We start from the raw sequence: 72,089 nt of genomic DNA, 5'->3' as shown, positions 1-72,089 counted from the left end.
CTCATGATCACATTAGTGGTGACTTTCAGAGGAGGATGGTTAGGGAACCCCATGAGATGACTGTCTTCTGTAATGCAGATACCTTTATTTTTCCTTCAGAGTGATTACTGAACCACTACTTCTGAAACTGGAGAAGCAAGGTCAGAGGTAGCAATGCATAACTTAAACTGTTTTATCATGCTTGCTTGCAGCTTCTATACCTATACTTAAGGAAATTTAAGTTTGTGTCATGCTGGAAGATGATGACTTCTCATAATATATCTATTTTCTTTGCCTTCTAGATCCCTGGCAGAGAAACTGCACAACAAAAACGTAAGTTGGTTGACTGTGTTTGACTTTGGGAATATTTGCCACAGGCTAAGGGTGTCTATCTACTTAAACATGTCCATATACACAGATATAGGCAGTTGTCTATTGGCACCTCCAACACTGAGCTGCCCAGTCATGAGTCAGCTGCAGGCCAGGAGCTATCTAACTTGGTTTGGGAGATACTATGTCTCATCTAAAGCATTCCACTTTTACCAGTCTAGAAGATGTACCAGTAATTCCCAGTATTCTTGTATGGTAACAAAACCCTATTAATCCTACTTTATAGATGCTCGTCTGAAGAGCAGATAAATGACTTGTTTGGAGGTCACATGGAAAATCTGTGAGGTACGATACGTACCTCCTAAATTCCAGGCTAACACAATGGCCATTAAACAGCTATTCTTCTTCTTTGCTTGAAGTTGTGGTTATACAATTACAAGCCCTGTATTACTGTCCTGTTAAATTATGGCTTTGTCTGCCATCACTGGAACAGTGCTGAAATGTGTTGGTAAATCTAACTCTGCCTTCAGGAAGGTAAAGATGTTAAATACTTCTAATTTAAGATCTTTTAAGGCAACAGCTGTGAAAATATAGAAAATGAAGGGAGTAACATTCCTCTAGACTTCTACAGACCTGCCTAGATCCCTTTCTTAATCTTGATGGTGAGAGATGTAAATAGAAGGGTCATGACCACTTGTGATCATTAAAGACTATTCAGCAGGTTATACTGATCAAATCCAATTAGGGTAATTATTAACCTCCTGCTCAAATGCTTTTTCACTATGTAAGACAATTTAGGCTTTTTCATCCTATATTACTGTTGTGATACATAAAGCAGTTGCAAAGTTTTACCTCAGATGAGCCTGCCTTTTAAGGAAATATTTCAATATGGATGAGATACAGTTATTTATTGACATCCTTCATGATGAAAGGCAAAAATGAAATAGTGTTACTTATTTCACATATGTTATTGAACTGCTGTCAGTTGTTATTGAAATTTGGTCTTTACTAACCTATGCTGGAAGCTGCAGTCACCCACAATGGAACATTCAAACCCTCCCCATTTTAGTTTCAGTAATGGCTTTCCCATAAGTTAATTACTTTTATATGCTCCTGCTCCATCAAGGTTGTTTCTAAAATAGTGGAACTTCCTTTCAAGAGCGTACTTGTGTAGTGATCTGCAACTTTTTTTTAGAAGTGTGACAAGCAGAACAAATATACAGCTTTCTTATGAAAGCTAGGCACTTAACTTCAAATGATAAAACAAGAAAGGGAGAAGCAGGTGAATTTATTTCACATCATAGTACAAATATTGATAAAAGGAGTAAGTGACAAACCAATCTAAATGCAACTGTATGTAGCTAATATGACTCAATAACTCACAGAAGGATGTCAAGGGCATACTGTACTCATTATTAATAGTTAAGGTCCAAGACTTGTAAGTGGTTTCACTAGTTCATCAAACAAAATGGGAGGGGGGGGAGGGGGGAGTAATTTTTGTAATATCAAAAAGTTCCCTCAGGAAGACCAAAGAAACCTGAAAATAATATTGACGTGTTCCAAACATGTATCAGTTCAAACATCATAGATTATTTTAATGAAAAACACTTAAAAATTAAATATAACTTTAATGAATAAAACTACTTATTTAATTTTTGCACTTCAGTGGTTTTCAAAATGTAACATTCCCTACTTGAGAAAAATTTCCTTTTAAGCATATTCTATTAAACATAGTGCCCACCTGGGAAGCACTTGGAACAAAAATAAACTGATCTCAAAGACCTTGAAAGGTATTTTTTTTAAGTTTAATATAGAACTTTTAACAAAATAAAATAAAAAACCTCAGGTACATAACAACATTCCTTTCATACCTGCATACTAATCATTGCTGTTACATGTACACTTCTGAAGAAAATGCATGGTAGTTTCTGCACATTCTTACTAAATACTCCTAGAAAAAGATGCTTGTGAAGATGATATAAATCTCTTTCTTTTCCTCCTGCTCCTTGCATGTGTGAGATAGTCTCATACACAAAGGAACCCTGGTAGAGCTGAGAGAGAGGGAGTTTCATTTAACTGGGTGCTCTGAATTGCTCAGCAAATGTCTCCATTGGTGACCTTGGCAACAAAGGGTGATTTCAATCACTCGTTGAAAATGCCTATTTCTCTCTCACAATAAGAACTTCTCAGACTTAAAAATCCAATTTTTTTATGTCTAAGATGGGGTAGATATATCCCTCACTCTATTGACTCATACTGCACTGCATGTTGGGTGTGCATTAGTGAAATGGCTGTCGCCTGCCCTCTTCCTTGATTTTGCTCCCCAAGAAACAAGGATGGTTTAACGTGCAGAAGTTTCTGAATGGCCACTGTACCCTAGCTTGGCACATTAGAAGGAGCCGCCGTTGGCTCCTGTTTACTTCGTTGGACTAAATAGTAAACTGCAGCAGTTCAGGAGCTTGGAGAGGATCAACATGGACAGGTCAGGGTGACAAATACTTTAGCAATCCCAGTTTCAACTGCTGCCTTACATTAGTCAACATGGGAAGTTACAGGCTTGTAATAGTTGGCATGAATACTGCCTATCTTTATGATCCTTCAAATCTGTGGATTAGCCCTGCATAAAACACAGACTTGTCTGTTAAACTGTATTTTTCACTCTTCTATTGTGAGCAAAAGCATTCCTGGGCATCCTGCTGAATCCTCACAATGTGTTAATAGTGACTGACAAGTTACCTGCGATCACATCAAGTAATCCTTCAAAGAAGGTACAGCAGTCTTGACTGCAGTTACCCCCCAATATCCTCCCATGAACGCTATCAGCCATTAGGCTATCCTGTGGATCACCTGGAAAGCTGATCTTTTTTCAGCGAAGAAGGGAAAAATAGATCTTGTGTTAAGCACTGAGAGCTAGTCCCTTCAAGCAGTTATGGGTCAAGAGATGAAGCAGAACATTCAGTCCTGCTTCCTGCTCTGTTTGACAATGTACAGAACTGCATGAGCAGACAGACTGTACCCTTTAGCAAATAAAGTTATTTAAAGAAGGGAAGACATATCTGTGATCCAAATGGGAGGCAAGTTGCACCACAGGTGGACTGGCTGTTACCCAATGCTAATGAGAGACGAGCTTTGCCACGTCTTAGGAAAACCCTGCCTCTATATACTTCAGTGGAAAGAAAAGGGGAGCAAGATTTGTCATGGTCTTATGGTTACCTCATGTTAATAAAGGAGTGGTATATAATATAAGTACACTGTTCCTTTTTATGTATTCCCTACATGATGCCATTCTCGTATACACTTTTGTATTGTACAGGTAGATTTATTTTCTTTTACTATTATTTTTATTCTTCATCTTTCATGCCATCCTATTTAGACATATGCGATTCCCCACTTCTGTCTTCACTTGTATAAGTTCAGGTACCACCTGTTAGTGAGTCTTGCATTAGTATTAAGAACAATGACAAAGCTATCATCTGCTGAATAAATCTTAATGTAGCTTGTCTTGGCTTTGCTGAGGGAAGTAATTTCAAAGTAGCAAGTGTGTACTGTTGGAGTGACTTCCCATCCAGTTTTAAGAGCCTAAAGGACACAGAACATAGGGTAAGTCTTTGTATGTCTGAGCTTGGTCCTACCAGCCCTCCTGGCCACCATGGTTATTAGTGGGGACACATGGTTTAAGTTTCCCAGAGAAAAGGAGAGGGGGAAAAAGGAAATTCCTTGTTCCCTCTTTTCTTTACCCTTGTAAAAGCCTGCCATTACAGAAAAGAGTGTGGAGAAGCCAGACACAAAAAGTGAAAAGGAGATATACAACTTCTTTTTTTTTTTTCCCTTTTTTTTTTTTTTTCTTTCTTTTTTTCCCCTAAGCACTGTGGCCTTGTCCAAGGATCGCAATACTCCACAACAGTTCAGCAGAGAAGTAGATAGGTGGCCTGAGAGAACAGTGTGGTGAAGTTGAGGTTTCTCTATTCCTGGTGAGACGAGAAAAGTAATTGGGCAGCTGTCAAAGTTCCTGCCCCAGGATCTGTATTTCTAAGAGACAGAAAACATTCACTGTCAAAGCAATGTTGAATACAAAGAAAGAAGTGAGTAAGACGTGCTGAGATACTATTCATCTTGCCTAACTTGAGCTACCTAAAAGCAAGTATTTAGTCTAACCAAAAGCTTCCACAGCTGACAAAGGGAAACAAGGGTACACTCCAGAGGCTGAGTCATCCCATCCATTAACACAGAGGAATAAACTGTTCTGTGGAATTGCCTGTTTGCACTAACTAAAGACAGAACCTAATGAGAGCATATAAAATGCGTAGCAGTTAAATTTAAGTGAGATGAATATAGCTTTCAGTATTCCTTCAGATTCTCTAATTTGCCTGTCTTCATAGCTAGGTATTAAGATTAAATTACGTAGTCTTTCAAAAACTACTTAATTTGCATTATAAATTTGTATCCATGTTATAATCTTGATACAGGTGACAATCCTGACAAAGTAAATCTAATCCTGACCATAAATGTGATGGGATACCTAATTGGAAATATTCAGTTGAATATTCATTTACATATAACTCTTTGCGGTGATAAAAACACATTTCCTTTTACATGGTTGCAAATGTAATAGCTTGAAAAGTAGGGAGGTCCTGAGATGTAATAGCTGTGGTTATGAAAGACAATGCTAAAATAGAAAGATTTTAAATAAGCATAACCTTCTGCAGAGTAGGGAAGACTATTCTGATGAATTGGCCATCACTTTCAAGATACTCACAGAACTGACCAAGAGATTTATTTAGAAGAGGTTTAAAGGTTAACATCAGAATTGACCATGAAATTATCAAAACTGATCCTAATATACCAAATGTCCTGTAAATAGCTTTTTCCTATCTTTTTTTTTACTAAAGCATACCCTCCCAAGAAGCACTTTTTCATTATTTGATGTCATCAACAGATGACAAATCCACTACTTCAGTTTCTTCCAATTGTTAATCACTCTTAATGTTAAAAAAGTTGACCTAATCTCTGTCTTCTGTGCATACAGCTTCAATAACTAGTTCTTGGGTCATTTTATGGTTTTTTTGGTTTTTTTTTGTTTTTATACCAGTTTAAAGAGCCTTTTAGTATTCACCATTTAATCTCTCCAGAGATACTCTACTTACTATAATCAAGACATTTCTCTTTTCTTTGATCAGCTAAAAAGAATGCGTTCTTTAACTTTTTCATCATACAGAATAGTTCTCCAACTCATGAATCATTTTTAGTGCTCATTTCTTCCTTCTCTCCAGCCTTTGACATTTTTCTTTTTTTCCCAGATGCACTTCTTGCCTAACTTATCAGCTAAGAGCAGAATTTTTGATTCATTCTGTCAAATGAATGAATCTCCCCAAGCATTTTCTGATGATTATTTATAAGTATTGCCATGTGAACTGCAAATCACTGAAGCATGCATGGGTAATTAATGCCCATTTCATATGAAATATGAAGAGTAAACATCATTAATTTGTTATGCATAAAAATCTTTAAAAAGCAGGATATGTATTTAATACTTTTTTCATGCAGATAGCATTTCTCTAAGCTTCTCACTTCTACATTTAGTCCTTCTACTTTCTTAATACCATACATACTGTGCATAATACGGCTATCAAATACTATATCAAATAATAAAAGTGACCACTCTTTTATTTTTTATTTTTTTTTTTGCACTTGTAGCAATGGATTATTCCTCTGTAATCCTAATCTGCCTAGGGGAAGAAACACTGCTGCTTTTCACAGAATCTGTTGATATTAAGCTTATTTCATTTCAGAAACAGTCAACACCACCCTTATAAGATGAAGACAGTAGGTAGAAAATAGTAGCAGAAAAAAGTATTAAAATAAAGGGGGATGAAAAGACAATACCATTATTCCCTTCAATTTTGAGAGTAAGTAGAAAAATTTTTACTGTTTGGAGGTTATTTTGAAAGACATTCCAAAAGTTTGGATGTCTGTAGAAGTGTTCTGTGGATAGTATTCCCAACAGAACTACTCCTTTTATTCATATTGAAAAGCAAATTAAAACATTACAGATAAAATTGACTTCTGCCATCCTTGAGGAGCTGTGGGATAAGAATTATCTTTCCTTTCTCCTGATTAATTCTTCTGATGCTCCATCAGTACAAGCAACATCCTTAAAATGGAGAAGCAAACTGATCAATTAGTCAGAAGTACTTGTACAAAATAAGAAAACTAGTACCTTTACTTGTTTTCTCTTAGATCTAAAATCTAAAGGGATTTTCAGAGGCATGGCCAGTTTTTCTAACTTCAAGGACAGCCAAGACAAATCAGTTCTGCACATTTTGAAAACTGCAGATTCTTCAGGAGTCTTGGTCACATTGTGTCTTTTCTGCCTACCAGGTTGAGTAGGTATACCATATGCTTGAAATGCTTGTACCTCAAGCCTTTTAAACTTGAATTTAACGAACTTCTTTTTTAAGTGTGGTAAAGAAATCGGAGAAGCCTTGGACCTTGGTATAATTTCAGCTATATAAGTAAAAGTTGTGATTAACTGTGGACTTCCATATGTGGACTGTTAAGTTGAAAGATGGTGGAAAAGGAAAATAACAGCAGTTTAAAAATAAGCTTGAAGCCAGAGAGTGTTTCCTAACTAAAATGAATAAAAATTGTTTTCAGTGATAGTAGCTATACTTTGCAGGAGTCTTTGCCTTTGGCTATTTCTCAACTACAGGCTGTAGTTCGCCAGAGATGTCGATCTGGATTCTTATGGCCACAGTATGCAAATGTATTAGCTTGGAGCTTAATTGGAACTCATATAGAATAAAGTCCAAAAGTGAATAACATTCAGGAGTTTTCCAAGCTGTGATAACATCAGTCTAATTTCCATCACAGCTAGACCTGTCTTACCCTGTCTTGGTATCTGCAAAGAGACCAAGTACTGAGAAAATAAATAAACCATCATATATACACATATATATGCTCACTTAGCATGCCAGTATTCCAGCTCATTAATAAAGTTATATACAAGAAGCCATCAGTGTCATTGCTTGCCTATGGTATACTGTTCTGCTTGGTAAAAGTGGGATATGGGGATGTTTACCTTTGGAAAAAAACTTGCAGGATAAGGTAAATATTTTCAATATATTCTTAATAGCAATAAAAGGCCTTCCACTAGATGCCCAGCTATATTTCAGTCTGAGTTCTGCAGCGCTTCAGAAACCATTCAACCTTTTGACTTCTAGTTTATGAAATCTGCAGAGTTCTTTCAGTGAATTACAGCCTTCTATTTATATGGTGGTCATCTCTTATTTAAAATAATGCATTCCTATATTGCAGGACAATAAACAAAATACAACAAAATACTGCAATAATAAGCTTAAATGTAGGCCATTTTAGTCTAAAATATGAGAAAGTTATAAGTATTGTTCTTCAGTCATTTACAAATTTATTTATTGAGTAATATATGTAAATGTATTTCTAATCCTGTAATATGCATAACAATTCTCTATATATTTATTTCATAGTTGTTCTTTTTTTTCTCCCCCCCCCCCCCCCCCCCCCCCCCCAAGCCTGTGTAATTCCATCTTTTTTTCTGTTTTTATTTTTGGCAAATGTCTGAATATACTAACTGAACTGTGGAATTCAGTGCTGTTGACTCTGTGCCTGGAGCACAAAAGAGAGACAGTAATGGAAGAAACTACCTTATATGAAAGAGTGGATGGGTAAGAGAATGTTTAGAATATTTATTTTTTGTTTCCAAAGTCTTTCAAAGCAGATAGATCAGGAAAGGTCTAAGTGGCCATCTGAATAATAGGATTTGTGAATAACCTACTTCAGATGGTCTCATAAAGGTCATCAATCCATCATGGTCAGGATATAACAGAACCCATCTTAGCTCCACGAAGAGCACTCTCTACTTCACCTCTCCAACTCTAATTTCACACATTTTGCTATTGAGTTATTTATTTTTTTAGTCCTCTGAAACATCTGGTGTAAGAAGTTGTTGGAGAAAGTATCTTGGTTTTGATAGACCTTTCATCTGTTCTGCTGTCACTCATTTTATGCTCCACTTGCTCTGTCATACTGAATCACATTTAGAATCTCTTTGAAATGTTGCTTTAAAAACATCCAAATATTAAGCAAAATGTGTACAATGAAGGTGTTTTCCTCACATAAAAGCAAACCTTTAAAAACGTTGTATGCAAGATCTGGAAGCTCTTTTGTTAGAACTGAACATGGTATATTTTTCTCTTTCTGATATATCCAATAGCGACTGTGTGTTCTTCAAAGAAGCTGTAGCCATTCTAGTTGGTGTGTGGGGACACATCAATATGCTAACTTTTTTATTCTGGAATAGGTAGAAATCAGGTGTTAAAGAACAGATAAAAGAATCAGAATCAGGTTTCTGTGCCATTAGCTGGTAGAATGATGCTTCCATTTATTCTGAAGAGTTACTAGCTCCTCAAGTTGTTCTAAGTCAATGGATTTCTTTTCAAAGTAGACTTCTACTAAGTCAGAATAAGCATATCAGAATTCAGGTCTAAATGTTTTGATCATTTTTAAAATGGAAGGGCATTCATTGTTGCAGGGTTATATTGAGTCATACACTGGAATAAAATGTCAGATCTGTACATGTGTATTTATAGACATTTTTATCCCAGTTGACAGTATTTTTCATGCATCCTGTCTTCTTGTAAATTCTTTCTGGTAGTATTAATGTAAGTGCCCGGTATTTATTTTCGCTCTTGCCATATCCAGTGTCATATGTCTACATTGTTCATGTTCTGAACAAAGAAAGGAAGGAATGTAAAGAATCTAAATCAAAACTGAAAAAACAGACACAGAGAAGCAAAGCCAAGAAAGAATCCTTTATTGTTTCTTGTCATCAAGTAACAAATTATCACTTTGTTTTTCTGCCCCCATTAGCTGGACTAAATGGCAGTACTTTTTTGCCAATGGGTAAGTAAGAATTAGTCTCACTTTTCCACAAAGATGAAAAGTAAAACCACTTTGCCATGATGCAGGAGCTGCATCAGACTGAATAAAGGATGAGATAAATAATGGAAGCTACCTAAACTAGGATTTTTTATTAACCGCATTTTAATATTCTTTGATCTTGCTCTTTGACTCCTGCTCTCAGTACAATATGAGAGCCTGGCTGGGAGCAAAGTTAAAGACATCCCCCTGAACAAATAGATTGTCATCTGTGATCATGGAATACATTAGCAAACATTCTACTAATGTGAAATCTTGCACATGCTTTAGTTCCAAACTGCTCCTGGTTATGTGAAGAGCAGAGTGAACTGTAGCAGTTACAGTATAAATGCTGGATAGAAGAAAACAAAGAAGATGCAAATTATTTTGGTAAAGGTTTGGGTTTCCTTAAGCTGGCTAGCTATGAAATTCTCTTTGGTGAGGTCATTTAACATTTTCCTGGTTTTTTTCATTAGTATGTGTTGACAGTAGTTCAGTTTCTCACCTGTTTCCTAGTGGTTGGCACTTTGCTTGTCACTGTTAAAAGATTGTGCCATGGATCTGCTCACAGGTCAGGCATTTTCTTACTTGCATTTGTAGAAACAGTAGCAGCATGTGATCCAACTCTTCCAAGACCTGGATAGCCTCATGTTCTTCTATTCTTCTATGGAGGACGAGTGTTGATTATAATTTATTTCTCTTTTTTCTTGATGACCTGGAGAATCTAGATCTAACACCATCTTACAATAGCTGGAGGATGCTGTGGTAACTTCTTGACTAGAGCAAGATGTACATTGTGGCAACAGTTTCTTATCCATCCTTTTTCCCTCTGAGGCTGTCTTCTTGTATTTTATGCTTCTGCCTAGGATGGGTTGCCCAACCTGATCTTTTGAGCAATCCTCATTACTCAGAGAAGAAGTAGGGGTGAAGGGGAGCAGGGAGGTCATCTCTGGTTCTGTGGAGTTCTCCCGTAACACGTTGCTAAGTATACAGAGATGATTGTCTCAAGGAATACTCTTACAGGGTGAAATTTCATGTTCTTTTCTCATGTTACTTCCTCTTTGGTAGATAGCATTTATATTTATATTGGTAGACTGTTTCAGAGTTTATTGCACTGAACTGTGGTGTAATGATTATGACTCGTATGAAAGTTTGAAAGAAATGAAGCTGTCGTGGTTTAAGATGTTAGATTCTCTCATGGATAAATAACTAGTTAAAAGATAAGAAAGAAGGATAAGGAGAAAAAATAAGCAGCCCCCCCCAATAATTTTTTCTTGGTCCTATTCAATCTATTCATAAATGATCTGGAAAAGGGAGTAAGTAGCAAAGAGGTAAAATTTAATAATGATACCAAATTCTTCAGGACTTATTTAGTTTTCCCTAGCTGTATGTTGTCTCTGAGGCATCTACAGTACTGAATGGCTGGAAGATAAAATGTCAGATGAAAATCAGTGTTGATAACTACAAAATAATGAATATGTGGGTAAAAAAATAATTGACTATATATACACAAAGCTGAGACCTGAATTAGCTGTTACCATTCAGGAAAGAGCTCTTACTGTCATGGTGAATAGTTCTTTGTAAATGTTAGCTCTGTGCTCACTGGTACTCAGAAAGGCATGCTAAGAATTATTATAAAAAGATTAAAGAACACAAAAGAAAACAACATTATATCAGTGCATAATCCCATGATAAGTCCACATCTACAACTGTTTGTGAAGGTCTTTTCAGGCTTCGTCTTCCTCAACTTCAAAATACATGAAACTTGAAAAGGTACTTGGCAAGAACGATAGGGGATATAGAAAGCTTCTTTATGACAAACAATTAAACAGACAGGGAGTGTGTAGCCTGGAAAAGAGAAGGCTGAACAGATTTTCATGATGAAGACTTGTAAAATCATGAATGATATGAAAGTGGTGAATAGCACAAGAATTGGGGGCAATTATTATTTCATCAAATGAAATTAACTGACAGTTTTTGAACACAGTTCAGGAATTACTTTTCCATATAATCAATAATTACACTGTGGAAGTCATTGTCACAAGATGTGGGTGCCAAAACCCTCAATGGGGTTCAAAAGAAATGTCGGACAAATTAACAGAAGAAAGAGTTATTACACACAAAGTGACAAAGACACATCCATTTCAGGAAATCCCCTCTTTACAGAAACTGACACTGTCAACAGAGGTGATATACCAGACAAAAAAATAACAGTCTGTATTTGTCCCATTCTTATGCTTTTTTTCCACAGGTATCTGCTATGTTGCCACTGTGAGACAAAAGAGTAGATTACAAGGATATTTGGTTGAATCAGTACATACGTTCCCACATTTCATAGTCTTGTATGCCCTTTCAATTCTTTCTGACACTGCCTGCATGACAAATTTGTCTCTCAGTGACTCAGTACCTTTGGAGTGGAATCTGTATACAGTCATTCTCTTCAAAAATGAAATCTATAGATCTATGGCAAGTAAAGGCCTTGTGAGGCACACAGTGTTTCCAGAAAGAGGTTAATGCATCTCTTCCCAGTCTAAGAGAGAGCATTTCTTTTATCTCCTCTACTGCCTTACACTTCTCCTTGGTATTCTGACATGACTTTGTAATAGTTTGGGATAAATCTTCTCTAGCCCTCTGTTTATTTTGAGCTTAGAAACAGCACTAATTAAATTTTCCATGATAGTTTCTTGCCTTCTCTAAAGTAAGGACAAACTCATTATTTTAGTATTTCAGAAGGACATTAGATGTCCTTTAAGGATGGCATTAAAAGCCATCTCTTCTCCTACAGGCTGACTATGTTGAAGTTAATATGAATTTATTTCGGAGGGACAGAGGAATGAGAAAGACCTCTTGGGTCTTGGAGTCCAATACACTACAGTCTCAGCAAAGGGAGGTCATTTAGGCCAGAAATAAAACACAAATTAAATGCTGGTGGCATTGCTTAGAGCAAAACCACCCAGAAATCTTCAGATCAGATTCATATCACCTAAGTTAGCACTGCAGTCATCTCGGATTTCTGACAGAGTCAGCAGAGAGTGATAAACAACTCCAGAGTTCGACTGAATCCACCAAAGTTGTGGACTCTTTCTGGAAGTACCTGTCTCTTTCCACTGAATACTGATGACGCCTTGCCAGTGACGTTCCTATAATAATTTTCTTTACTGTCAAGAGATCTTAGTGCTCTGACAGGCCTTAATGGCCCTCACCAGTGTCACATTGAACCCCCCACTCCCTGTTCACAGGCTCGGGATCCCACTTCAGCTCAGGTCTAGGACCCTAGTCCTTGTCTGAGGTTTGTTGTGAGCGTGTCTGTCTTCCGTCCTGTGCCCCGATGCCCTAATTTACTGGTTGACCTTCCTGGATGTCCCTTATGGGGTAACTTTGGATCCAGTCTTATCTCTGCCCCTGTCTCATGGATGGACCTCAGAACTGTATTACAGGTAGCCTTGTCTCTAGTCCCATCGCTGGCCCTGTATCCCGCTCTTCCAGACTAGTCACCCTGGGCGGACCCCGGACACGACTGCTCCCCTTGATTGTCTGTCACTGCGGGTGGCCCCTGTCACCGTCCCCAGTGGTGCCGTGGTGCTCACCTCCTGCAGTTCTGCAGGTGTCAGTGAGGGCACCGCGCCGACGGGGACACCCTGGGCTCTGGGCGCATCCTCCCTTGGAGAGCTGCCCCACTCCCGCTGCTCCCTGCGGCTGAAGTCCAGGGAGATGAGACTGAACCGTGCCAAAAGCCTATACAAAAGGGGTTGGAAAAAAAAGTTTTATTATGAAGAGCAGTTCTTGGTGTCTGAGTGTATTCGAAGTTCACTGCTTCTGACTTCAGTAGCGTCTTAATACTCACAGCTCTAGAGTTCAGGCGAACAGACTTTGGCCTGTTCGGGGTTCTGCTTGGAAGAATCATGCTTGCTCCAGGACACTTATTTATTTAACAGTAACATCTACCCAGAGTCTTTAGATCTAACCATTGTTTTGATAAGCTCACCCTCTGGAAATGCAGAATGTAACACTTTCATTGCTGCCTTTTCTGTTTAGTTCATGGGCATTCAGGTCTGAGAATGTGTATGGAGAAGAACAAAGTATGATCTTGGTACGGCCTTTCAGATTTTACCACAAACTACAGCAGTAAGACAGTATGAAGCCTTTACTGTATAAAAGTTGTTTAGAAAATGGTAATAAACTGAAGAAAAAAAAGGTGTCAGAGAATAGGTTGATAGGGGTTAGAGTTAGCTAACCTGGCTCTGAACGTTAGAAGGAAAGGGGAATTAAGAAGTCTGTAAAGAAAGGAATTGTGCAAACTCAGTTCAAACCAGAATCAAAATAAAATCGGGAGTAAATTCTACCAAGACTTTAAATGTGACAAGAAATATATTTATATAGAAGAGAGGAAAACCAGAAAAGAAATTTGAAGTAGTACAAAATGCACAGGACTAAGGAAGAAACTTACGGTTCTTCTATTTTAAGGAATGTAATAACCCTTATATAGTATGCTATTGTTAACAACACATAAATCTAGAATGTGTCTTTACTGGAGATTTCTGCAACGTTTTTATATCCAAGTTACAAGAAGATTAAAAATCCCTTTCTGATCAAAGGAATTCCCCCCCTCACTCCATCTTCCCCCGTTTTCCCTTTCCTTGCTCTTTTCCTTACCCTCTTCTGTACCTCTTGCCATTATGATAGTTTCTTGCAGTTTTATATTTCTGGTTTATATTTATTGGTTATCAGTGTAGAAAGTATTTTTGTGAATACTTGTTAATTTCAGTATTTTCTTAACAGAAAAAAATAAGCAGTTCAATTAACTTAATTTCCCTTTTATGTAACTAATTATGTTATCAAAGCCTTGAATGTGGTCAGAAAGAAAAAAAAAAAAGAAAAAAGGTACCTTTGAATTAGTTTGCAAGCTGCTTTTAATAGAGCTGTTTAAAAGTGTCAGAAAGAGCATATTAATAATACTACTAAATCAAGACTATAAAGACTGCAAAGTCAGAACATACGTAAGCAAACTCAGAGAAAGGATACCTGAATTATTAAAAAGGAGAAAAGCAAGAGGGAAAGTTAATTTGTAGCATAACCAGGTCACTGTGCTAATCATGATTTCAATCCCATGTAATGCTACCTCTTGCTTTATTGGCCTGGTAATTGTTTCTGTTCATGCCATAGATAGCACAATAATGCCTATCTAGAAATGTGATCAGTCTAGAAGTGATACTAACTACTTGCTGTCCACACAATTAAATAATTCAATGTAATTTCAGATACTCTAGTTTCCAGAATGGTTTGGTGAGAGGTAAGACAATATTAACCGCTCTGCAAAATCAGAGGAATAGAAGGAAATTTTCCACTTTGGAGCAATACTAGCCAAAGATGCTTTAATTTTCCTCTTCATTTGCTGTATCTTTACCAAAAAAACCCACTGTTCAACTGTCAAATACATTATGTTTGTTCTAAAAGTAATGTTGGCATTTCTTAATAAAAGCTTTCTGGATTTTTACACATCCCACAAGTATGCAGAAAATTAGACATGCTACTGTTTGGTCCCGGCATAATTTGCAAGTGCTAACAGAAATGCTGAAGGCTGCTGAGTGCTAGAATTATATGGTAAAATGCAGTAGGGAACTTTTATCAGTCTCAAGGTGTATATTTTATTTTCTCTTAGTGATATAAATGCAAAATTCTTGTCATTGCTATTGTGAATATTTTTGATGGGACAAGTAACAGCAGCACTGTATTTATTTTCATTGCTGTCTATCAATATATAATTACTGGAAGTACACTAATGCAAATGATAATGAACGTTCGATTTGAAAAGCACCTTTCTCACCGTGATCTTCAGCACTATGTAACTAGTTATTCAACGCATTAATTATGACTTTACTGTCTCTTTTTGATAACAGACAAGGTGACACTTTGTGTGTGATGTGATATCTTCTATAATTATATTGCATCCCATCTAAATCTAAGTTCTAGTTTCAAAAAAATGAAATTTTGGAGGTTAGTGGTGCCTGCATTCACATTGTGTTCCTAAAATATCCTTTTAAAGACAGAAGAAATGCCATATTAACACTACTTGATAATTGGTACAATTATTTTAGATTAACACTTTACATTTCTGCAGAGATGTGCAGATGAATATTTTGCTGCTCTGAGACTCATCAGTGAATGGATCATCTCACTACCTTTCTGTGTTTCATATTATCATCTTCTTCTCTCAGATGGGGAAGGTTAGATATCAGTAATTTATCCAGGACACCGCAACAAATTCTGAGCAGAACTAGGATTACAATTACATCTTTCTTCACCCTCTGTTTTAAACATTAGGCTATGGGTTTTTTAGTCTCATTCTTCAGAAGATCTAGTTAGATACCTAATCTTAAAATGAATTTATGAGCGTATCATGCCCAGTGTATAATTCAATATCAAGTTTAATGTTTTAAAAGTGATAAAAAATAACCTGAGCCATGCATTGTAAACCAGAGGCAACTTTTACTTCAGCAACCTCTGCTCATGAGCAAAGTATTGCTAGCACCACTGACTTCCCTATGGATTTTCTTTCACTCTGTTTTTTCTTTTTTTTTTTTTTTTTTTTGGTGTGTGTGTGTGTTTGTGTTAAGCTAATAAGAAATCTTTGCATATAATAATCAAAATAAGTCTCAGAGATGGTGACAAACAGCCACCAGGAATGTTTCAATAAAGTGTTTTTGTCCTCAGAAAATGCCATTTTCTTCAAACTAAACCTTTTGGCTGTGATGAATTGGTTTCAGTTAAATACTTTTGGAAAAGTTTCCCAGGTGTTGGATAGAATATCTAGCAAGGAAAAGAGAACAAGTGAAACCCCAGAATAATAAGTAACCAGGTAGGAAGGGTATTTAACTGAGGTGTAGATGACCTGGCTTAAATTCCTTCTGTGAAGGATTTAATATTTTCACACTTCATATGCCCTATCAATTTAGTTACTCAGAGGCCAAAGTTACAGTGCCATGTATCATTACCACCTAGGAATTTTCCTAAAATTCCAAACACTCTAGTAAATTGGAAAAATTATCTTCTACTCAGTTCTCCCTTTGAGGAATGAAGGTAAATTTTCTTACAGGATTAATAGTGACTGTAGACCATATTCTGATGGGTTTAATACATATTTTAAAACATATATGAACTTCAAAATTAAATCTGATTAAATTGAACTTCTGACAAAGAACTGATCACACAGTGGTTTTTTTGCAAATCACATATTTGTGTCATGGTCTCAAAAAAGAACAAGAAAAAGAAGAAACTCCATTTTATCATGTTGTAAGTACTAGATGAACTCTAGAATGAAAGCCGTGTGTTCCTGAAATCCTATGACTTGGGCGAGATATGTTCTTTTATAAATTGATGTATATTTAATCAAAATAAATTTGTTTTTGTTTCAGGTAGCTGCACTATACTCCATCAATGTAATGAGGTCATGGTTGAACTTAATTGACTTTACATGGATAACCTGTTTCCTCTTTAACTTCTGGTTGTACTAGTGAGTACACATAACATTGATGGATGATAGATGCAAACTTTCCAAATGGGTCAAGCAGTAAAGTTCAGTCGTAAATTGATCCTTTAAAGAGCAATTTCATTTTTAATTCTCAGACTAGTAGCAAGGTTTACCAAAAAAACCCACCCAAAATTAAAAAAACCCTTATCTTGAATAACAACCCCAGGGTAAAGCCTGTAAAGGTGAAGAATTTGCCTGAATTTCTGAGAAGTTTTTGTCCACTGAGTAGAAGATATAGTGCGCCCTATATGAGATCAGTGTATTGGAAATGGAAGGCATAGGTGGATCCTAGTTCAGTACAAGGACGTCAGTTCCATTCTGATTTCATTAAAGTCAATAGGAATTTTGTTGTTAAAGGGTATCTATCTCCTTTGTTTGGGCCTTCTCTGTCATTACACTTGCAAAAGATTTAACAAGAAAAAAAAAATAATTTTTGAAAATATTAATTTTGAGCCTAGCTTTCCAGATTCTCATTTTCACTTGTGAGAGAAATCTGATTTTCTTCTCCACAAATTTCAGCACGCAGTGCTATGGAAGGTAAGAATTTTTGCTTTGACTACAAGGAGACCTATCATCACATCCTGCCTGTGCAGAGTGGGGAGTGACTCAGATTCGCAAATACCCTCAGTGTGGATTAAAGTGAAATAGCACTCGAGGTCTGTACATAAACATCAACTTTAATGGGAAACTCCTATTGCAACAAATATTCCACAAACGTTGGCACGTTCACAACTAGATCTACCTAAGCTATGTGACTTTATGGGAAATCAAGGTCAGCCTTGCATTACTTAGAGATTTTAACTGTTACTTACAGGCTACTTAGAAGAGAGATAGAGATGGGGGGAGGGGGTGGGGGAGGACAGAGAGAGATCACCAGTCCTGGATCCAGCGTTGGACATGCCAACGGGGGTGTTCGGTGCAAAGAACCTGCCGAGAACGTGTCCTTCCTTCTTCTACACCTGAAGCGTCTGCCCCTGTAGATGGGGATTTGTCATCACTGGGCAGGCGCAGTGTGTGTTCAGGAATGTTCCAGAAATGAGTCGGTGGTCTTGATGCGCTCAGTTCTTGTCTCTGGAAATGCATTGGTGGGTTGTCGAGGAGTTGCTTCTCCCTCCCTGTAGGCATGACCGCTATCTGACATTTCTTCTTGGCACACGCGTCATGCCTCTTCTCGTGGTTGCTTAACGTAGGGAAGTGTGATTTTGGAGAATTGCGGTCCCACCCCTGTGGGGACCTCTCTTCCAGACACATATTCCTGTTTACGCAGCTCAGGTGCTTTTACAGAAGCCATCTTCTCCACCGAAGTTTTTCAATGAACGTTTGAGACATTGACTATAATTTGTCAGACCGTCACACCAATATATTGTTTAATACTCAAATTCGTGAAGGGCTGAGAGTTAATTTCCTGAGTCTATTAATCCTGGCTGCAAAGGCCAGCTTGAAACAAAGGAATAGAATTGAATAGGATTCAAATTAAGATTTCTGTGGCAATTGGAGACAGGCGTTCCAGGACTTCGTGACAACTGAGGGAAATCAGTACTGCTTTCTCATTTCTGGGCAACTGCTTTAATTATCACACTTCCCTTCCCCCACTTCTCCCCCTCAAGCTCTCCCAAAACTTGAGAACACTTTTTAATCAGATTTATTTTGCTGTAAAAGGACAATGGCTGCCTTGTGTTGTGTTTATCACACACATGTAACTTTGAATTTGAATTTTAACAGAACTTAGGTGAAGGTGAATAGACTACATTTCACAGTGTTTCTGTTTATATTCAAACATGTGGAGGAAGTTTTGGTTCCAACAATTTTGACTGAGTTTAGGCAATTTAAGGTAGTTTTGAAAAAACAGAATCTGAATCATTCTCTTTGACTTCTACCACTATTTGTCACCGAAGACTTGCTTTAGGTATGAAAATAAGTGGGCTAAATCTTTCCCTTAGGCCCAAGTTGAGCAGCAGGTGCTATTGTAAGATCCTTTAAGAGTACATGGGGGGTGCAAGATGACTCTGAAAGGCAATCTGAAAAAAAAAAAGCCACACAGGTATCTGGGGTATTCATGCTAGAGAAGAACTGAACCTTGGTCTATAGCTTCCAGAGCAAGTATCCTAGCCATTTTATTATTATAATAGGAGGTTGTGCTAACTGCAACTCCACCACCACATCAGAAAGCAATTCCTCCTGAGTTTTATGAGGGCCTTGTTCCTGTTGGTGTATAGAAGTCTAGTCAGAAATGCCTGTAGGTTTAGGACCTCCACTGGGAGATTTGCCTAAGGATTGCCTTCATTTGCAGAGCCCAGTGTGGCTTGCAGAAAAGCCAACATTTATTTTCTGGGACTTCAGAATTTCTAAATATGTAGAAAAAACAAATGGGTTTGGGAGTAGGATTCAGTCTCTCTAACTATAAAGATGGCAATCTGAGTTAGTGGCTCTAAGTTCCCTCTAAAGCAAGTAGAAACACACAGACAATTTGAAGGAGTGGTTTAACTGACCTATTTAAGACATCTTCTTCAGCAGATGAACTGGACCCTAAGTGTGCCTATTCCTCTTCATTTTGACTGTACTAGAATCTAGGCTGCTGGAGACGTTGACATGGTGAAATAAACTGCTTTTAGGGAGCTCTCAGGTCAGAAAGGAACTACCTGGTTGCTTTTGGAAATGCTGTGGAGACAGTCATTGAACAGCAATGTTTTAACTTGCAAGTTTGGATTTAGAGGTGTAAAGGTCAAATTATCATCAGGTCCCAGAGTTTAATGAAGTTCCTGTTAGACTTCTGCCTAAGTCAGAAGTTCTGAGTAGATGATTTACAACTAGAGTATAGCTAACCAGGACTGTATTTTTCTATCACCCTAATTCCTGCCCAACTTTTAGATTCATTCATTTCTAATTAGTTTTAAATAGTGGTTAGAGTGAATGCATTGACTGCAAGCCATCTGACTGTTGATGGCTTACAGAAGGAAAGTACAGTTACAGGTAAATTTTAAAAATAAATTTCCTCTGAAACTAGCTTTTCTAATATTTACCTCCTCATTGTAATGCCTTATCTTGCACGTTCATTTTTCTCTGTTGGATACCTGCTTCTGCTGATTTAGTAATTGAAGAGTGTCATTATGCTAACAATACATTGAGATAAAAGATTATTACCTCAGAAAAAAAATACAAAGAAAACGTGATTTTGAATCATTTTTGCACTCTTTTCAAGGCTGTAAATTGGCATACTTGGGAAAATTTTCTTTTTTTATTGTTCATTTCTTTTTAAAGATAAATATACTCATGAAAAATCTGAAGACTAACAGGACTAGAGATTTTGCCTAAGCTAAGCAAATTGCCTCAGAATTTATATCTGTTCCTTCCCTAAAAATTTTTTTGGTCCTCTGGTGCATTTTTAAATCATTAATAGATAATGACCTTTAACATATATGAAATGGTAAGTACAGAACTATCTGATACTTTAGCAACTAAGAGTTCTGCTGCAAATACTGACTTGAATTATGATTAGGTGAAATATTGTGGTTCATTAAGTAAAATGGTCTATTTTTAATCCACTGAAAAGATGTATGAAAACACTGTGATATAACTTGGATGATGTACACAGCTTCTGGATGAAGAGGACACTAATGTCACAGGGCAGAGCTTAAGTAGGATCAGGTTTATGAGCTATAAATACAAGAAAGGAAGAAAAGATGCTTTAAAGAAGAAACCTCACTGTTCTTTTATTTCTCATGCGAGTAACTGAAAATTGTATTTGTATTTGTAATCTCTTACTTTGATAAACTAGCATGCCATACTGCTTTTGATTCAAGTTCACTGCAGGGAAGGAAGGATGAACTCATAAAAAGAGATTACTCTGACTTTAAGACTAGGTAATTATAGAAGAACAGGAAAACATCTATTTTTCTTGTTTGCTTCACTTGTCCTCTAGTCCACAGAGGTACTTGGGAAGAAACATGGACTGAATCCACAGAAGAACCCATAAATCCACAATTTTCATGTGGGATAACTCATTCCCTAGCCCCTCTGCTCAATGCCTTGGAACTAGAGCATTGATCTAGGTTTCTACAGTGTACTGGAAAACCAGGATCTCATGAGCAGAATCCACCAAAATCGGAAGAAAACATACTGTTCAAATCATTGTTTGCACCTCCTGATCAGAATAATGGCTTTTAAAAAAAAATCTCTTCTTGTCTTCATTTATCCCTGGTGTACAAGAAGGAGTTTCCTTTGAAGTATGGGCTGGATGAATAGACAGTGAGGTGGAATGAAAACTGGCTGAACAGCTGGGCCTAGGGGGGTCATGATCAGTGGCACAAAGTCTAGCTGGAGACCAGTAACTAGCAGTCTATCTTGAGGGTCAATACTGGGTCCAGTCCTTTTTAACATCTTTAATGATCTGGATAATGGGACAGAGTGCACCTTCAGCAAATTTCCTGATGACACCAAACTGGGAGAAGTGGCTGATATGGCAGAGGGTCGTGCTGCCAGCCAGAGGGACCTTGACAGGCTGGAGAAATGGGCTGACAGGAACCTCAGGAAGTTTAACAAGGGGGCATGCAAAGTCCTGCATCTTGGAGAGGAACAACCCCAGGCACCAAGATACGCTGGGGGCCACCCAGCTGGAGAGAAGCCTTGCAGAAAAGGACCTGGGGGTCCTGGGGGACACCAAATTGAACATGAACATGAACCTGCAGTGTGCCTTTGAGGCTAATGGTATCCTGGGCTGTGTTATGAGGAGTGCTGCCAGCAGGTCAAGGGGGGTGATCGTTCCCCTCTGTTCATCACTGGTGAGGCCACACCTGGAGTGCTGGGTCCAGTTCTGGGCTCCTCAGTACAAGAGAGAGATGGAACAACTCGAGAGAGTTCAACAAAGGGCCACAAAGATGATGAAGGGACTGGAGCATCTCTCCTATGAGGAAAGGCTGAGAGAGCTGGGACTGTTCAGCCTGGAGAAAAGAAAGCTTGGGGGGGGAACTGCTCATTGTATATAAATACCTGCAGGGAGAGTGCAAAAAGGATGGAGCCAGTCTCTTTTCAGTGGTGGCCAGTGACAGGACCAGAGGCAATGGACACAAATTGAAACACAGGAGGTTCTCTCTGAACATCGGGAAACACTCTTTTCCTGTGAGGGTGACTGAACACTGACACAGGTTGGCCAGGGAGGTTGTGGATTCTCCATTCTTGGAGATACTCAAAAGCTGTCTGGACATAGTCCTGGGCAACCAGCTCAACGTGGCCTTGTTTGATGTTGGGCCAGATGGCCTCCAGAGGTCCCATTCAACTTCAGTGATTCTGTCGTTCTCGCTCAGATCTGGAACCTCTCATGTGTACTTCACTGGCCGATCTTTTTTTTCCCCAAAGCGGACAAATTGTGGCTACTCCCTTTCATTCTCTTAGTCACTGGTTCTGTAAGTTACCTGACATGTGAAAGACCTGTTACTGGCACAACCTGTTGATATCAAAGTATTTTAGATATCATTCTACAAGGTATTTTGGGATAGAACTCTAGCAAACTCCCATGAAGCTGTTAACTTCATATGCAAATCACTGAGTCAAAGCGAATGTGAGAGAATCTTGTTAGAGTCCATTGGTCAGATCACTCACTTTGAGATCATTGAAGATCTACTTTCTAAACCTATTTTTTTCAAATCTAATGGAAGGATGCAAGTTGTCACAAAATTTTGGCCAGGGAAAGAGTTTATGAGCATTTGGGGCATCCATTTTGGATTTTGGTAGCTAAACAGAGACTAAGAGAGTGAAAACTTTTCATAGGTCTACCTATCAGCTGAAGAATAACTTCTGAGTTCATCTGGTTAACCACTTCAAAGGGAAATAAATGCAGAACCAAGCTACAGCCCACCCAACACTGAAGAGGGTGATGGGGTTCAGAAACTATGGTCAAACCATCAGTGTTGTCTACTTATTTTTCTCTGCACACATATGATTATACACTCTCTCACAAAGAGCTCTTACATACAGAACAATAGATGAAGCGCTTCACAGTATCTGCAGACAGACTTGTGGGATTGCTTCCTCCTGCCTCTTCACTGTATATGGGATTTACTGATTACACAAGATATTTCTACTTGATGTAAAGGCTGTTTATTACTGTGGAATTTAATCAGGCTTTAATTACTCATTTCTTTTATTCCTCTCTCTTAATCTTATCCTTTCACTAATGTTTTCATTATTCCTTCCTTTAGAAAAATCACTTAGTATTCCAGTGTATAATATAGCAACTATAAATGCATTCCTTTATTTATCCATGCACAAAGGAAGAACCTAATTTGATACAAAAATCAGCAGCAAATTAGGAACTTTCACTGTTATCAAACAAAGGAATGGAGACAGACAAGCAAAGAAAGAGCCTCATGGTTACTATTCTTTCCCAGCAGATAAGACATTTGAACTCTATTTAATATTTAATAGTTTATTCGCAGTACAACAGCAGTAAAAGAGCTTAAGAACATTCAGCCACACTAAATAAAGTAATAGGGTATTTTCTTTAGATATGGGTTTAAATATCTTCATGCAAAGAAGGAATGTGAATACAGGTCTCCCACAGAGAGGGAGAAAAATAAGTAAATAGGACAAATAATAAAGAAGAAAGTGGTAACATCTTCAATTCTGTCAGTACTCCCTTGCTGCCTCACTTCTTTCAAAAGAAACCAAACCTGAAATCTTTCATGTGCTCTGAGGTAATTCTTACTGTGTTGGGATATGTGTGTGTGTGTGGAAAGTTGCCTTTTAATTATAGCTCAATGCAAACCATTTTTATTTTTTTATGTATTTTTCCTTAACTTGTCTTTCAAGACTTCAAATCAGGCAGATGCATAGCTGTTATCACCACAGACATGGGACTGACTGTCCTTCGGCTCCTTTCTTTAAATGTATCCTTCTGATTTCTAGCATTTTGTCCCCAGCTAATACAGTCTTTGAGCACATGATTTTCTCTTCTGGAAGACCAAGTCTTTGTCTACTATATATTGTGGATTAAGTGCATTTAATTTAACAGTATGACTGCTTTCAGCAACTCTTAATTCTTGTCTTAGTGAGCAGGTGACTACTGATAAGCAGAGTGATGAGATATCCTCAAACCAATTTATTGTTTCATTTTCAGAGAGAACAAAGTTTAAATTAACAGAAAAAAGGTTATTAAAAACTATTGAAGGTCTATATTTAAAGGCTTTCTTATTATAACAGGACCTGGGAAATTCTTGGTTTTTACATGGGGGTGTACTTATCCAGTCTCATCCCTCCCTCCAACATGCTTCTGACAACTGCCTTCTTTCAGAATAAGAAAGTACCTATTAACATTTAAGCATACTTAATGGAAATACACAGTTATTTTGGCGGGGGGTGGGGTGGGGGGTGTCTGTCTGGTTGGTTGGTTGATTTAGATTAGTCTTGGTTTTGGCTGTTTTGTTTTGGGTGGTTTTTTTTGCAGCAGCCCATTTCTAGTTAAGCCAAAGTAATAATACAGTGAGAAAACCCTTCCACAATCACACCAATTTCTAGAATACATAGTAATTCTTGTATGTCACAGAGCAGCCTGATGTCCTTCACAGACCCAAGATAAACCGAGATACACCCTTCCATTTGAAAGTGCTTATCTCCTTACTTCCTTGGGTTCTCACCATGTCTGTTAAGAAAATTAAAGCCCCACTGATATAGAGATCTGATATAGAGATCAGCTGAGAGGGTGGCACTGACTGAAATGAAAATAATTAAAAGCTGGCCTTCTACAATGAGCTTATTAAATTTTAAAAGTCATTGTTATAATAGCTCAATAAAAACCAGACTTGGTTATGTTTGATGTCAATTTAAAACAATGATTTATCTGTGAGGGATAACATGAGGTGAGCAGGAGCAAGATTTTATTGTATAACTGCAATAATTTATTTCATTTGAAACTCTTGAGGATTATCAAAATATTTCAGAGCAGCTAAAGGGATAACGATAAGGCCAGTATATAACTGCTGACAGCACTGTTTGTGGGAGGAATGACAGTCTCATAAGAGCAATAGCTGGATACTGGACCCATCACTTCCAAGTTAATTCAAACCAGGCCAGGCCACAGTTACACAGTACTGCTTCAATTCCCCTGTTTAATGTCCCCATTTATTGCAGTCATCTGCCCACTAATTACTGAGTGTTAAGATCCCACTGGACTTCTCGGTGCTATGAAATGTCCAATTAGATACAGCTGAGTAGAAATTTATTTCCAACCCATCCTGCCTCAGTTGTCCATGTAATACACCAGTTTACCTCACCGACAGAGCTGGGAAAGGGGAGCCCTGTACAGGGCAAGAATCCTTGCTCTGATCCTCCCTTCTCCGTATGGGGTCCTCGACGGCCTCTGTTTTGAATTTCAGAATGGTTTCCTTCAGCTTAACCAACCTTGTAGATGAAACTACATGGCCAGGCTGTTCAGGAGAAGTAATGAAACTATTGGTCAGTAGGAGGAGGCCCAGTGGTACAAGAGACACGGCTTTCACAGAAACCGGAGTAAGGTTGTACAACCTGATACTTAAACGCAGAGTTGAAATGCATGTCTCCAATTTAGGATTCATGCTGTGTAGTTTTCACATGCATCACACATCTACATATGTATGTACACCTAAACATGCATAAATATAAATGCTCACTATAGCCCTCTGCCTGTGCTTGCCATTGGCTAATTGCTGCAGGATGAGAAAAGACAGAAAGAGATTACTTTGCTTAAAAAAGTAGATAAATTGAGAACTTCGATAATGCACGAATTTATATTGATGCATTTGTACTCAGTGTACTTCTCTAGAAGTAGTTCTACATATGGAGACTGATTATGGGAAAGGTTCTTTTATATGTTTAGAAGAAACCATGTCCTTCGTTCTTTTCCTGTCTCATCCCATGGAGTACTCTTGGTGACGATGCCTCTGCTTTAAACTTGATCTCTTTTTTTTGACCTGACGGAATCTGGTTATATTAATCTGTTTCTCAACAATAAGTGTACAAATATGCTGATGGAAAACAGTTTATTTTCAATTGTTTGAGAACCTCGCTGTGGTGAGTTGACCTTGGTTGGCCACCAGGTGCCCACCAAGGGTCAACCCACCACACTGTCTAGTTTTTTAAATCTAAGTATTCAATGATTATAGTGATAAGAAAATGTTTAGCTAGTAAGCATATCAATGAGTGAATATATGAAACAAAGGAATTAATTTTTTAAAATCTGGCCCTGTAGCTGAGATGACCATAGTTTTTATTGTGTTTGCTATAGTTCAAAGTTCATACCAGACACTTTATTAAAAGTGGTCTTGCTTTGTAATGCTGTATAAATATCACCTGTATTTGATTTCAGATACATTACCAGATACTTTTAGTTTGTTCATCTAAACACTCCAATAACATGGGGAGGGGAAGAAAGGAAAAGAGGTAAGTACAAGGTAATATAAAATGAATCTATGTCATAGTTCCAAAAAGTTTAGCACCAGGTCACTACATCTAGTCTGCCTGTTGTTCATCATAAATTACAAATGCACTGTATTTATTCCAGTAGGTCCTTTGTTGATCTCAATTAATTATGCCTGACTTTGTTTCAGTGTACCTTTCAGAATGTCATTCAGATTTGAGCTGGAGACACCAAAGCTCTACTCCAGTGGATCTTTTACTCCTTTATTTTTGCTACAATAAAAACTGTGTTATGTTTAGAACTTATTTGCGATGTAATCGGCTCACTCATTTCTTTAAAAAAATTAAAAATACTAACTCTCCAGTTTTTCAAATTAATTCATTTTCTCTAACTTTCAAGATAAATTTGTGACTCTTTTCTGCAGTGTATCTCTCATTTTCAATGACATTTAAAATATGACACCAAAATTGGACACAGTGTTCCAGCACTGTTCTAACTAATGGCTTGTACAGAATAATATTATTTATTTATGGTTTTACTTTTCTTTTTATAGAACAACAGCAACAACAAAACTTAGGCTTTTTCTTCTTTTTTTTTTTTTTTTTTTTTTTTTTTTTGTCATTACATTAGAGTTCAAGTAGAATTGCTTATTCATTTGGGTTTTCTTAAAAACCAATAAAGTTAAAACTTATATCCACAGAACCTCTCCATAAAAACCTTCATTAAACGACATTTTCCCACTGAAGACTTTTCTGTCTGACATCTGTCATTGAGGGGTACTAACTCCATTAACTTTAGAAATTACTAAAATTGGTTTACCAAAATCACATAATGCTGACTGTTGAAGTACATAATCTGGTTCAAAGTCAAATATCTTACATCAGTTTGACTATTACATCTTGACTTTACAAAATTTGTAAATTAATCAAGGAGTAAAGTCAGGTTTGCTGTACAAGATGAGTTTTGCACAGGATCATTTCTGCTATGTATTCTTATCCTTTAATTCATAGAAACATAGAATGGTTTGGGTTGTAAGAGACCTTAAAGATCATCCAGTTCCAACCCCCTGCCTTGGGCAGGGACACCTTCCACCGGACCAGGTTGCTCCAAGCCCCATCCAACCTGGCCTTGAACACTGCCAGGGATGGGGCAGCCACAGCCTCTCTGGGCAACCTGTGCCAGTGCCTCACCATCCTCACAGTGAAGAACTTCTTCATTACGTCTAATCCGAATCTACCCTCCTTCAGTTTAAAGCCATTACCCCTTGTCCTATCACTACCCGCCCTTGTAAAAAGTCCCTCCCCAACTTTCCTGCAGGCCCCCTTTAGGTACTGGCAGGCTGCGATGAGGTCACTCCGGAGCCTTCCCTTCTCCAGGCTGAACAACCCCAACTCTCTCAGCCTGTCCTCATCGGAGAGGTGCTCCAGCCCTCTCATCATCTTGGTGGACCTCCTCTAGACCCGCTTCAACAGGTCCATGTCCTTCTTATGTTGGGGGCCTCAGTTCACTACCATCTTAGTTCCAAATCAGCTTTTTCTTTATTTTGCCTAGGTTTTATTAATTATTGGACTTGTAGATGTTTGGGTCATCCCATCTGGCCTTACTAAATATTGGTATAACATCTGTACTCTTCCTGTTACTCTGTGATTTAAACTAACCACCAGCAAACCTAGAAAAAAATTTCATCTCTGGTATCTGTTGTTCAGTATTCTGTTTGGTATGGAAAAAACATTTTACTCCCCATGAAAAAAAATAATATTTTTTTCTTTTCCACTCACTCATTACCAGATGAATGAGAATTCCTCTCTCTACTGCAGTTCAATAGATGCAACGTTCTTTTAAGGAGCAGCAGTGGTTCAAACCCCCAAATATACGGACTGTGTTCAAAGGCTGCAGATGAAGTGGATACACATTATCAAAAAGTTACAAAAGTACCCTGCAGTATCTCTGTGCTCCTAGGTGGAAAGAAGAACCAGCTTCTCTTCTAGAAGTTTTTTTGTATCTATGCCTTAAAAAGTATTTTTCAGACTAATGTATTTAATAAATTTGAGCTAAGTTCAGGTTACCAAGTTTGAGCTAAGATTTGGGTGTCCAAACTTACTTTTTTAGCATCTAGATTCTCAAAGAAAAATGCATCTCACCGAACCCAGGAAATATCTACAATAATTTTGTTGTTTTGTTTTTATTTCATGGCCTACTGCAGTTTTATTCTTTATCCAACATTAAAAATAATGGATTTAATTCTTACAGCAGCATCTTTATTCTATCCTATTTATGTGTCTCACCTCTGCCTTGTGTTAACTCTCCCATCTGTTAATTTGTCTTCTCCTGGGAGTTTCAGTTCTTAAGCGTATGTCAGATGTTTCACTACAGCACTTATTTATCTTTTGATCTTCAGCTATATTTATTACCTGGAAGAGGTCACAAACATCTGATTAACAAATGATGAGAGACCACGTCACTACATATCAATGAAAAAAAGCTTTCTGAGAAGAAGCCAAAGGAGGGTGAACACATCAAAGAACTGATATGTAGAACACCTGGAATTAAGGTGACATTCACTCAAAGTCATAGGTGGCAGTCCTGTAAGCTAGAGGAAAAAAAAAAAAAATGATCCACATGCATTTGGGTGTATAATTTGGGGATTTTAAAATTTTTTTTTACTTACACATGAATTTTTAAAAACCTTAATTTTTTCTTTTCCTGCCCCTTTTTACCAACACTTGTTCACCTGATAGGTTTTTGTACCTTCTCTATTTTAATTTCTGCTGATACATTTTACTCTTATTGTTTATTTTTTACTAGTACAGCAACCTGTTTCATTGCTCCTAGCTACATCTAATTTCTTGTCATTCTTTCACATACTTTTTTCCTTTTTTGTCTTTTTTTTGGGGGGGGTGGGCATTATCTGGTTCAATAAAATTATTAATGGCTTCTTAAAAACATCTTATAAAGTAATCATGTGTCCAAATTTCAGTTAAATATAGCCTAATACATATTAGTATTTCTAATAGGTGATTTGAGTTTGACCCTTAGAGGATGTGTTCAAAGGGCTCTTACACTTCCTTTTATTGTCTTTAATGCATTTCAGATCTTTCAAATTGTTTATTATGCTACTCCTTTTATTTTTCAGTTCCTTAAAGTTGATGGAAAGTGACCAAAACCCCATAACACTGTGTAAAAGTTTTCAATTTTACAGTAGCTTATTGTCAACCGTGATCTGAAAACAGTTTGTAAAAATTGCATGTCTTGTGATGATAGATTTCACATATCAGATTGTTTTTTTTCACCCAGGTCATCTTGTAGAACACTTAACACAAAAGTACCCTGAATTCAAGTAAATTCTTTTTAAATAGCCTTTACCTTCAAAGTAAAACAACTTACCTAATTTTGCCTATGACTTTCTGATATTTGCTGAAGAGGTAATGATGCTATAAGCTGTTGTGCTCTAACTATTTGACCTGTGCAACAGTTCAAAATCTTACCAGGAACCTGTGCATTTTTATTAGGCAAGAAGGACTTTCTTTAACTTCCCTTCTGCATATTTTCACATACTGGTTTTGTCATTCCTGCACAGCATTTCTTATGACACATACAACTTCCATCGAAGAAATGCATAGTCAGGACACTGCAATCTCTCACCTGCAGACTTGGGAAGATAGAGTAGGAAAGAGACTCCCCTCATTGCCTCTAAGTCTGCTATATTTCATTCTTTTTAAGATTTGTCGGGATTCATTTTTACAAACAGGAAGTGACACGGCAAAAAATGTGTCACTTCTGTCAAATGCAGCTGTCCCAAGCCATCTACATTCCCAGTGAGCGGCTTGTAGAGTTGCCTTGACTAGAGAAGCAATGTTAGGTGTGTGTACTCCTAACCTGTTTATACAGATGCCTGAAGTTTAGGTTGCATGAGTATGAGCTGGGAATCACTCATGACTTGGTATTTCTGGATGCTGTTAAAACTTAAATGTCTGCCTTCAGTAGTTTTTAATTTCATTAAATTTCAAGACAAAATTTAAAAGTGTATTTGGAAAACCACTATATACCTGCAAAGACTATGAAAAACTTATTAAGAGAAAAATCTTTGAATGTTCTTTAATGCCCTTATGATGCTGTATCATAGCTGGTAATAACAGACAAAAAAAGATATTGCTTTTTAATAATGTAACTTTTTTATTTCAACAGCTAAAATTGTGCAAAAAAAACATCTTGGGGATCTTGTTCCAAGATTTTGTAAGTGATCAAAATGTTGTTGATTAAACTATTTGTCCAATGCATTCTGGCAAATAAAGTGACTGTTGGATAGATGTTGAAAGATTCAGTTTCAGTATCAAAGGCAATAGAAAACTTCATTAGCAATCAATAAAAATATTCTGACCCTTTAAAATTTCATTTTGGATGTCTTCAGAGAAGCTGCAATGGGGATGGACAATGTTGGCTAATTTTCTATTTGCATATTAAACTATAGTTTAATTTGAACACTTGAACGGTTTTAAACTGGGTTTACATTAGTGAGAGATGAGGCTACTCACCTCCTGAAAGGACTGCAGCAAAGACCCTGAGGATGTGTCCTAAGTACATACAGCTGAAGGTACTGAATTGTTTTCGTTGTGTCTGAGGATACCGAAAAACATCCTTGAGGAGCTTAATACATTAGTTATGTTGAACTTCCAAGACTGACTTATACTGCAAAACATTTCTTTTTTCCTGCATGCTTGCTTCCTTTATTGCTTTTTTCATAGTCACACATCTACCATTTAGGTGCATAACCTTATATATGATGTTTCTGAAAATTAAATTCAAATTCAAAGAAAAGCCAGTTAAAGATGAGCATTCTTGTATTTTCAATTCAGCTAAACTTAGTTTGGTTAACAGAAATAAATACAAGAGTAAACCAATACAACTGTTTGGACATTAATTTTCTCTCATGACTTATAAAGAAAAAAAAAAAAAGACCCTCAAAACATGTAGATGACTTTTAAATTGATACGTAAAGCAGTCATTTGAATATATTTCAATAAAAAACATCTACAGGATCTACACTGTGTTAATACAGTGGTATATCAGAATCCTCTTCTTCCTACTGTAACGAAATGTTTATTCTGTTTATAAAGATGAAGGTTATCTTATCATTATGCATTTTAGGAAAGTGAGCACAGAAGCATGTCTGCTATTTGTGTATTGTCACAAAAAAAGATCTCATTTCATTAACAGCATTCACTGGAAACATTATGTCACAGTATCAGCTTTTATTTTGGCTGAGAAGACGCTAATGTTTCTAATAAGATCTTTTTGTCCTGAGTTAGCAAAAATGAATGCACCCAACGTAATAACATTGCAGAAAATCACCATGAAAAGAGAATGCTGTTATCATAATGAAACAGACACTTTAAAGATATTCTACTCAAAGCCTTTATTTCTCCATACAACTGTGACCTGCTGACAGTGAGAATCAGTTTTTAATGTATTTTGTGTTAGTACTTTGTGCCAGGAAATCCCAATGCTCTGCAACAAGCTCTCATCCTTACAGATTAAGAAAAAGGATGAGGTATTGCTGAAAGGGGACTATTAACACTGCTGATAATACACAGTAAATCCAGTAGATCCAGAACAATTCTTTATATTGTTTCTGACCACTTCTTTTTGTTTCCCACACGCAAACCTTTTCATTTTGACCGCATTTATTTGTTCTTGCTGTCTTCTGCTCTTTTCTGCTTCGGTCTGTCCTTAAGTAAAACACATCCTGAGAAGCAGTTCTGCTTTGTACTCTGTCAGTCAGACCCTTTATAAATACATTCCTCAGAAAGTAGAGCCTTAGGCAGAGGAAGACCAACTTCTACCACATAACTGTCTCGAGATTACAGTTTTAATGGGATTACAGCACGAATAAAGAGAATAGGATTGAAATAATTCTGAACAATGAGGAGACTAATAACTCTGAGGAAGATCTAGGAGGTAACTGTTTCAAAGTTTCAAATTCTTTTTTTTTTCTTTTTTCTTTTTAAATATCAGAAGCTGCTCATCATGGAGGGAAGAGCACAGGACTGTGTTTTCCCTGGTTTTCTCCCCCATCAGTCCCCACCGGTTGTTTAAAGAAAAGTTTTGAAAGTGCTTGGAGCACCGTCTCAAGGCCAAGTATCTCCAGTTCCTTGGAATGCTGCTCTAATAGGCATGCATGATTGCATCTTCTCAACCTCAGAAAATTTTGACATTTGAGTCTTTGTATTAAACACAATAGCTCAGTTTCCAAAAGAAGTGTCCTTACCAAGAGGTGCCTTTAGCATCCCCTCCAAATACACAATTGAGAACACTCGCTGAAAAATAACAACATTTTCTCACCTCCTCAGTGAGTGCTCTGCCATCATATAAATCAGAGGCACATCTTTTATTGTCTTCTTTAGGAGTGACTTGCATGTAATACTTCAGGTTAAAAAAAAAAAAAAAAGAAGGAATAACAAGAAAAAAGGAAGAAAAAATAAAAGGTAAAGCCAGGAGAACCTTTGGACAGTGAAACCTAAATGGATGGAGACTTGCAGCCTACAACAAAGTGTTTTTAAAAGAAGTTTAAAGTCATGTGAGCTCCAGGCACCTGCACTGACTGCAAGTGGCTTCCTCCCCAGCATGCTGGCTGTTCTGGTGCCGTCTGAGACACCAGTTTTGTTGCATGCATTATATTGCTACCGGGAGTGCCTAGCACTGTGATCTGTAGTTCTCTTCATGGCCTAAATTTCTTTTCTTTGACTGAAACACAAAGTGAAATCTTAGTTACCCTGAGTTACCTATAAACTTAGTGGAGAGAAGTAAGCAACTCCAGTGTTTACCGAAGACCTGAATTGCCTGCAAAAAAAGATTCTTTCTGTCTCTGCTCACAGCAGAGGGCACAGATGGCTCCACTGAATCACTAAAATAAGATGGGATGAATTTAGGCTTCAGAGCTTATCAGTTAGGTATGACAGTTGTTACGTATTAGACTTGTAGGTCTTTTTTTGGCTCTGATGCCAGGGATCAGATGTCTCTATATGATCTGGTTTATGTTCCCATTATAATCTGTCAAGCTCTACTCAGTGGAGCTGAGAGGTTGATACACTTGACGTGTCACCACCAGCGGGTATGCGTGCCTATGCGTAGCTTTCTCATGTCATTTTAGGTGCTGCTTTCCACTCTTGGCATCTAGCTACTACTCTAGAAAGGTACAAGTCTTCCTGACAGCCCCATGCACAAGTTTGAGATGCTGAAGGGCATTCTAGATAGTACTTGATATCAATTTTCAGAGCAGTTAAACCTTGCCTAGAATGCCTACTTTAGAGCGAGCTGAAGCACTCTCTAGCTCTATTGACTGTGTTGACAAAACTCACAGACTACAGTGGAAACTTGGACTACTAGCTCACTGGCCGCTACCTGTCCGTAGACATTTCAAGATAGGCGTGTAAATATTGAGCTGAATCACATGAAGGACTCACTTCAACGCACACAGGTGTTTAGTGAACCCTTCCCAAAAGATCCAAAGCATCCACACTGGGCTTGCAGGGAGGGTAGTTCATTAATGGAAAGCCTACGCTCTTCCAGACTCGCAGCTGGAGGCCAGGTGGGATACCGTAAGGCATCTCAAGTAGCACTCGATGCTGACGCATAGGCAGAGGAATCAAGCTGTCACTCCTGTTCTGCATAAAGAGGTAAGACTTCTCACCTCACTGACTTGCTCTGAGGATGAATATCTAACCAAAACTTTGAAGATGGAAAAATAAGACAAAAGCGTTAGGACAGAAGATTGAATTGACGTTGCTAGGGCTGCTGGGAGTAGAGCAACATCCAACTTGATGCTTAAAATGCAAGTCCTCTCAATTTGAACACGGTTTAAATATTCCCATATGATGTAGTTCAGTTAAATGCTTACTACTTACCAGCAGCATTAGCTAGCAACATGAAAACCTGCATTTTCAAACCCTTAAGCATGTATTTGTTTTCACAAGCAGTGGAATGAATGACTGAATGCATCATAAATGATTCAATATTTCTTCATTCAGAATGATGTTTTCCTAGCACCTGTTCAAACTACTCTGTCATCAGAAATACTTAGGAGTTGAAATTTGGCCTTTAAAATTCATTCCCTGATGAAACTGGAATGAAAACATATCAGAAATCACTGAAACAGTCGTATACAGCATGTTAGAAAGAGTACGCAAGCCTATCAATCTGTGGTGATAAGAATGAAAGTATTTTTCTCATCCATGATGTGGAAAACAGAGCTGTTTAACTTTACATTTTTCGGTGAGCCAAAATCTTTGAATCTCTCCACCTCAGAGTGCAGATGGCAGTTTTATCTTCTTATCTGCTGGTTCAGTCTGGTACAGAGACTGAAAAGGAAATAGCAACACTGCCTGCACAGGTATTTTTGCACATGCTTTAAGTCAGGAAACTGAAATTATGACATGTTGCCAATCATTTGAAATTTCATCACTCTGAGCAACGTGTTAGGAACCTATAAGTTAGAAGTTTTAAATAGTTTTCTCAGCACATTTCCCACACCATTAAAAAAAATCCTGCAATTTTTATCTGTCTGAGCAACTGCTGCGCATATAAAAAGTCTAGGACCCTGCTCTATAGGAAGTGGGGGTGCTGAATATCTTCATTTCCACTTAAAAAATTCACTAGACATTTTCTTTAAAATCAAATTATTTTGGTAAGGTAGATGAATTTGCTTAGCTCCTCAAATCCCAGTTCTGAAGGGGAGTGGTCTAAAACAAAGTTTTACATTTCAGCTGGCTAACGTTTCATAATGAATTGTCTTGCTTTGTTTTTCCCTGTAAGTTACGTGCGTGAGAAGGAACGTACACAGAAACTAATGGCTGCGAGAAGCTGGTGACAAGCACACTACAGGGAAGGAGGCAGTCAGGTTCCTGCACGGCTCTGCATCGCTTTATTTTAATGAAACCTTCCCAAAACAGCAGCTGGGGGCAGAAAACTTACAATGAAACCCCAGTCAGCAGTCAGGGGGTTGTCATTGCTTTCAGGGAGGCCAAGTTTTGCTCTAACCTGTACCTCTCGTTGGACATCCTAGTAAGACAGTGGGAGCTTTTGACGTTGTCCTCGGCGGACTCTGGCAGAGTTGCGTGGTTGAACCTTGTTACTGAAAAATGGACTTAAATGGCCACAAGATTAATTGTTTTCTGAGTTTTGACATCAGAAAAAGCAATGTGCTCCAATTCCCTTTCCACACTTTCAGATCTCATCCTTTATTGATATTCAGCCAGGTGTTAGGTTTGCATCAAAACAGTATCTTCAAAGAGTTCTTTTAAAAAGAATAAAATGAAACAGAAAGAGAAGACTGAGCTGATTTTCTCTGTCCACTGCCACTGGGCTCGCTGCCCACTTCTTGTCTTTTATTTTTTAATTTGTAAATTCTAATGAAAAAGTGTTTGCACGGCAAGTTTAGGAGGCTTTGGCAATACAAAGCTTAGGACAATCTCATTTTTTATAAAAATGAGCAAAGAGCACCCACTCACTCTAAGATTGTTCAATGGATACTGTAAATGAATGAGACGTTTATTTTTGTGCCAGCTCAACTACCAGTGTAGACAAGATTTGCATATATTTTGGCAAGTGCACTGCACAAGGTGGTAATAAAATAGGCCTTTTATAGCTGAGTCTAATTTACTTTAGTTATACTCATTAAAAATGTGTTTTCACGTGAAAGGGATTTCAATAAGGGATACTTTGGAAACGGCAACGTCACAGAAATGTTTGCTATACAGCCAGTATCGAGCATTTTTCCACTGAGAAAGAGCAATTTTTTGAGAAGAAATTCCCAAATCCTATGAATTTAAGATTCCCATTTTGTTTTCTTTAATCACTGTTAGGCTTAACATTGCAGGCTTAAATATAATGGTTTTTACTTGCTGTTACCAGCTGTATGATTTTTAACTAACACAAAATATGGAATTAAAAAAAACAGCAACAAACCAACTCACTCGTCTGCATATTTTGCCATCTTCAGTGACATTACCTACCCAAAGGCTACTCACAGGAAGGCAAAAATGTGCTCTTACTCTATGAAGTATTATTAAGGGTAAAGTCTTTTTCACAAGTACTGGTGCTGGTACAGCTGAAGGTGTGATTTCAAACCAATTTTCTTTAAATGTGTAGAAAATTGTGTGAGCGAAATGCTTCATGAGCAGTACTTTGGTTTTAAGAGGCTCATACCATTACATTTTTTTATGCATTAGGAACATGTTTGAACTAAACAAACCAAAAAACCAAAGCAACAAGAACAGCACATTTCAACTCAGGAAGCTTAATCGAACGGGTTCAAGACTCTGTATTTGTCAAACCTGAATAAAAATATCTGCCCAGTGTCACATGAACACAGGCTGAAGGATCAGGTTTATGGTTTTATTGTATTTCTTAAGTCTTGTGTTTGCTCCTGTTTAAATTGTCTTGAGGAGATATTGGACTGCTAATTCAAATAAGAGAAGAGCAATGAAAAGAATCCTGTCTTTCTTTCAGTTACGTTTCCTCCTTACTGAAGAAAAAAATGCAGAGGATCTGGCTTCCCCACCGCAGCAATACAGAGCATCTGTAACACTGAAGCCATTTCCAAAGCATTAATGTAATTTTTCTTCAGAGATAATAAACAATGTCTCTTTGTGACAAATGCATTTCAGGCATACCTACCATTTTCATATTTTAATACTAGGAAAATAAATGAAAAAAGGTGATCAGCCACAAACCTCTGACAGGCTGAATTAATTTTTCATGAAACACAGCTACCAAACTGTGCATAAACAGAAAATACTCTAACCTGATAAAGCAGATATTTCTTATAGGTAGAATGGCAAAATCTGGGCATTATGTAAATACTCTTACTTAGGCTAAGCAGAACCAGTGCCTGTAAGAAGCTCCAACGTTTCAATAGGTTCAACATGAAGTAATGTGCCAGTCACAGAGAGAAAAAAAAATCAAAAACTGCCTCAAATTGCATTCCCTACTTTTAAAGCAGGTATCAGCTGCTGCCCCACTTCGATCAGCTGAAATACAATTGTCTTTGCCAGTAATTTCAAGAAGTACAGCATAAACTCTCATTAATGATTTTTTCAGTGTACTAACTTGGGTAAGTATTATGACACGTCAGACAAAATAGCCAGCACCCAAGCATTTGTGAAATACACATTTCTTATAACGAAAATGATATTTAGCCTTATAATTAAAATTCTAGGAGAGAGACAGAGAATAAGTTATTATGAAAATATATAGCTTTAATTTGCAGACATATAAACACTTTTGGTACATTACAGACATATGATGCCAGAAATCAAAATAATCAGTTTTAAGCATAACACTAATTTATCTTGTTCACACAGAGAAATCTGATGTAATCATCATACAAAAGATAGTTCTCAGCTCTTAAAATGAAGTGAAAGTGATACATCACCGATAAACCTGCTGCTTTGTTGCAGAGGATACAGCAAAGAATAAATTATCAACAAAATATGCCACCAGTCTTACAAGTCAGATTTTGGATCTAATCCAAAAATCAAAGCCAATGAAAAGGAGCCAGGAATGGTCGCCAAAAGTGAGAAACAAGATCTTTCACATGAAATACCAGTCCAGAAAGGAGCAACAGTCAGAATAAACTAAATTCTATAATTCCTTAGAATATGAAGCGATTTTTGTTTTCATCTGGCAGATCAGATTCAGAAGTATCACATGAAAAAATCTATTACACAACCAAACTGATGGAGTACTACTGACAGATTGCTCAAAGTACAAAAAATATCACCACTTCTGTGACAACTAAAGATTTAGCCATTCCCTTGCTTCCTTGCATCTGGCATGTGTACGAGGATGAGCATGGGGTTCTGTCATTATTTGCTGTAGGAAATATTAAATATAATTTTTCCATAAAAATGACCAGCAGATTGCTGGAGCAGATGATAATGTGGGTGAAATCTGGAGCAAATGAAAGATGATATGTCACAGCAGTTCAGATTCTCATTACAATATCTTGCATTCTTGCTCAACAGGAATTGCACTTCTTGTTAATGCCTTTTCTATCCTACTGTATAAGCTTTACTTGTGAGGTAATAAACATTCTGGTTTTTTCTCTTTTTTTTTTTTTTTTTTTTATATTACTAGTGCATTTTAATGTCTTTATTCTTTTAATTATACATACATCGGCACAGACATTTCTCTTTCTTTTGTGATTAAGTGTCTGTATGCCAATGTGTATTTTATATTAAAACCAATATATTTAAAATATACTCTGTGTTTATCTCACTGACAGTACCTCGAACAGTTCCCTGCTCAGGAGCATCTGATGCCCTCTTGTGGTTAAAAAGACTTTTAAAACTTGAGTTTAAAGAATTGTCTTACCTTCCCCTTTTTTATGATCACTGATCTTACTGGTTTATGAAAGCTGCAAATGACGTCCACGTTTTTATAGACAGGGTGCTAGCTGTTAGTTACTAAGGTTTCATAAAAAAGCTGTACACTGAATTTGAATTTAAAAAACTGTAAACAGCTATTTACAATTATAATATTATTAAGTTATAAATTAGCAGTCCTTCATTGCAACCTCTGTGAATACAACCCACGGCTAGGTGTTTCAGAGTTGTCCAAGGTTTTTCAGATGTTGGATTTACCCACAAAGAAACGTCAAATGTTAGAAATCTCCACTGGTTTCTTCTCCAACATGTGCAGGTTAATTCTTCCATTTAATGGGATTTGTACTTCCAAGTTTTCATCTGCTCTGTGATGTTTTTTCCCTTTTCTTAGACAGATGTAAATGCCCATCCCTGTTACTAAAGCGATTGAACCCAAGCTTATTACCGACAGAGCTACCAAGGTAGGCATGCAGGATGCTGACTCCATTTTTTTATGTGTAGGCTCTATAGATATTTGCGGCTGCTTTTCTTCTATACTGATATCGGGCTCCTTTCTTAACAAACTTTCAATGTAGCTCTCATTGCTAACAGTGTCATTGACGAAAAGGTTCACCATGACGGTGGAATGGAGAGGTTCTGGGTAGCCGTGATCACTAACTTTGACAAGCAGTCGATAGAGGCCGTAGTCATTTTGCATCAGTGACTCTTCCAAGGTGATATTACCAGTTTTGGGGTCAATCCTAAATGACTCCGGTCGAGGGCCTCTTCTTCCTATGATGCTGTAAGCTATGACTGCATTCATGCCGGTGTCCTTGTCAACAGCATAGACCTCAGTGATGGGAGAGCCAGGAAGGGTAGAAGGAAGGACCAACAAGTAAGACATATTAGATTGAGGAAACAAGACCAAAGGGGGGTTGTCATTTATGTCCAGAAGGAGGATAGTTATTTTTGCCGTAGAAGACAGGGCAGGATCACCACCATCAACTGCTTCAATCCACAGAACATAGGAGCTTTGCTGCTCCCTGTCCAGGGAGACTTTAGCTCTCAAAACTCCTTTTCCAGTATCTATGACAAAAATATCACTTCCATTCAGAACTGAAAGGGCAACCCATCCATTTTGCCCTGCATCAGCATCTGTGACACTTATAACTCCAATTTCACCAAAACCTGGAAAGTTTTCTGGCACGAAAAAGCTGAAATCCTTATTGATAAATCTTGGACTATTATCATTTTTATCCAATACAGTGATGGTGACAGTTGCTATTGATTCTCTTGGAGGGAACCCAGAGTCTACTGCTTTGACAGTGTATCTGTATTTCTCTTTTTCTTCTCTGTCCAGTTGGGTGGAAACTGTAAGAACTCCTGTGGTTTTGTCTAAAGCAAAATAGGAAGGGGCATCAGGACCTAAGAAATAGGACACTTGCCCTCTTTCTCCGCTGTCAGCATCGGTAGCATGCAGTTTGGTCAAGAAAGCATTGGGAACATTGTTCTCCTCAATGGTTAATTCTATCAGCTGTTGAGAGAAAACTGGCGAGTTGTCGTTGTCATCCAGAACCTGTACTTTGATTATCTTGTTGACATGAAATCCTTCCGAGTTCCACGCAACTACGGAGATTTCATACAGCTGCTGTGTCTCATAGTCCAAAGGCTTTGTGGTCTCTAGCAGGTATTCGTTGTTGTATGGCTTGTACGGGGAAAGTCTGAAAGGCCCATCGCCATCCAAATAGCAATTGACTTTGTACTTCTCGTCGGGGTCTTTGATGGTAAAAAATGCTATCGGTGTGTTGATAGGCTCCAGTTCCTTCAGGTACACCACACCTTCTGCTTCATTAGCTATGAAACGAGGGACGACTTCAGGTGGCCTCATCATGACTTTGATGATGGTCACTAGCACTGTGATCACGGCAGGGATACAGCCAGGACCGTTGCCCAATATGATCAGCCTGTGGAGCCTTGGAGTGTCCCCATCCACTTTACTGGAGAGCGTGATGGCTCCTGTGCTTTCGTCCAGGTGGAACAAGTCTCTGGACGGCTGGGGGACCTTCTGGCTGTAGGAGTAGGTGATCTGGGCATTGGATCCAAGGTCCACGTCTACCGCGTGGACAGTGGCCACGTGCGTCCCTAGGCTGGAATTCCCATAAAGGGTGATGTTGAGCTGCGAGTCGCTGAACTGGGGGCAGTTGTCGTTGATGTCGCTGATGCCAATAGTGAGGGTGGCACTGCCCACGAGCGGAGGAGTCCCCCCATCCTCAGCGACGATGACTGTGACGTACTCCTCCCGCGTCTCCCTGTCCAGAGCCCCCATAACAATCAGGTAGGGAGTCCTCTCCCCGCTCTCGTTCTCCTCCACATCCAGGGTGAAGACACCGTAGTTCTCTCGCAGGCGGTAGGTCTGGACACCGTTGGTGCCCACGTCGGGGTCAAGGGCGGGGTGCTCGATAGCCAGGCGGGTGTTCACGGGCGCGTTCTCAGGCACCGAGAGGCGGATGTGGGGCACGGGGAAGCGGGGCGCGTTGTCGTTGACGTCCCGGATAGCGATTTTTACCTTCACCAGGCGGAAGTACTCCTGCGGCAGCACCAGCACATCCAGCAGCAGCAGGCACGACTCGGGCGAGGGCGAGGAAGCGGAGACGGCGGCCGCTCCCCCGAAGACGGCGGCCCCGCCGCTCTCCACGCACAGAGCTTCCCGGTCGATCTCCACGGCCGAGGTGTGCAGCTCCCCGGAGCGGTTGTCCAGCTGCACGTACTGTCCCCCTAAGCCACGGGAGGCCAGGGTGAAGGAGAGCGGCGGCTGGGGGACCCCAGGCTGCTGCCCACCAGCCACCGGCAGCCGCAGGTCACGGGCCAGGCTGCCGATGAGCACGCCAGCGGGCAGCCCCTCGTTGAGGCTGTAGAAGAGCTCGGTGGCACGGCTGTAACTGGCAAAGCAGTTGAAAGGTCCGACGAAGAGCAGGAAGAGGAGCAAGTGCTGAGGAGAGAGAGGCACAGGGGGGGTGGGGAGGGGGTGGTGTTAGACGAGGTGGGGGGGAGGCAGGAGGCAGCCCCCCTCCCCCCCCCCTTGCCCACTGCCTCCCCCACTGCCACTGCCAGCTGGGAGTGCGGCATCTGCAACGGGAAGCCATCCTCCCTCTTCTCCCCATCATCCCCCCCCCCCCCCCCCCCCCAGTACAGCAGCTCCTTCCAGGGCATCGCCATCTGTACCCTCCAGGCAACACCAGCTGCGTTCCCCAGGGCAAATACTCGCTGCCAGGGATGGCCCGGGGGCACCCTGCACCCCCCCTCCCCCCCCCCCCCCCCCCCGCCGCTCACCCACCTTCTCACCAGCAGCTCCAACCCTTCCCCAACCGCACCCACTTCCCAAGCCGGGGCAGCCCCCCCCCCCACCCCCCCCAACCACTCGCTCGCCCCCTTCCCTTTCCACAGCCCCCTTCCCCTCCCACGCCACCCCACTCCTCCCCGTCCCAAAGCCCGTCCTTCCCGCATACCCTGCGGTGCAAAGCGGGGGGGACACGGCCCCGGCCCCGGCCCCGGCCCCCACCGCCCAGCCCCGCAGCCCGCCCGGCTCCCTGCCCTCCGCGGCCGCTCCAGCCCCACCACCCCGGACCCCCCCACGCCGCCTCCGGCCGCCCCCACGCCGCCCCGCCGGGGATCCCCCGCGGGCTGCCGGCTGGAAACGGGACTTCAGGAGCGAAAGAAGTTGCCCGCGTTGGGTACCGCGTCCCCGGCCCCTCGCCGATGGCAAGGGGGCTCCCCGAAAGTTACTTCGGGCATCGGCTCCGCGGGGGGCTTTGGCCTCCTTCTCCCCTTGTTAAGCCCCCTTTGCCCCTTTTTTTTTTTTTTCGCTACGACCCGCGTCGGCAGCAGCAACAACAACAACACGAAAAAAAAAAAAAACTTTTCGCGGCTGCTCTGATCCGCGGAGATCGGAACCACGAGAAAAAAAGAAAAAAAACCACAAAAACCAACCAACCGACCCAGCAAACAAACATATCTATCCGCGTGGTTTGGGTTGTTCGGAGGGGTTTTTCTGCCGATTCTCCGGCTCGGGAAGGGTCAGGACGCGACCACCCCCCCACCCCCCCCCTTCCCGCCGGCCCTCACCCTCACCTGCAGGCTGCGGCGGGCGGGGGGGCTGCCGCGACCGCCCGGGAGCCCCATGCCCGGCTGCCGCCTCCGGCTGCGCCCCGGCAGCCCGCCCGCTCCTCCGCCCGCCCGGCGCTTCTCCTCCCCGCGGCTGCCCATTCCCGTGCCGTGCCGTGCCGAGCCGTGCCGTGCCGGGCTGGGCGGTGCGCGCCGCCCCGGACCCTCCTCCGCCGCCCGGGAACCCGCCGGGGGGAGGGAGGGGGGGGGGGGGGGGGCGCGGCCAATAGTCACGGGCAGGGGAAGGGGGGGGGGGCGGCCGCGGAGGCTGCGGCAGCGCCGCAGGGGTTGGGGAGGGGGGGGGGGGGGGGGCGGTTTGGTTGGGGGGGATGCGCGGAAAGCCCTGGGACCAGGGGAGGGTGGTAGTGCCGTCGGGGAACTAAGGTGGGGGGGGGGGGGGGGGGGAAGAAAAAAAAAATAAAGAAAAGAAAATCGTCTTGTTCTGTGGGAGGATGTCGCGATGGGGGTGTCGGTGGGAGAAGGGAGAATTAAAAGCCGGTTGGGGTTAAGGGGCGTGAGCCGCTTGCGTCTGCAGCAAATGAAAGTCGTCTTTTGAGGAGTTTGCAAGTGTCGGGTTGGCGGAAGATGCGCGGCCTGCCCCGTTAGAGCAGCAACTGCGATAGGAACCCGGCGGTCCCCTGCAGCAGAAAATTATGGGCTCTCGTTCTATAGTCTCCCGTCGCTGCTGGCCAGACTGTGAGACTGCCATAGAACTAGACGCGAAATTAGCGGCGCTCAGGAAACTTTAGATAGCGCGAGACCAGTTAGACGTTTCCTTAACATCTGGGGCTGTCAGAAGGGCGGCTGACCTGCCCTGCGTTCCTCACACCGGCTCTCTGCAAGATCTCAAACGGAATTTGAGATGTCCGTCTTCAGCCTTAAAGTCTTCAATGGGCTGGCTCCCGGCCACTGCTGAGAGCTCCGGTACTGGGACTCTGGCGGGCAGTTGCATTTGTCAAGCCCAGAGGAGCTGCCCTTCGCAAAGGTAAAGTCTGTACAGGAGATTGAACTGTCTGAATCACATGGGCCGAAGACCACCTCGAACATCTCCATGCTCCACGGCAAGCACACTGTGCAGGTACCTCACGGGGGCCTGCAAGAAAGCTGGTAAGGGACTTTTTACAAGGGCATGGAGTGATGGGACAAAGGGTAGTGGCTTTACACTGAAAGAGGGCAGATTTAGATCAGATGCCAGGAAGAAGTTCTTCGCCGCGAGGGTGGTGAGGCACTGGCACAGGTTGCCCGGAGAGGCTGTGGCTGCCCCATCCCTGGCAGTGTTCAAGGCCAGGTTGGATGGGGCTTGGAGCAACCTGGTCCGGTGGAAGGTGTCCCTGCCCATGGCAGGGGGTTGGAACTAGATGATCTTTAAGGTCCCTTCCCACCCAAACCATTCTATGACTCTATGAATTGGTCTCAGCTTAGGTACTAAAAACATACAGGACAGCAAAAATTTTGCCTTCAGCCAAAACAAAAAAATAGTCTTCCCTTTTCCTTCTACAACTCCTTGAGACAATATCCACATCCAATCCAAAACGGAGAAACAAAAAAACCCCATAATTAGAATCCCGATCCAGAACCAGCCTTATCCCCAAGTCTTTTGTAATACTGTATCTTTCAAAAGCAAATCATAAGTGAAAAATACAGAACATATTGTTTAGTAACTCTTGGGACGTTCTTGGATGTTGTGAGGATAAGGGCAGCAGCACAAGCTGAACTGAATAGAATAGGACAAAACAGAACATAGCAGAAACAAAAACTTCCAAGAGTGACTTCCTCCAGGGCTGTAAACAAATCATCTTAATTCCTTTGTATCGTATCCTCCATCCTTGAAATATAAATAGTGCAATACTGTTTGTCTAAATTAGAACTTTACCCCGCTCTTGCTAAAGTCAGTAGCAGCGGAATCAGGCTCTGGTTTATTCAGTGGATCTCTTTGAAACATACTATGATTTTAATATCCATTTCATCCCCCAAATGACATTAGCACAATAATCATATGTGACTTAAACAGTCGAGCATTAGGGTATGAAGAAAAGGCCCAGCTATATTTATTATTCACTAATCTCTAGGGGTTTGAAACCACTCAGTATGTACTGCCCTTATAAATTGTTTATATCTTTAGCATTCAATTCTAGCACAAATAGAACAAGCAATACAGTATATACAGTTCAGAGCAAACATGTATAATTTAAGAGAGAAATCAAACTACCCAAGTCCTTTACTAAATTCTCATCCATATGCACTGTTCTGCAGATTGCTCAGTGTGAAAGGTGCCCATAAACTCGAGCCTGTTTGAGTTAGTTTAGCTGGACATGACAGATGCTTTTAGTTGACTCACATCTGCTCTAATTTTATTCATTTCAACAGAGAGATATTGACTCATTTGGATTTCAGTCAGATTTTGACACTGATTTATGTGGAGTTTGAATTTCATAGACTGATTATAATCTTAGTTTTAGTGAATCAGTAGTCCTGTGAATGAATATGAAGTCCTTATAAAATTCTATCTTTAACTTTTTTTTTTTTCCTGATGTCTCAATTTATCTCCCTTTCCTCTTATGCTCTTGAAATTACTTACCTATTACTATACCATTCTTTTTAACCATCACAGCCACTGCATTTCCCTGAGGCCTTGATAGGGTAGGTGATGCCTCTGCTATTACAGTATTCAGATTTTCATTACACCTGATGCATTTTCTTTTATTAAACCACAGGTGTAACAGCAGAATTAAGTTTTCTGGAGCAGCTGGTACCTCTATAATATTTTATTTTGTTAGACATCAGCAACATCTAATAAGTCTTAAAGGCTCCTTAAAGACTAACATGTCCAATAAATCTCCTGTTTAAGGAGAAGTACTCCAGCTGTGTATGGGATATGTGGGAGAGAAAAAGAAGTGCAGAAGAGATACAAAATTGGCACATTCATTCCTGGCATTTTTTTTTTGGGGGGGGGGGGGGGGGAGCCCCTTCCAAACTCTCAGGAAAACATTAACTAATTTCATTACATTTATATATGATGTTTCTAAACATATGTTTAGAACCATAGAACATACATGTTCTATGTTTCTAAACATAAATTCAGTTATGTTTTCTGGGGATAAGTTGTTAGCAGTTTGTAAACCCAGTCCCATTCAATCACTTTTATATTTTCAACTTGCACTTTACTCCATCAAGTCTTAATATCGCTGAATATATCCATATAATGGTACCGCATCCCAGATTCTGGCTGCAATTAGTGAATGAGAAGGAACAAGTAGGAGCATTTCTGTGGGATGCCTGATTGCCTCAGATAAGTTACAAAGCACAAGACTGAGATCAAGTGACAAGGCATTCAAGAATGTCATAGTTTTTTATAAATACATTAGAATACTATACATTATTGCTGTAGTAAAATAGAGCATTTATTTGACTTTCTTAAGGTAGACATAGCAGGTATTGATACTCAACTGAACTGCCTTGGTTTCGTGGGCAGTGTTCCAGTGGCAGATGGACGTGTTTCCAGATGAATCATTCAGGACCATCACTTCTGAAAGGGAATCTCAAATAGTATTTTTTGGCACGGCTGGCAACCCCAAGCAACTTTTATAAGAGATGGGGATGCGGGTACATGTTGTCCCCTCAACCTAACAAAAAGCTGTCTGTTATAGCCTGTGGTTCTCCTGAGGAAGGTTGTGGTGTGAGATCCCCTCCCTACCTGTGAGATTCTACTGATTCAGCTGACAAACCTCGTAACCCTTTAGTCAGTGGCCCTCTGAGATAGGTGCTTTTCAGGGGGAAACACTCAAACCGAGTCAAATCACTGGTGTTAGTATTTATTCCTGGTCACGGTAAAACAGAAGGGCACAAGACTAACAGACTGCCACTTCTCTGAAGAGCTTAAACTCCAAAAGATACAGGGCGAGTAACGGAGATCCTTTTAACTATTAGCGATCGAAGCTTTTTATTGCTTTGCTGCTCAGTAAGGAAAATGCCTTGCCTCCTGAACTTCATGTGCAGGACAGCGGATGACAGTGTGAAAGACTCTATGAATATTGGATAGTGACCTTGCCTGCAGAAGTGCCAAGCATCTGGTGCTTGCATTTGTACTGAAAGCTGTGATCATTCCACGTCACTGTAGATCAGCCCTAGCACGATCATCCTGTTCTCAGCACAGAGCGGGAGAGGGGTCTTGGCACTGCTTTCCCTTGTAACGCTGAAAGACCGTAAAAAAACTCTGGGTCCAGCTTGAATAGAGCAGCAGCGGAGCTGGAAAGCGGATGACTCTGGAGTTTATATCGCTCCAATCTCCAGTCATGCTTTCAAAGGGCTGGTTCTCGCAAGCTCTTGCGAGGTGAACCTGCGAGGTTCTGCTCAGCAGTCTTTCATGAACAAAACCCTGCTGCCGTCATGACAACCTTGCAAGAAAGTGGCTAACATGTGAAAGTGGTTTCTGAACTTCAGAAGAAATACCCCACGAGACAAAGCGATGTTTGATAGGAAGGCTGACAAAGGTGGATGAGATTTTCCTGTCTAGTTAGCTTAGCGTCTACTGGGGCCGACTGTGGGGAAGCATCAGAAACCCGAGCTGTTAAACACTGGCAGAGAAAAGGAACTTGGAAAAAAGCTTCCTGCGGTCTCTGAACCAACTGCATTTGATACATTTGACCATCTTCTTCCTCAAATTCTTGTGAGCTCTCATAAAAATACGAGTTCTTTGGTCATGATGTTTCGCATATGTCTCCATACGCTTTGCGCATGTCTCTCTTCATCTGGAAAAATGCCAAAATATTCCAGCCGTGAAAAAGATTGCCTTCAATATGTATCTAGTCTGATCACAACTTTATTTTCAAAAGAAAAACTAGTTTAAAATTTATTAACTAGGCATAATTCTCTAGAAGTAAGTAGGAAGGAAGGATTTAACTCAGATTTATATTCCACCACATCTTTTTTACCGGTGTTTTTTACACTGTATTACACAGTGTATTAACATTCGCTTTCACTGACTTCTTGTGTAAGGCTTAAAATAATAATGATACAACTTTTGTTTTGTACAAAGCACAGGCTGAGGTACAGTACTAATATGATACTGCTAAAAACTATTAATACCGTAAGTCTTTCATTATGGTCCTTATCACATTAGCTCAGGGACAGCATTCCAGCTTCCGCCAGCTCACTTTCTACCTAATGCCTGCAAGTTAGAAGAGCGTCATGAATATGTATTTTTTAACCGACTTCTCATTGACATTAAGCCATGGCTTCTGAGCTGAAGTTACAACCTCCCGATGCCAGAAGAGAGCTCTGCGAGGAGCGCGCTGCTCCCAGCCGTAGAGCACAACGCACTGAAGAAGCCCTGTGATGTGCCAGGCAGCTATCAGACGTGGAGGCACATGCTACCGTGGGCTACCGCGTGTCAGGTAGTTCCCCTAAGCCAACTAGCCACAGCCTGCAGTCCCATTGCATTTTCTGAGATGGAAATGGTTAGGCAGTGGATACAGTGCAATAACACGTACCATCTTCCTACCACTGCTGCAGCTCCAAGAGTATTCCAGCTTCTCTTCTCTTAGTTCCTCTGGAACAGACAGTTGTATATATTTTACCTTGTCAGTTGAACTGCCTAGCTTTGCTCTGAAATATATACAATATGTTGTAGTTTCACCTGAGGTCTTTGGCCACGGGGGATGAACAATTGCTTCCTTGACAGTAAATCATTTTGAATTTTCCAGGGACCAGATTCCGTCATCTTCTTTCAGTGTATGTTTGGGTAAAAATTCTTAATAAAGATGTTAGCTTTAATTCTCTAATACTAACTTATTCCTTGCTCATCAAAATCCTTAAAGAATTTTACTGAACATGGGATAATTACTACGTGATCTGGGATTTGGGTCAAATTGCTTCTTTTATTTAGACAAGTGAATTGACCAACTCTTAGTGGGATTTAGTACATTTTTATGTTTGTGATGAAATGAAGATAGTGTAACCAAACAACTTAATAGATAGTCAACTTTTTACATAATCGGAAAACATATTGGCTGTATGCTTTTTACATAATAGGAAAACATATTGGCTGTACGCTTCAGAAATCCTGCAGCTGATAGTGGCTTTATTCACATTGTCACTCTGATCACTCAGCTCCCTACTGCGATAAGAGGCAATAGCGCTTTCTCTGTAGAGGCCCTGGGTTCGCTCCGCAGAGCTGAACAAACGGTGGGAGCCAAACCTACGCCGAGGTTCGTCCAAACACAGATTTTCTTGAGTTTGTAAAAGCATTTGGTCACATCAAAATTATACTTCTGTCTTGTTCAACTTTCATGTGCAGTAGACAGAGAGGATTATTCATTAGAGAGGGTGGGATTTGCTTGCTCTGACTTTGATATCTGAAAACTAGGCTTCTAGTCTACACTCTTTTGTTAATTCCTGAGATATAGACGTTTCCAAGGTATGTAACTGAAAGACATAGGTGTCTAAAACAAGTGAGACAAATTGCTCTCTGGATGGGTTTGTTTCTCTCCCAACTAAAAATGTGGGCTGGAGTGAGCAGCTCAGATATAGATGTTTCAATTTTATCTGTTTAAAGGTAGATTATAGAGAAAGAGAGTGCTGAACGTGTAGCCACAATAGTTACATTGCAGTTGTGACCTTAAGCTGTACTATAACAATAATCACCAATATACTGTGAGACCACTGTTCAATCCAAAGATCCTAAATATTGGACGCTAGCAGCATACTTCCCACAAATTACCCATCAAGAAATATTTACAGATGTTACTTCACAATCATTTTAGACATAATTACATCTTATAGGGAAAAAAGTAGATCTATGCCTAACATAGTTTCAGAAAGTCAAAATTCATTATATGCATTATTTTTTTATGAACTATTACCTTTATTCACCAGACACCACTTTTTCTTCATACACTTTAACTAAGGTAAGTGAAGAAAATAACTTAACTTGCAGGAAGATAATGTTTGAAATTTTTACCCACGATAAGGCAGCACTTTCATTTGACAAATTTGACGTTTCTTAAGCAGCACTGAAAAGTCAAGCTTAGAGTTTGACTTCTTCCCTCTTCCCAGTGCTGCACATCTCTAGGGCTCCACAAAATAACCATTTAATTCAAGAAATCAGAAACTCAGCAAGCAGTTTAATAAAAGTCAAAAGGCATTTCCTACAGCATAGAGTAAAATTATCTAGTGTTTTACTTCATATAGTGAATTTCTTCAGGGAAAAAACATTTTTCTTTTTTTTTTTGTTAAAAAATGGAAATGCATAATTCATGGAAAAATGAGCAGCCTCTACACAAGGGTAAAACCTTTTTCTCCTTATTCAGGGTAATATGGGATTGTGAATGAAATGGCAATTAATGTAAATTTCTATTTCAAACTTTATTTTAGTAATGTACCATCTAACGTGGCATTGTTAACAGCATAACCAAGATGTTTGTTAGTGTTTTCTTATTCCTTAGGGATATAAAAAGCTCGATTTCAATTGTCTAGCCAATGAACAAGAGCATAGAACTGCTAGCTGGAATAGCTTTTAAATGGTAGATTGCCCTTCTGGTACATCTCTTCGAAAATTGATATATGCATAAATAGTACCTCTATGTATAGAATATGTATTGTAAGTAAATTGACTGAGAAGATTTTGCAGCAGAGCAAAATGTAACAATCCAAGGAACCCTAAAATAACAGAAACCGAATACATTCTGATTTGAATTGTGTCAATGTCCCTGCTGTATTTTCTGCATATTATTCAAGGTAGTTTTCAACATATGGTCACTTACATTAAAATACATTTCTTGAACGAATCTTTCATTTGATAATAAGTAATTTGTTTAAGTTCTAAAAACATTCAGCAATGGGAAGATCAACACAGGGGAAGAGATACTTACTAACTGAACTATGGAAAAGCCTTTTTTTTTTTCATTTTCTAGCCTACATTAATTCAGATCTCATTCTCATCAGTCTGAAACTTTAAGGATTACCACTACTTTTTTATTGAGTCAAAGTAGAAAGATCAACCTCTGAAACAAATGTTTGGTACTGTATTAACTACGAATCTTCTTGATACTGAAACCATTTTGTGGATGTATAAAGATCCTCAGATATAAATATGTGTGATATGTATGCCATATATGTCCAGAATATATGTTAATGTTAGTGAGCAACTTTCCTCCTTTGACTTAGATTGCCTTGCTTGGCCCTCTGAAACAGCAACATCCCTCTTGCCTTTCAGCTTTAGACAACCTGATACTTTTTTTTAATAGATTTTTATAGATTTTATAAACATAAACACAGTTGTTTCCACGTATGATAGTATAATGAATATTGATATCTTAATTGGTTTTTTTTCAAAGACATAAAATTATCTTTGATTTTCTGCACAATTGTCTATTGATTTGTATTTAGTTATTTGACATTACATTCATTACCTTCTAGTTTTATGATTATAGTTTTACTGTCACCAAAAGCATAACCAGATTAAAAGCTGGACTGTCTGATGTAGACTGATATTTTTGTCAATGTATGTGTGTGTCTTGGAAAATGGAACATTAAAAAAAATTGGAAATGTGCTATTGAGTGTTGCTAGTTCCAGTCCAGGTCAATTGTTACTATGGGTCAATGGAAACAATAATAGTTATTACAGGTCACTGAACTTTGTAACATCAGTGGCTTTGCACTCTTCAGAGGCTATTTTTAAAATTTATAAAAGGAGTTCAAGTTCGTGAATTTTTTTCTTCAGTAATTTGTACCCATAGCTAGTTTCAAGGTTGAGGTAATTTTAAAAAGAAAGCTAAACTAATCTAATCTGTTTTTTTCAGACGGGGAGAAGTGTACGGCATCAAGAGCTCCCACCAACCTAGAGTGGATGCTTGTTCTCCCTTTACAGTACTTGAGAAGAAGTTCCTGCCACAGAGTAGAATTCAAAGCAGCTTGTTGGTTGATCAGGGAGCCATTTAAAATTATCATGGTCTCCGTGAAGTGCCTAAAGCTCACTTGAGAGGAATATCACACAGTTTTACCCACCAAATAAATTTTACATCTGTCCTGGTTGGCTTAAAGCTATGGATTGTGATGACTATCCACTGGACAACATTGAAGGCTCAGAAGAGCCTTTGACTCAGCAAAGGGACCTCAACTTTTCCTGAGGGATCAAGGAAGAGGAAACATCTTCCTTTTTAGGACTCGGGTAATGGCAGCTGAGCTGCCACTCCATTTTTGTAAAATGGGTTGATATTAGAGGCTTTGCCAAGGAAGGTACTTTCAGGAGTTCCTTCTGAGCCATCTATTCAAACTGAGAGAATGTGTTTCCTTGTAGGAAGCTAACGAGGATGCCTGAGGAGGAGTGCTTAGGAGTTAGCAAGGTCTTAAATGTTATTATTTAGTTAGATTTTGCCAGTTCCACATTATATGCAGAGTTTAGGTGATTCTTTTCTCTGTGCACCTGTCAGGTTGGATTCCATTCTGAGTTTCCTAACTTTCTACCTGTAACACATGTATTCCTCACACGTGGTCTGGGCAGGCATCTGATCATTACATTTCTTGATCAAACCTAAGTACCTGTGGTGGGTTGACCCTGGCTGGAGCAGAATTTGGTGGCCCACCAAATCCACTCTCTCACTCCTTCCCCCCCCCCCCCCAACTGGACAGGGGAGAGAAAATATAAGGAAAGGTTCATGGGTGAAGAAAAGGACAGGGAGAGATCACTCACCAATTACCGTCATGGGCAAAACAGACTCAGCTTGGGCAAATTAGTTTAATTTATTACCAATCAAATCAGATTAGGGTAATGACAAATAAAACCAAATCTTAAAACATCTTCCTCCCACCCCTCCCTTCTTCCCAGGCACAGCTTCCCTCCTGAATTCTCTACCTACCCCCCACCCCAAAAGCACAGAGGGACCAGGAATGGGAGTTGGGGTCAGTTCATCACACCTTGTCTCTGCTGCTCCTTCCTCCTCAGGGGGAGGACTCCTCACATTCTTCCCCTACTCCAGGGTGGTGTTACTCCCACAGGAGACAGTCCTCCATGAACTTCTCCGACTTGAGTCCTTCCTGCGGGCTGCAGTTCTTCACAAACTACTCCAGCGTGGGTCCCTTCCACAGGCTGCAGTCCTTCAGGCTCTTGTGGGTCCCCCACAGGGTCACAAGTCCTGCCAGCAAACCTGCTCCAGCGTGGGCTCCTCTCTCCACGGGGCCACAGGTCCTGCCAGGAGCCTGCTCCAGCGTGGGCTTCCCATGGGGTCACAGCCTCCTTCGGGCACCCATCTGCTCCCCCGTGGACCTCTCTGGGCTGCAGGGACACAGCCTGCCTCACCGTGGTCTTCATCACCACGGGCTGAGGGGAATCTGCTCCGGCGCCTGGAGCACCTCCTGCCCTCCTGCTGCACCCACCTGGGGGGCTGCGGGGCTGGGGCTCTCACATCTTCTCACTCCTCTCTCTGGCTGCTGTTCTGCAGCAGGGTTTTCCCCCCCCCCCCCCCCCTTCTTAAACCTGTTCTCCCAGAGGCACTACCACCGTCGCTGATGGGCTCGGCCTTGGCCGGCGGTGGGTCCGTCTTAGATCCAGCTGGCATTGGCTCTGTTGGACACAGGGGAAGCTTCCAGCAGCTTCTCACAGAAGCCCCCCCCCCCAAAACCTTGCCACACAATCCCAATGCAGTACCTCACATGGCTATGTGTTTTGTCTCAAAGCTGGGTCTTCCTGAGTTCCCAGGAGGGCCCGCAGGTGACCTTAGCACTGCACCTCCGAATCACACACACAGCTTAAGTGCTGGCACAGCATCTTGGCTCTGCTTTGGACTGCTGGAACTGAAAAGATAAGTCTAACGTTGCTGGGGCTAATTAATAGAAAGTATAAATGTATGCTCGTTGGTACTGCATGGTGGGGCACAGGACATGGATTGCTTCCTGGTCCTTCTATATTCGTCGGTACGGATGGAGGCACTCAGTTCACTTCCTCTTAAGAAGACTGTGGGGATGTGGAAGGTGGAATAGTTCCAAGCTGACTCAAGCCAGCGTATGTGCTATTCCACAGACCGCTGTATATACAGATGGAAATTTCATGTGTTGGGAAACAGGCAGAGAAACTTCCCCCATGTCCTGGTTTCATCTGGGATAGAGTTACTTTTCTTTCCAGTAGCTGGTACAGTGCTATGTTTTGAATTTAGGATGAGAAGAACGTTGATAACACACTGATGTTTGCAGTTGTTGCTCAGTAGTGTTTAGGCTAAAGTCCAGGATTTTTCAGCTTCTCAAGCCCAGCCAGCAAGAAGGCTGGAGGGACACAAGAAGTTGGGAGGGGACACGGCCAGGGCAGCTGACCCAAACTGGCCAACGGGGTATTCCAGACCATAGGACGTCATGCCCAGTATATAAACTGGGGGTGGCTGGCCTGGGGGGGGGTGTCGCTGCTCAGGAACTAACTGGGCATCAGACAGCGAGTGGTGAGCAACTGCATGTGCATCACTTGTTTTGTATATTCCAATTCCAATTTATTATCATTATTATTATTACTATTATTTTCCTTTCTGCCCTATTAAAATGTCTTTATCTCAACCCACAAATTTTACTTTTTTGTTTTCAATTTTCTCCACCATACCACTGAGTTGGGAGGAGTGAGGAAGTGGCTGCATAGTACTTAGTTGCTGTCTGGGGTTAAACCACGACACCTCATTAGAAGTAAGAATAGGCCAATTAACTTGCTACACACAACTAAAAAGACTGCCACCTTTGCAGATATCTTATGCTGTTTTACAAAGCGGTCTGGCCTGAGAACAGCTTCAGAAGAATTCCTGAGAAAAAATGGGTTTTGGCATTAGATGAGTCAAACAATTTGCTACAATGTTAAAACATCTGATCTGAAAAAAGCCAACTCAGTATCTTGCTGTAGTATTGAATTGGCTGAAGCTGACCAGCTTCAATAATATCTCATCCATAAAGAGAATCGTCAGTATCAAATAAACATTATAACTGGCACAGGAGTCAAACAGAGAGAGGCACTAAACAGCATCTTTATATTACTAATTTCTAACCTTTGGTACTCCTACTTATTAAAAAAACCCAACAAAACAAAACCAACAAACAAATCCAAACTCTGCAAAACCTTCAGCTTTCCCATGGTGTTATCTTGCTTTCTGAAGAGACAGCACCTTCCCTTGGCCTCCTGCTGCTTCAGTTAATCTTTGGTGATTTAAATATAACTTCATTGTGTTTGCAAATAGTGTTTGTTAGGGAGAAAGTTAAAGTAATTCCTTCTCAGGGATAATAGGAAAAAACCCAAGAACAAAGCAAGTTCAGAAAAACAAGATTATTTTTGATCACAGCATGTGATGGCAGAAGAGGCAGAGTAGACATGAGAAATAGGCTGAGGGGTGTGCCATATTGTCACACGAATAATTAATTTTCCAGATAATGTAAAGCCTCATATATAATGTTTCTTGAAAATAAGTATGAAGTAAGCAACATACTTAGGTAATCCACTCATGCTGTACACCAGAAGGAGGAAAGAAATCTATTTCTCTTTGCACAGAGGGAAAGGGCTCCAGTGGATAAACTCGTACTACCTGCATGCGCTAATAAATTAAACTTTTCTGATAACCTTGAGTTATATGTAGGAAAATATAGTGACTTTCAGAGGAAGATCGTGAATTCTTACAGCACTGTTATCTTTATTTATATTCATCCAAGGCAAAAATCACTTTGGAGATTACCATTCAAAAATGGTTTGACCTCTCACACTTTGTTCTGACAGCTTGAAGCAGTGGATCTGTTCATCTTAAAACAACATCTCTAAGTTAAAGTGATCAGAAATATGATAGTATCCAGTTTCAGTCATGAATGAATTAATAGTCTTATACATTTTTTGTGTGTCTCTAGGGTTTACCTTATTTTGCTTAAAAAAAGTTACAGAAATTGATCACATGACTCCTAACCTCATATTTCGCTTGTAAAAAAATCCACCAAATATGACTTCTATATATATAATAGGACTTTGCACTGTTCTATGATTCATCCAGCATATTAAGGTAACAGATAATACTTAATATCCACAGCATTTTATGCTATTCCTTATCTGCACATGCTTGTATTTATTTTTTTTTTATTTATTCTACATGTTCACCAAAATGAGTAAATTTACTGACTTACTTATCATTGTAAATCATAGCAGAAATTCCAACAGACAAATTAATTTTAACTGATGTTACTGACATGCAAGCAAGAGTTTAACAATGTTCTTCATGTACTTTACCTATGAGTGATAAGCTCGTGGCTAAGTACTGGTGTTTCGACTCATCCCATTCTTTTTGATTGCGTTGCACATTTGTTTTCTTACAGTGTTTATGCAGTGGGTATAATGCAACTAAAAGGGTAAGAGCATGATAGGTTAAAGATAAATATACATTTTTTAATGTTTATAAAGACAATTAATAGTATTCCACTGTTCATGCTAGAAGAGCTATTCTGCATGAATTACTCCAATAGCGACATAATATTATTCTGTTTTAAATAATGGGAACTTGTGGCACAGCACTGTTCTGAGATTTTACCAAGATGTCTAACTTGCAGTGGTAGTATTGCTCTCTCAGAACTTTTCACTTCTTCTTAACCATGACCCATTTGTCCTGCTTTAGGAATCATCTAGAAACAGACATACACATCTGGGTTTGTCTGTTTCTCTGGTCTGACCATAAATATGACTTGCCCAACTCTAAACATTTGTGGTGTTGGTGTCTGGACATAAATTTGGACACCTAAATTAGACGGCAAACCTTTTAATTATCAATCAGCATATTTTTCTCCATCCTTTCTTTGCATAAGTGTGCTGCTTCCCCTGACTCTGCATGTGTTTCTTCCAAGTGGCAGATCCATGGCTGTATATTGTTATAAGGTTATTATTTATTCAGGAGACTGCAGCAAAAATCAAAAGCTAAATAATAACCTCCTTGGTACTCATGTTACCTTACTTAAATCCGAAAATCTCCTCAAAGGTGTGACAGATTCCATACAAAGTTCTGCTTTCTTCCCCTCCTTCGCTTTACATTTGGGCTGACGTGCAGTCTTGGCTTCTGCATTTGCCTTTTAAACAATATTGCCAGTGGCTTAGCTCTCAACCTTTTCAAACTCTGCAAGATGTTTAATCTGAAAAAAACATGGAGGTTTCACAATTAGGACTCCCAGTTTTAGAAGCCTCTGAATCTAGTCAAATTCATTATTCCGTATTGGTGGAAATAAGTGATAAAAGAATTAATGCCAGTGCCATCCACGTGAACACTGAAGATTTAATGGCTTAACTAGCAATGTGCTGACTATCAAATCAGAACATAAAAATACATAAAATTACTGGTTTATTTCCAGCATTAAAGTTGAGTTTAAAGAATGAACTACTGTCCCGTGATGTCACTTTTCTCTTCATTAAAGTTATTTATTTGTTATTTTCATTAGTACTGATCTACATGCACTTCGGGGAGTATTTTTATGGTAAGAAGGGCTATGAAAACTTCGTAATTACTGTAGTGGAAACAATTATACCTCCCTCCAGCACCTATGTAAAATAGTTCATTTTATCATGTTCTGAATTACTGAAATCAAGTTTGCCTGTGTGTAGCTAAGCTTCTAGAAAACACAAAGAATATCTTAGAATTACTTTTACAACTTGAACTAGGCTAAGGGATAAACCTGTCAAATATGTAACCAGATATAAGTGATAGTTCATGTTTAAATATACAGAAACAGGATTTTGTACTTTGCTTGCTATCAAAATCCAGTACATCAGTCATTCCTTCCACCAGTCTCCTCAAACAAGGAAAAAGCAAGAATAAAGCTAATGACCTTATTCCAATTTACTACCCTTAACAATGATAGGTTGTAGTAGGATGGTTTTGATTTGGAATAGTCTTTTCTTTCTTCTTCTTTTCCAAAATGTGTAGTCATATTTCAATACAGAGATTGAAATCCACACCCTTCCCTTTTTTACATTCCTAATTTTTTTTATAATGTTTTTTAAAAGGTCCAGAAATGCCTTGCATAATGTTTTCTGTATAAATCTTCAGTACAATGCCTCAGTTTTATACTACTGTGTGATCTCAGCCTATGGCAAAGTAGTCTGGATTTTACAGATTTTGCTTCCTGTGGTATTGGCTATTTTGATGAATACAGTGATAAATACAGTCATTGAACTGTTCTTCTGGCAAAATGCCAATTGAATGTTTGCATTAAACTATATAGAAGCACAAGGCTAGGTTCTTTCCTGAGCACACCCTGCACAAATCCACTGATATCAAGTTATACCATAGGTGTAGCTATATGATGCAAATTTTCTGCTTTTGTGAGACAAACTGATGCCATGTTTGTTTTTCAGGATTGAGTATATGGATGGCATTTAATGATCATATAAATGTTATGTATATTAGTGTCAGGTTTTTTTGCTGTCAGGGATAGTTTTGCTATCTAGCCTATTTTTTGTTTGTTTCTTTTAATTCAATTTATATTTGCTTCTTCCCCCCCCCCCCCCCCCCCCCCCCCCCCAATTTCAGGACATTTCTTTTTACTTTACCAGCTTCTAAAGTGAATAGTTTTTTGCATTAATATACTTTGATACTTCAGCTGGATACCTAGATATTTCTGGTTTTACTTTTCTGAAGGTAGTCCCTTCTGAGTTTCATGGTTTTTTTAGATTATTCATAGCAAATTTGACACTTTTATTCTTGTATTTTTATTCTCCAGTTCTTAAAGATTGTTTTATCTAGTTATTCTAGTTTGTGTTCTTTTCCCACCCTGAAGAGTTGTGTTAATGAATGCTTCCTAAGAGTCATTATTTTTTCATGTCAGTCAGTTTAATTAAAGCAGTGGTAAAACATGTTAATATTTATGTATGTTTTGAGGATAAGTAAAACATCTATGCTTTTTGTGCATTTTGATGTTATTATTTTGCACAAGTTTTTTTTCCTATGAAATATTTTTATCCCATTTGTTACATGAACTGCCCTTTTATATTTTTTTTGAATTTTCCCTATCCGTTCGCAGCATCAACAACATCAGACTGGAGAGGTCTACATGTAGATATTCTAAAAATGATGTCTTCCATGGCGGATGCTATTTGCAAAGCCACGTTCAATAGTGAATAGTATAATATGTAATTTAGTGGATCACACAGGACTCAAGGTACTTTTAACTGGATCACTGCATAGCAAATGCCAGTACATAGACTACTTCGGTGACCATCTGAGCTGTAATGAGCCAGTTTGACAAAGACCCATAAATTAGAAAAACTGTGAATGCCAGGTGTATGTGTGGACAAAATTTTATTGTATTTATACATTTCATTTTGGGGAATGTTTTCTGTTACTTGATTCAGTGCACAACACCTGGTGCTGTGCTGAGAGTTTTGTATTGGCCTACATTTAACATTTTCCAATCTGTTTGTTGCTTGCAGAACTCAATTTTTATCTTGCTATCACAGTGATTTAATAATAATTGCCTTTGGCCTTTGTCTTTCAGTGACAAGGGGCTTGTCTTTATGCATCTTTTCCATTTCAATGTACTGCAATGTAGACTATCTCCTGCAGTTCACATTAAATAGCTCTTCAGCACAGGCAATCAAATGCAGCTCCTGCTTTTGCCCCGGAAAACCCATGATTTGTAGGCTGAGGACTCTTCTCTCAGTCAAATGCTGAATTTCAATCAATCTACATGATTTTCCATTTACTTTAAATAGATAATGTATTCTCTTTATTCTATGATTTTTGTGTCTGCTTTTCCTACTCAAAGAAAAATGCAACTTTGACAATATAGGACTGGATCTATAAACGGGACTTAGGCTCAGTGCTGAATGCTATAGTATCCTTTCAAAGATGGGGTTCGTGCATTTTAGTGACCAGGTGGGTTCTACAGCTTGAGCTCTGAACCATCTAGGCATTACAAAGGGACAACAGACTTTTAGGGGTACCACTTGCATTATCCAGTGAGAAGTGCTAGAAGTATATTTAAACTTATCCCTAGTAAAAGCTCCCATTTAAGTGTCTACTTAAAAGGCACCTAATTTTTTACACACTCACAACAAAATTTGCCACTCTTCCTTGGCCTCCTTTCTGTCCTTTTCTTTCAGAACATGAGAAGGGAGTAATCTATTTTATTTCAAAGACAGTTTCTTCTCTCTCCACCTAGTTTAAAAATCTAGTAATGAGACAGAAAAGAAATTTGAGAAAGATGGGTCCCATTACATCTTTTCACTGGTTTCCTGCTTCATGCAATTGAGATAGTGGCTTAAGATGTTGTTTGATATTAAGATATTTTCAGTTTCTCCTCTGAAAGCTGACCCTCACTGGACAGCATACTGAAGGAGAGAAAGAAAAAGAGGGAAAAAAGATGGAGAGAAATTATTCTGAAACTGAAAAGTATGAGATAGAAAAGGTAATGAAATAAACTTCCCATTTGCTCAGCTCAATGCCCAGGCCACAAGATTGTAGATCACTTTCTGTCTGATTCTATCACTGTTTGATTAGACCATAAAAAGCTCAGCCTTACTCTGAATACCTATTGCCTTCTGGTTATAGCAGTAGCCAAATCACTAGCAGCAGGAGGAGATATTTAATACATGTATCCTCCATTCCAAGCAAGTACTCAAACCAGTGATCCTTGGGTACAAGGAGGTTTTCCTTCCATCTGTTTTCCATCTGTAGGTACCGACCTTGTAGAGTACCAGACCAGGTGCACTAGCAACAAAGAGTGAGGCACTCCTAGCTTGCAAATCCCAACAGGGCTTAGATGTGAGATTTCAATCAGGGTGGGGATGTCACTTGCTTTGAAACAGACTTTCTGGTCCTTGGAGACCTTATTGTCACAAATTTGACTTGCTCTGCTTTGAAAGATAAGTAAACATTGCAGGGAATTGAGTAAAGGAGAAGGAAGAGCATCCACATTTTGGACAGAGACAGCTAATATGGTAGCTGTATCCATCTGCAGTCTTAGACCTTTCTATAATTTCTTTATCGGAAGCTCCTGCTGTTTTCTGTAGCCACATTTCATTTCTCTTTCCTTGAGGGTGTGGACCACAGTCAATTGAGCGTATCTTCACTTAACATTTATCTACCGAGTTTCAAAGGCAAATTTCTTGATTTATAAGCCTGTCCTCTGGTTTTTCAAAAAGTTGCACCACACCTGAAACAATGTGTATAATTAGATAAATGAAAAATAAAGGTAAGATCTAAATCACCTGTGAGCTATCAAGAAGCTTTGATCCTTTAATGCACATCTACTTTTGCTCTTGCTATCTAGTATTTTTCAAACCTTACAGTACGACCACAGATAATTCATGTGCAAAGCAGTGTAAAAATATGTAAAAACTAATCTGTCAGGCTTTGATCCAAGAGTGTTTTACATTTCTCTTGGTATGACTGATTCCTTCTTGTTCTGTTCTCTGACGGGTACTTCCTTCATCAAGCTCTCCACACTCCTGAATCTTCACTCTCAACAGAAATCTTTTTCACCTCACATCTTTTTCATCTATATTTGTCCTTTTCCACTTCCCACAGAATTCCTTTTTTGCTCCCCTTGATTTTCTAAGTGAACATTCACTATATTTAACAGTTTGAGTTGGAAGGAAAAAAAAAAAAAAAAGACGCGAAGGCTTGAACTGCTAGTGTACTTACAACAAAATTGACCACAAGGACAATACTAAGTTAAATGCTTCAAGACAGTGAGGGTAACATCTTCTGGGACTGGAAGAAATTCAATACCCCTTCCCAAACCCATGATGGAGTGGCTACAAGGTGGGGAACTATTATTTTAGGAATTTTCCAGAAAGAATCATCTGGAACGGTCTGTGATTGCACACGCTGTGAGATTCTTCAGCTCTGGATAACATCTGGACATTGCAAACACCACATTGGGATTCTGGACACATTTTCTACCCCCCAGCACTTCCTCTGTGCTGTATAATCATGAGCAAGTTATCTTGCCTCTCAGCGGCTGGGCTTCCTTTGCTGTGCCTTGAAATGATAAACACTTCAGGGCAAATTGGGTGGGAATCAGTTGCCCTAACCTTAGATCACTTCCAACGTCCTCTGTCTTCTGCTGCTGCATCCTGTTTCATACATTCCTCATGGATATCTTGGATAGCCCAGAATACCTAGGTTTAGGTAGTTGATTACTACCCCTATTGCCTCTTATTGAACGCTTTTGGATTATATCACCACTGAGAATGGCAGTAGCTCCCAAACACACATGCGGGCAAAGAATTCAGCTCCCAGACATACTTAACGAGTGATACAAGCATTTTTCTATCACCTTGCTGTGGCATGAGTCTGGCTAGTGGTATGGTTATCCCAGGCTTAGTAAAAAGAAGGAATATAACCTGAGCAGAGCACCCACAGTACCATTATAATATTAGTTATAATAGCACAGTCTTACCTTTCCCCATACTTGATGCAAGCTGTATTCTGACCTAGTTGGCTCTATCTCTTCTGCTTTGCTGTCCAGCTCAGTGATCAAGAAAATGTTAGTCTGTATTCAAGCTGACTTTTGCTCATAGAGTCACAATGAATTCTCCCTTCCCTGTTCCCGGTAGCACATCCTTGATGAAGTGATTGTAATACAAGTCTCAATGGTTTACTGAGTAATGAACATTGAAATGATTCAATTGTTTGTAGGAGTGAAAAAGCAAGTGTTGTCTTGTCATGAAAATGGTATAAATTCTGTGGGCATAAACCCACCTGTTTTCTGGTCTTTATCAGCTTAAATAAAATGGCACATTTAGTTTTGCCTCTGACTTCACTGAGGAATGCGTACCTTTTACTGCAGACAGTATCTGAGTTTGGAGCACTATGTAGCTTCCAACCCCAAATCTGTCTGAAAACAACAGAGAAAATCTGTTTGAGGCCCACAGCATAGAGCTTGAAAACAGTGCAATTTATATGAAAACACAACTAAGTCCCAGAATTAATAACAATCATCATCATCGACATCATCACGTGCAATTTTGTAGCCCCCTCTACCTGAGATCTCAAAGGATTTTACAAGTAATGTAATTAAAATTCACCAGCTCCCTGTAGAGTAGTGTGCCTTTTAGTAGTCCCATATGGTTTTTTTTTTAAAATGGTGAGCATCACTTTTGGAATTTGAAAGCACTTTGATGCCTCAAGAAAAATATAAAAAGAGTATTTGGATATAAAGGATAAAGAATCAGCATTTTAAAGCTGAAGAGAACAGGTATTCATTGCTCAACAACAGAACTTATGACTAGGTTGTTAATAATGTTTTCAGAAGTGTTCCATTAATACAAGAGCATAGGTCCATTTTCAGAAGTGAAAATTAAGCTGGTCTTACAGTGAATTCTTATTCTCTTATATATCTTATTCTCTTAGAAATCACACTAACCAATCAGTCCCAATTCAAGATATTTGAGTAGCTTCAAAAATAAGGCCCTTTGGAACCTCAGACTAATTACAATTCAATTCACCCTGGACTTCTAATTCCTTAAGTTACTTTTGAAAATTGAATCTCTAAGTCATTAATGCTCAGGTGCTTACAATTATAAAGGCCCTTAACTCCCTCTGAAGTGTCAGTTAAGAGCCCAGATATCTTTTAGGGTCTGATGTTAAGTATTTTTGGCCAATGTCACCTTGGACAAACTAGTATATCAGGCGGTGACTGGGCAGTTTTACAATGCACGACTCTGAAAGAGAAATTTTATTCCTTATTGCTGCATTGTGCGGACGTGTACTCTACATCAAAATGTATCCCTGAGATGTTTTCAAGCAGAAAACTGAAAGGTAGATTCTACACCATCATTTTTTTCCCCATTTCTAAAAAATATCTAGGCCTGCTTCAGGCCTCTATGTTGTGTGGGAAACTGTATTAAGTCTTCCAGATTTAGAAAAATGTTTGATGAGGAGCAGTTGTTTATTTAACCATACATGCAAAAAGTGAACCGGAGCCATCTGTTTCTTCAGGACGGAGTTGAGTCTTCTTGTGAATCAGCTAGTAGGAATCTCCCTTTCCCTGTCAGCTTTCCTGAAACAAATTTTAATATAACATCAGACACAGGAAGGGAGCCCTATTTTATATTTGCATCAGATGTTTTGAAACATTCAAACACTAATACAGTTGCAGCCATGTTTGGAAGTGGAAAACGTGGCAAGGAAAGGAGCAGAGAACATACAGGATTTGTCTTGGAAGTTGTTTAGAAAAGGTGATTAATTCTTCATGACTTTCAGCATCATTGTTCTGTGAAAAGATGGATAGTTCTGCATGACTTTCAACATCATTATTTTATGCACCAGTACAAAGAAAGAAAATTTTTCTTTGCTTCTAAATAAGGAGATATATTACTGTTGAATTTAAATTGCTTCATATGTTGATGAAGTAAAAACCCACTTCTGCAACCAGTGAAGCTGATAAAAGCTGTATCAGAAAATATTTGTCTTGTCTTTTGCAGGGTATTCTGAGCCTAGCTTCCAGCACTGTTGCAGCTGTGGGATGGTTGATAATGTTTATGTGTAGGCATATACATATGTATATGTATATTTTGATATTCATGTAGTTAGGATTTTGGTGACTACCTAATCCTGACTTGTATGTATAGTGTTTATTCTTATTAATAATTTTTGTGCTATTAGGAGGTTAATTTCTCTTAAAATAGAAGGAGTGTATGTTGGAGAATTATTGTTATTTTAAGTTTCCTGAAATAAACAGACTTTCTTGCTCCTCACGTGAAACCTTGTCATGGTCTAAGGAGAAATCTACCTATTTTATTTGTATATAGCAGGCCATCTCTCTCAGTATCCAAGAAATGTAATTGTTAAATTGCATATTCTAAGGTAAGTGGTATACAGCAATGTTAAATGAAGGTACTGCCTGAAGACAAGAGGTCTGCAGCTGTCTTCAGAGCTTGTATTGCTCGTGTGGACCTTAATTGAAAGCTTTAATGTACTGCGTATGACAGAACTGAAGTGATTCACAGCAACAGCAGGAGGTGTTAATGGCAAATTCTATATGTGACGTCTCAACATATTTCAGGAGACAGAAGATCATGGACACTTTGGCATCTTACGTATCTGTGACAAAACTGAGATAATTAGTCTTTATAACCTGAGATTTCATTCTTGCAGCCAGGAGAATTCATACAGTTTTCATAATGACTTTTTAAAAAAAATATTAAAAATTGTTCATCTAATTAATTAAGACATCCATTTCTTTTTTAGTTATTTGTTGAATATAAAGAAGACCGACGTGTAGCAGTTGACTTCCAGAGAGTAATAAATTAATAACTAATGAATGAGACCCAAAAGGAAATCTTTCTGTTGATTTCAGAGGCTTGATTAAGGCAATTCCTAAAAGCCTACAAAACTCCCTGATCTTGCTTACACCAAAGAAAATAAAAGTCAGTGGCAAAGACACTTTTTTAGTGGTGACTGTAAATGTCCCATCTGGTTTTCACTCATCCAGCAAACCAAATTTGGAGTTTATTTCGGGGGGAGGGGGGTTTGTGGAAGAAAAATTAAATGTTTCTGAATTTATTGAATGTTAAATAAGTTCCTTTTCAAGCATAATGTTGGTTGTATTAGCTCTATTTTTTTTTCTCTTGAGAGCAGAGAATTCATTTCATAGTGTTACCTGAGAATGCTACTGTTTATAAGGATGCTCCTGTGATTTTCTCATATTCGAGCCATTGTTTCCACAGATGAAAAGAACAAGCAAGTCAAAATTTATTTATTAAAAAAGTATATAATATAAAATTCTGGTCTGAATAGCAGGCATGATTCTGGCTTATCACTTTTTTTGCCAGTAGGGTAGTGGAAAGAATGAATATGAATAGGGTAACGGGGGCTAGGGAATGGGAACATACCAGGTCCTATTTAGGTTTGGGACCTTTGCATGCTAGCAAAGATTCCCCAAGAACATGGGACGGGAAGGAGCCTAAGGGACTCCTGACTCCAATCTCCAGATACCTCAGGCAACTACATTTTATACACTTACTCGTAAGGATCTGTGCCCCTTGCATTAGGGTGTGGTGGGGTTTTTTTTTTCCAGAAATGTTTTAATGATCAATAAATCTTGCAATTTTCAGCTTACAGGTATAAATGACTGGAAGAGGTGCATTTAGTCTTGTGATGTTACTATCTTTCACTTTATGGTTCTTTCTCCTTATGTTTCTTTTAAGCTGTTTGTATCAGGCAGAGATATTTCCTCTCAGCTTTTTTTTTTTTTTTTTTTTTTTTGATAGGTTAAACACATGCTTCTCTTTCTTTCTTTCTTTCTTTTTAAATGAACACACAGTGGTATGGAAGAGGTTTCACTGAGGGCTAAAAATGTTTTCTATTATAAAATTCACTTAAATGGACAGATGACATTGGGCTGATAAAACTTTCTCCATTGTGGTATCAGTTAATTGAATAAACAATCCAAATCACCAGTTTGTTTGTTTAGTGACAAGAAGGTGGCTAAATATATGGCTGTTATTGTTCTAAAGCAGCATTGGAGTTGACAAAAGAACATTAGAAATAGTTTATTTTACCTAAGAGATCAACGCCTTCTATAAATGCCTGCAGATAATTTTCAAACCTGGACTCCTCTATTCTAAGTAAGTTAGTTACCTAAGGTGCATTTCCATAGATCTGCAAAAGAACTGCTTGCTCTTTAGCTGCAGCTCACTTCCCACAGGCCAAACAGAAAATTATTCTTTACACTTGGACTACATTTGGATGAGGTGATGGTCTGCCTGAATGTTGCCTTTTAACTTGACTAGGCTGGGTGGATAGCTGCAGGGTGATAAAATGCTCTCATTTCATTCCTGCTGTTGGCTCCTCTTCTTTGCATCTCCTTTACCTTTTCTGTGCATGATGTTCTGTTTATTCCTGCCTGTACTTGAGTAGTCTCCCCTTTCCCACATTTAATTTAAGGCAAAAAAGCAATAGGTTCAAACATCAGACACTGCAAAGACAGCATCAGGTAATAGATAATTGTTTCCTGGAAAACCAGACCAAGACCACGGTTTCAGAAAGCCCACCTTTTGTTAAGATCTTTCCAAACCACCATTTCTAGGATCGAAGGAAGGCTGCTCCTTGCTTCATAGACTTCTGGAGTCAGATTAAATTGTGAACATCGAGCTCTGACAGTGTTGCAGGTATGCAGGCATGCCCAGCAAGTAAAAATAGTTTCTGGCACGTGGTAGAGGAAAGACTAAAGAAGCCAGCTCCTATAATTCCGGGGTACAGTTCATGTAGAGATCCTTGCACTGTCCACTCTTCACTCTACACAGAAACAGCTTGGAGAGAGTGTACAAGGCCTGAGAAACCCACCGGAAATCTCATCACAATATCCTAGCCAATAACCTTAATTTATGAAAATTTACTGTTTTAAGATTAAACTCCTTTCTTCCAGATCAACTGTTAGCAAATTAAAATAGAAACAATCATGTCCACACAATCTAGTTAGAAAATCCACTACCACTGACATTTTCAGGCTTGAAGAAGGCTCCATACAGCAGGAATCTGCTCTAGGCCAATGCCACTACCATTGCACCACCTTTCTAGAGAAACTACTAGGAGTCTGTATTTCTTGCTCTGGGAGCATCTTCACATTTCTTAGACTGATGATTTCTTTGGTGTTAGCTCCTTATTCCCCTGTAAGTTTCAAATTTTTCTTTATGGTCTAGTTTGTTTTTTTCTTGACTCTGAAGTAGCCAGTGGGTTATTTGATCCTGCTTTTCTATCTTCTTATTTCTTCCTCATTGCTATAATATCTGCTGTGACTAGAGAAAATCAAATTGAGTAAATGCAATCTAAAGATATCTAGGAGGATTATTGTCATGGAAGGAACCTTGCAAATTACATGGTCCTGAACATTCTTAGAGAATGATAGTAAAACTTTGAATTTGACTCAGAGTTCTGTGCAAATGCAGTAGAGACTCGTGTAGAACCGAGTAGAAGACTCGTGTAATTATTTGCCATAGACAGCATTGATGATGAAGAAAGCCATTTCACTCTATCACAATGAGATGGGAATGCTAGCTCTGAATTCCATTCATCTAGCATGGAGGTCATTAAAGCTTGAATCATCAACTGCAATGATGGAATGAAATCTTCTGGACAGCTACAGGTGATATAATTTTTTTATTCCATTTGTTTAGCTACTAGCTGAGAGAAATTTGGGAAAACTGGCAGAAATGCAAACATTTTTGATGAAGTGAAGAATCTTTCTAAGACCTATTATTGGCAGAAAATGCTTTTTGTGATCAATAGAACTTAGTAAATAAACTCATGTCTTTCCTAAGCCGTACTTTTCTCAAATTCTTTCATTTAATGCTTTGGGCAGGGCAACCATGATGTGGCCTATTACTCCTGCACCAATATATTAACCCTTCCCGGTGCTTTTCTCTGTTCTTCATTCTTTCACTGACTTTTCTTCTTAAGAAAACAATTCACAAAAAAATTATTAGTACAAGGCATATGTACAAGTTAAATATTATTAAAGGTCTTGTAAGACTGCTTATGGAATATATATATGTCAGTGAAAAAAAGATGATCAATTTTCCCACTGCTGTTAGGAGTGATGTATTAAAAACAGACATTTGATTCATGAGAGCCATGAGATATCTTGTTGAAGACAAGATTTTCACAGATACATTGAAACTATATTAGATTACAAGAAACTAGGAGGAAATACTGGTAGTATGTAACAAATTAATTGAGAGAACACTTAGACTGATGAAACTAGATAATTACCAGTTGTGGCTTATTCCTCAGTATTGGCTGAAGTTTAGGAAAGGCTTGTGGGTAGCAGTTTATGGACACTCAAAACACAAGCACTTTGCAGGGTCTCGATAGGTGCCTTTACTTGTTAATTTATTTTCCTTAGGACAATAAACAACTCATTACATGAAAGTATTAAAAGAACAAAGAAGATTCTGGTTTGAGAGAGAATATGTCTTTCAGTGCTGCCACAGCAAGATATTATTACTAAGATACTGGAATTTTGGTGTCAATCAGGTATTCACATAACAGCTTGTTATAGTTTACAGAGGATTGTCCCTACATATCTCTGTGGGCTTTTAAAACAAAACTGAAAAACTCATTAGCAGATAACATGCTTCTGCTATTCTGGCATATCTGACTATAAAGATGTATATAAGCATCCACCTTTTCAAAAAGAATAGGCTTTTTATTTCAAATTATGTATACCAGTTGCAACATTAGAATTATTCATGAATAAAACCAAATGGTTGTACATGTGCATAGCCATACTCTACTGCCTGATTTTTATTTAGCTAAGCACAGATGTGGGTGTGATACTGACTATATGAGCACTGCATGTGGAAACAGGGAATTTCCTTGGTCTGTAAAATATACCCACCTGGAGTCTCTTCCAGTGACTGGAATAAGCTGTATTGTTTATTTAACTGATTTTCATCTGTGCTAATGTCTTTGCAAAACAGTAGAAAGAAGGGAGACCGTAGACTACAAATACAATGAAGCAGAAGGTAATCTTTGAATAACTAACTGGTTACTTGAAGTAACTGACAGGCAAACTTGAAATTTAAAATACATCATAGGCACCACTACATTCACATAAATACAAAGAGGTGGACTATAATAGAGCTTGTGTTAATGTTGAACATTTCAGAAACTTTCTGACATCACCCACTGGCATTGAAGAAGATAAAGACACCAGAAAATGACATTTCCTGCCAAAGCTTTAGTGTTATAAATGAAATAGAAATACAGCAAAAAATGATAAATGTCTATAAAGAAGATAGAATCTCATATACAAACTGTCCCAGCAAAGAAATCTTTTAAAAGCCAAAGTACTAAAAATCCAGTGTATGTCTAATATTTCTTTAAAGCCTTATGATTTCTTTAAATAAAATATAGAAATTATTTAATTAAAGCTTTTTCATCTTCTCAAAGCATAATGAAGTCACTTACAAGATGAATAAGCACTTTTGTTTTAAAAACCATAAAAAGTTTAACATTGGCATGACTGATTACTAGGGAGACAGCTTAGTTAAAAGATACCAGAGTTTGTAGATTAAAAGAGCTGCATTGCATTACTATGCCAGGATATAAACTCCCTTAAAAGTATGACCTACATGGATCCCTTACCATTGCAATAGGATAATTGTCTATATCCTTAGTAGTAAATTTATGTCATCACAGTAACTGTGATTCAATTGGTTTACACTTCTTCTTTGAAATTGAAGACAAAGCTAGCATTGAATTAGCTGTCACAATCAAATGTTTGTGAAATGATAAAAGCACATGTTTTTAATTGCAAATAATGAATGCTGATTAGCATAAAGCAAAAAGCTTCACTGTGAAGCATTACAGACTCATTGAATAGTCACAGTGAGGTCACCACAGTCTCAATAGAGTGGTCATCTTGTAGCAAGACTGAAAAATAAACTTGAGTATTCTTTGAGATTTTTTTTTTATTTGAGATGGTTTTCTTATAGCCGGCATTAATATCAAAGGAACAACTCAAACCTAAATATTTCTTGGACTGTGTTGTAATGTCAGAAAATAGAAACTTGATGGGGGACAAATTTAACATGGGCAATTTTTCAGAACTACTTTGCAGTGTGAATATTTAACATCCATGCAATTACTTTTTCTATAAAAAGGCACATTGGAACATTTTAAATTATAATATTTAATGTTTTCTGTCTTCCCCATTTGGTTATCAATGAATTAACTAAGATCTTCTTAACTAAGATCTGAGACACTTATATTTGGTTTCTTCTGATATAAATTATTTGCTGGACTAAACATAGTAGGAACAAATGCATCATTTGCCACAGAAAGGAAAAAAACCCAGAGCTTTATACTGTATATGTAGCACCTGGTCCAGCTGCCTATAGCAAGATTTTGTATTTTAAGGGTAGAGACAATCAAATATGAATTAATGTCTCTTTTTTTCTTGTTGCTCCTTTCTCACGTCTGATTATTTCCGTTTGTTATTTATATGGTCTTTCTTTAGTTACTTCTACTAAAATCAATGACAGTTAATAATATATGTTTTTATTTTTAATGTAATGGTTAAAGAAAAAAATCCTACAAGGTTTGGCAGCTGTCTGTAATATGTGAATCATGAACCCTGAGGACGGCACAGTTCCTGCTCTGAGGAGTTAGAATTTGTCTGCAGTGAGTGGAAAGTGTAAGAGTGACCGTGACAAAAAATAGAAGGAAGGAAATAACAAGGTAGTGTTAATTAGATCATGCAGTCAGCTAGTTATTGCAGAACACATTGATTCCATTGACTGTCCGCTAAGATAAACTGTGATTAAACAAATTGCAGGAAAGTGAAATCCTTTCCAGATGAATGATAAAATCAACTCAAAGTTATAGTAAAAGTGCTTTTGTATTTACAGGGTGAGGGTTTTTATTAATATTATTTAGAAAAGAATCTATACCCAAAGCATGTATTATCTGAACTCTATTCTGAGCAGAAATCTGTTACTGACATTTACAAGATAAGTATAAAAAAAAATAAATCCTAGTACTCTTGTGGTACACTGTACAGCTATGAGAAACAATACTGAAATACTTTTGTGAGGGAAACTTCACCTGTTCTTACACACATGATTTCTCCAGAAAACCATTGTGATTTACTCAAATATATTTGTTGTTCAGAATAATGTTAACAATTAACATGAATAACACCCGGCCTGGCTCTTGTTCATAAGTAATCATTTGTAGCGATCTCATGTAAAGAAATGCATCTACTTTGATTACCTGGAAACATCATGCAGTATATTCCTTTTACTTGAACAGTTCCAATTAATGGAAAGAACTTTCCAGACTGATGATAAGACTTACATCATGTGGGCACCTGGACGGTTCATTTAAGATGGACTCTTGTTGGTATAGCTTTCAGAAAAATCAGAGTTTACTGCTCCTAGTAGCAGAAGCCAAACTGAAAAAACAGGAAATAGATAGATAGATAGATAGATAAGACAAATTTGTGTAAAATGGTTTCTCTCGCCACCAGTCCCAATCTCTTCTATATTACTAGCTGTTAGACCAGATTCTACCTTACAGGACAGAACTGCTCATTACCATTCTCCTGACTTATTCTCAGAATTTGTCAGGGTCACAAATTTACAAGATTAGTATTCTTACATTCCTTCCAAGTGAGTTTTTTTCCAGAGTGTAAAATCTCAGTACGCTTTAAAACTTGGCATACTGTGTTTCTGAAGGCACAGTGATTTGAAAGGTGCCTGGACATAACATCTAATGGGTTTTACAAATAAAACTTTCTGTCTTTGTTTAACAGCAAAGAAACAAAAACATCAACAGAAAAGACCAACAATCTACAAGTCACTGTGGGAGAAAGTGTTTCAGCTGTAGATCTTTTCCATTAATGCTTATTTTCCTGTGCTATACGCTTTAAGCACTTCCAGCATTTGCTCTTTGATTTAATG

General features: G+C 39.0%; 1 protein-coding gene across 1 annotated transcript; it reads right to left on the bottom strand.

The window, feature by feature from the left end:
• Positions 1-37,405: 37,405 nt before the first annotated feature.
• Positions 37,406-42,828, bottom strand: PCDH20 (protocadherin 20). The gene is made up of 2 exons (XM_049816010.1): positions 42,662-42,828; positions 37,406-41,522 (listed from the first exon to the last, which is right to left on the bottom strand). The coding sequence occupies exons 1-2, from the start codon at positions 42,794-42,796 to the stop codon at positions 38,826-38,828; spliced, it is 2,832 nt and encodes a 943-aa protein (XP_049671967.1). The 5' UTR covers positions 42,797-42,828; the 3' UTR covers positions 37,406-38,825.
• Between the last annotated feature and the right edge of the window lie 29,261 nt (positions 42,829-72,089).

Source organism: Accipiter gentilis, chromosome 13 (genome assembly GCF_929443795.1).
Source record: "Accipiter gentilis chromosome 13, bAccGen1.1, whole genome shotgun sequence".
Taxonomy (NCBI): Eukaryota; Metazoa; Chordata; class Aves; order Accipitriformes; family Accipitridae; genus Astur; species Astur gentilis.
Note: the sequence above shows the minus strand (reverse complement) of the source record. Positions and strands in the feature narration are given on the sequence as shown.

Coding starts and splice junctions, on each gene's coding strand:
- PCDH20 (XM_049816010.1), bottom strand. CDS start 42,796: ATGGGCAGCCGCGGGGAGGAGAAGCGCCGGGCGGGCGGAGGAGCGGGC. Junction 41,523..42,661: donor CCGCCCGCCGCAGCCTGCAG/GTGAGGGTGAGG, acceptor CTCTCTCCTCAG/CACTTGCTCCTCTTCCTGCT.